Source organism: Xyrauchen texanus, chromosome 22, assembly GCF_025860055.1.
Source record: "Xyrauchen texanus isolate HMW12.3.18 chromosome 22, RBS_HiC_50CHRs, whole genome shotgun sequence".
In the NCBI taxonomy this organism is placed as follows: domain Eukaryota; kingdom Metazoa; phylum Chordata; class Actinopteri; order Cypriniformes; family Catostomidae; genus Xyrauchen; species Xyrauchen texanus.
In genome coordinates, this window is record NC_068297.1 from 19,947,804 (window position 1) to 20,019,892 (window position 72,089).

At 37.4% G+C, this 72,089-nt stretch overlaps 2 protein-coding genes and 1 pseudogene across 2 annotated transcripts; all 3 read right to left on the reverse strand.

Moving 5' to 3' along the window:
- Positions 1-3,603: 3,603 nt before the first annotated feature.
- LOC127662747 (opsin-5-like) lies at positions 3,604-8,424 on the reverse strand. The gene is made up of 6 exons (XM_052154054.1): positions 8,108-8,424; positions 7,761-7,966; positions 7,293-7,392; positions 5,063-5,167; positions 4,747-4,970; positions 3,604-4,574 (listed from the first exon to the last, which is right to left on the reverse strand). Exons 1-6 carry the CDS (start codon positions 8,199-8,201, stop codon positions 4,098-4,100), a joined length of 1,206 nt encoding a protein of 401 aa, XP_052010014.1. The 5' UTR covers positions 8,202-8,424; the 3' UTR covers positions 3,604-4,097.
- A 196-nt stretch (positions 8,425-8,620) lies between these two features.
- Positions 8,621-33,955, reverse strand: LOC127662746 (sec1 family domain-containing protein 1-like). The gene is made up of 25 exons (XM_052154053.1): positions 33,888-33,955; positions 32,999-33,069; positions 32,808-32,896; positions 32,520-32,610; positions 32,248-32,370; positions 31,029-31,116; positions 30,836-30,925; positions 29,174-29,229; positions 28,619-28,704; positions 28,323-28,422; positions 27,696-27,835; positions 23,080-23,170; positions 22,877-22,950; positions 21,952-22,033; positions 21,751-21,847; positions 17,311-17,381; positions 15,342-15,421; positions 15,156-15,218; positions 14,996-15,071; positions 13,280-13,333; positions 11,315-11,367; positions 10,942-10,975; positions 10,560-10,625; positions 10,417-10,485; positions 8,621-8,845 (listed from the first exon to the last, which is right to left on the reverse strand). Exons 1-25 carry the CDS (start codon positions 33,916-33,918, stop codon positions 8,822-8,824), a joined length of 1,899 nt encoding a protein of 632 aa, XP_052010013.1. The 5' UTR covers positions 33,919-33,955; the 3' UTR covers positions 8,621-8,821.
- A 2,789-nt stretch (positions 33,956-36,744) lies between these two features.
- On the reverse strand, positions 36,745-47,322 carry LOC127662339 (G2/M phase-specific E3 ubiquitin-protein ligase-like; annotated as a pseudogene).
- Positions 47,323-72,089: the final 24,767 nt, after the last annotated feature.

Sequence of the window (72,089 nt, forward strand, 5' to 3'; positions counted from 1 at the left end):
CTGTTGTGTGTGAAAATCCCAGGAGATCCGCAGTTACAGAAATACTCAAACCAGTCCATCTGGCACCTACAGCCATCCATGCGATTATCTAATCAGCCAATCGTGTCCAGTGCATAAAATCATGCATATATGGGTCAGGAGCTTCAGTTAATGTTCACATCAACCATCAGAATGGGGAAATATGTAATCTCAGTGATTCGGACCGTGGCATGATTGTTGGTGCCAGATGGACTTGTTTGAGTATTTCTGTCTCATTTTGCATAGAAATACATAAAATAACACTTAATTTAAAAATGTTATCTCCCAATTTAGTCCCATGTAAAGCATGCTGGGTAATGTAAATCCCCTGCTCGGTTTCAATAATACATTGATGCAACAAATATTATTCCCATAGTCCCAACACAATTTGATAAAATAAACATAGATTAATTATACATAATGAAATTAAGCTGAGACCAAATACTATAGAATTGTGTTTGAATTGAATATAGTTAAAAGTTAGAAGTCTGAATCCATTTGAACATTTCATAGCAATGTAATCATATCATTTTTAGATGACTGTGTTGAATTTCACTTGGACTTTACACAATATAATTACATTCTCATTTCAAACTAATTAAGTTGATTTTAAGTGTACTGGTTTAGTATTTTCAATAGAGCTGCGTTTCAGTGGTGGCTCAGTGGTTGAGGCTCAGGGTTACTGACCAGAAGGTCAGGGGTTCAAGCCCCAGCACCACCAAGATGCCACTGTTGGGCTCTTGAGCAAGGCACTTAACTCCAGGTTGCTCTGGGGGGATTGTCCCTGTAATAAGTGCACTGTAAGTCGCTTTGGATAAAAGCGTCTGCCAAATGCATAAATGTAAATATATAACCCCATATATATATATGAATTTATTATCAAGTAAAAAATTGATATTAATGTGTCACATTTTTGTATAATTTTGTTTTTTTTTACATATGTTGTTGTTAATATTGATAGCTATACATATGCATGTTAATGTAATGTTTTCCTTCATGGAATTGCCATTCCTTTATGTAATAGAATGGGCTTTTATTATAAGAGGTCAAACAGGATATGATATCCTGTCCTTTGTTCCCATTGGGGCAGCTGATGGTTATATGGAAAAGTTGGCTTGACACTGCTGCCTGTGTGCAGTCTGTTCAGTCAGATGAAAAAGGCTGAATTAAGGAGAAGTGACACGCACGTTTCTTCCTAGGCCAGATCACACTGTCACGTTCCACACCATGTGAGACTTCATGGGAGATCCACTGCTTTTTGTCCAAGAATGTGAAGGCTACCGCTTCACTCCTTATAAATAGCATTAAGCGTCCAATACTTCGATGGATGTCTCATTTAGGCGACCGTCTTCACCTACACAAATATTAGCCTTGGCTAATGTTGCACTGATTTGAGCCCAGATATGTCTGCTTAAAGAAATGTATTTCCCCAAAATAAAAGTTGATTTCATTCTCTATTTTGGAAACATAAACCATAATCTACAATATCACTATTAATATAAGAGAGCATATATTAGGTTTCTACTTTTGGGATAAATATTCTCGATATGCCATGCTCCACACATCTTGCAATGAAAATGCAGCAGCAGAAGTAATATGTCTCCAAATTTTTGAGGAATGAAGATCTACAGCACTTTGAAAAGCTTTTTGAAAGTCTGCTTTAGAAATAGCAAGCTTGGTTTAGTTAAGGTAGTTTCCAGACATTTCTTGAGGGTGTTTGTGTGCCGTTTGTGCGCTCTTGGCAGTCTTGTTCAGCTTTGTAGGGTCATCTATGGAGACCTCCTAATACTCTATTATGTACTTGTCACTCTTCATTAGAGCTAATGGAATTGTAGTTCAAGTAAATGTGTTATACACTTTCAATAGCTTGACTGTAAATGGCAGTAGCTTTAGAAATATGTTTACAATGGATATAACATCATTTGTATGAATATACAAGACTTTTTTTTTTTTTTAACATTTCCTCCCTTATATCATCAAATTATACAATAGGCTATGCAATCACACTAAATAATATTTTCCGTAATTAATTATTTTTCAAAGGACCCTGTAGCCAGCTGATGATTTGCACTAAAACAAGCATGTAGAGTTTTAGCCAAAAATGTTCTTGCGTAACAGAGCTTTAACCCCTGACACCCTCAATTTGGGGTATGGTTGGATATGAAAGCACCACAACATAAGATCGTCTAATTTTGTGATCACTGTGTGGGACTAATTCTCACTGCTGGTTGAGTGGAGTGTTTGCTTCTTGGAATGCTATGAACAGGGTGGGGGGAGGACATTTCCCGAAATTGTAAGATTAGTACTAAGGTCCTGGTCATTTCTCTGAGAAACATCACTACCCATATCCAAACAACTCCTGACGCATCGATTTGACTTGGGTTGAAAACACATTTGGTCTGCTTTTTAATGTTTTAAAAACAAATACAGACTGAAATATTCAGCTTTTTTTGTTTCCTTTTCACAAATTGAACAATTCATCCTTCAAAATTACTTTTCTTTTCTTAGCTACAGTTTATTTCTTTAGCCTGGGTTGGGTTGCTTTTGAATCATGGTGCATTTGAAAAATACAAATCTTTAAAATACTGAGGCAAAAACAAATTATAATAATAATAATTACATTGCTGATATACCCATTTCTGGCAAGTGCTACGACATTCATTGTGGGCAATCAGCTGTCTCAGGACAAAGCACTTGTAGAAAATGAATGGAAGAAATTGGAACACAATATGACGGGTGTTGAAAAGGAGGTCCAGCCTTTCATGTAAAAGAGCCATTCACCTTTTAGATACAAACATTGCCTCTCAGTCAACTCCAGAATGAGCATAAGCTAAATCAGCCTGAAAAATTGCGTTTTTTTGTTTTGTTGGTGTGATCCAAGACAAAGAAGCACAAATTATGAAACCATTGTTGCCAGACTTTACTGCTGATTTGAAATATTTTATACAACTTGTATTCATAGTTAATAGAACATAATCAAGATGGCTGGCGAGTAGACTGACTTGCCTTAAAAAGGGACTTTGGTCTATATCCTTTGTTGTAGAATAATATATAATGACATTTTATTTTTACTAAAAGTCAGCAACAATGCACAGACTTTTAAATTCACCAGTCAGCGGTAACAGATTGCAACTATACACTCAAACTTAAACATTTTCAGCATGTGCCAAGCCACAAACTAAAAATGTATTTTAAGAGCAAGAGAAGGCATTATGGCTTGATGTGCAAACATTTTCCTTGGCTGAAGTGAATCGGAGTGCCTGTGTTGCTGAAGGATCTGCTTAGAATTAGAAGCCACGCAGAATAATAATTGAGAGTTTCAAAGAGCATGTGAGTCGCACAAGTGTTGTTTTGTGTCGTGAAGGTAAGGGTGGTTAGACAGGCCACATTAGTGTGTTTACTGTTTGGTGTCAGAATCTTTTTTACAATTCATAAACATTATATCTGACCGGCCATGAATTGCAAGTTTAGCTTTGCCTTAAATGAGTTCTTAACATTGTGAATTCACAATTAGATATAAAGACCTAAAATTAGACCTAAACAAATGCACAATGGGCTGAGACCCATCACAAATCTTTTCCTTCTATTTCTAATGCGGTACCACATTTTAGTTTGTCTAGCTAAATTTATCAAACAAACTTCCCTTGTTTGGATGTATTCCTGGGCCATGGGATTGCTGGTTAGCTTGTTACACATTTCGACAAACTCAAAAATCAATTGATTTAATCTGTTTTACCTTCAAATATACAAACTTTGTACCATGTCACACAGTGTGCTTTCTCAGATGCATATCTGAACAACACTTTACATGCCTCAGAGATAGAAATTAGGCTAAATAAGATTTATCTCAATTTTATTTGATTCACACAATGATCTCTTGCAGTTAAGCATTAAGTATGAATATGAATCACATTAGCAGCCTGCAGTGTCCTAGCCTGTTGCCATTTGTTACTCAAATGTGTATCAGTACTGATACAGTAGCAACAGACAGTAAATGTACGTTTACATTTATCATTTAACACTGATGTTACTGTATGTCAATATTCAGAGAACAAAACTAACACTAAGACAACAAAAGCTCAAAGTCTTCCAGAGTTGCTGATTTTCCTCAAAGATTCTTGAGGACTGACGCTGCTAGACTCCATTAAGGGGCTACTCTGGCTTTCTGATTCTGGAGGGCTCTCCACCTTCTCTTCCGGGACACTTTCACTTGTATTGTGGCCCATGTCCACCCTGGAGTCCAGATTCACCGGCTCAACCTCCTTAAAACCATCCATGTTGAGCTGCACATCACCAGGCTGGGCCAATGGCACAGGAGGGGCGGGTCTTTGCACTGATGTGGGTCTGAGGCAGTAGAACAGAGCCTTCAGGTCCTGTCGGAACTTGGAGCTCATGCCAATATAGATAAACGGATTGTAGAAACTTGCTGACTTGGCAAAGAGACTTGCCAGTATGCCATTAAGTGGGGGGATTTGGTAACCCCAGGCTGACCACATGGAAATGACTGCATATGGGGACCAAGCCAACAGGAAGGCAGCACACAGAATGAGTGAGACCTGGAGTGGGAATCGAAAACACTCTACAGTGCATAGTACATTATGTTAATACACACCTGTGTTAATAGAAGAGAGAATCTGCAGCAAGAGCACATTTCCTTATTAAATGATCATTAGTCTTTGGTTGAGTGGATAATGGGTGAAATTAAAGCGTTTTGAGCAACAGTTTTACCCGTGTAATGTTGCGTTCAATCTTCCGTTGCCTCTCGCTGACATCTCCTCCCCGGCTGGACTTGTGGCTGGAGTTGACTTTGCGGATGATGGACACATAGGTAAAAACTATAATGGACACTGGCACGAAGAAGTTGAAGAAGAAAATGCTAATGACATAGAGCTTGAAGGGAACAGAGTATAGAGCTTGTCCCCAGTCGATTTCACACGTCCCATACTTGCGAGCTGCAGAGGAAAATTTCAAATGAAATCACAATTTTAAAGACAATCTATGAGAAAGAAAAAGGCAGGAGAGGATGTCCTCTTATAAGTCTTACCTCTGTAACTGCCCCAGCCCAGCAGAGGAGCACCAGCCCAAAACAGAGAGCACAGCCAGGCTACAGCTATGACCAAGCCGATGTTATGCTTGCTGATGTGATGAGCTGAGGACATGGCAGAAACACTTGCATCAGCACAGATCTCTCAGTATTATAATGCTGGATTTATCTAGTATTTGTGCAGCCAAGTCTGAAGATCTTCTAAAAAAAGGAAATATAATCCTTAATTTCTCGAATGCTCAGTTACAGAGGTTTTGGAAGATTCTGGGGGAACGATGTTGGCAGAGCACCCTGAAATGAACAGGGCCTGCTAGATTTCGATTTGTTTTGATCACTGCTCCTAGAACTGTGTATTAGAATATCTTAATAGGTTTTGCACAACTCTCTCTTACTGGTTGACAGATGAGGTGAGTAATCTATTAGGCGAGAGATAAGAGCGACTATCTGCACTGGTGTAAACCCGCACTAGCTATTTGCATCCTAATGTAAAATTGGTAAAATTGGTGTCAGAGAAGTGGCCTGAAGCTATAAGCACATGCATTAGTATTTTTGCGCGGACAACCTGAGTTTGATTCTGACTGGGGTGAAAATTGTATCTGCCACTTTTAGGACGAGATGCAGACCTGTTAAGAGACAATGGAGCAAAACAGTGCCTGCCCATTCTTTTAGCTATCTTGGTTCCAGAATAATTTTTCCATAAACTTATTAATTTCATAATATCCTTCATAAAGTCATGAACCAAATCAACCCACTTCTAGGTGAATCCCAACATCACAAACTTTTATTTGAACCAAAGAGTATTTGAAAATCGGACAAAATGACAAAGGTATAAGACTGTGTACTTAACATCTTTAATGACATTAAGTACACAGAACTACAATCCCAGGAAGCAGTTCAAATTATGTAATTGAATTAAAATGATAGAAAAATATTTAAAAACTGATTTGAAGTTTTTGGCTTTAAGTATTGAATCAGTAGGATATATTGCAAAATATTGAGATATATTCAAATATATTATTTTGAGAGTGTAGGGAGATTGACTGTTTTACTATGATTCTCTTATTGGTGGATTTTTCACCTCAGGATCATGGGTAATGTAGTTCTTCACCCGGAATTCTGCTATTAAACCAGATTAAAAAAAAAGAATAATTAAAAACGAAGTCGCAAACCGATGGCTTCAGCAGATGCACATTAGATAGCAACATTATAGCTCACTGTAAAGGTCTTTAATGGTTTGTAAGTTATCATTAATTATCAATTCCCCTTTGCAAAAAAATTTATGGGATTTTTACTCAAGGAACCAGACTGTTGTGCTCTATTACCTAATAAATTTATGTAAAATAAGCAAGGTACAATTGGCAAAGTGGGGGCTAAAATACATTTGAATAACAAATAAACCCTAAAAAGAAGCAGTGAGTCTGAACTTAAAGGGATAGTTCACCCAAAAATGATAATTCTCACATCATGTACTCACCCTCAAGCCATTCCAGATGTGTATGACTTTCTTTCTTCTGCAGAACACAAAGATTTTTAGAAGAATATCTCAGATCTGTAGGTCCATACAATGAAAGTGCCAACATTTTGAAACTCCAAAAAGCACATAAAGTCAGCATAAAAGTAATCTATATGGCTCCAGTGGTTTAATCGATATCTTCATACGTGACATGATAGGTGTAGGTGAGAAACTGATCAATATTTAAGTCAGTTTTTACCATAAATTCTCCTCCCTGCCCAGAAGAGGGTGATGTGCACGAAGAATGCAAATCACCAAAAACAAACAAAAAAGGACTTCAATATCCACCCACACTTATCATATCACTTCAGAAACATGGATTTAACCACTGGAATCTTATGGATTACTTCTGTGCTGACTTTGTGCATTTTAGCGTTTTCAAAATTTTGGCACCCATTCACTTGTATTATAACAACAGGGCATAAATATTCTTCTAATTTCTTCGTTTGTGTTCTGCAGAAGAAAGACATACACATCTGGGATGGCATGAGGGTGAGTAAATAATGAGATTATTTTCATTTTTGAGTGAACTATTCCTTTAGCAATGGGAAGTTCCATTAGAACACTGCCTGAAAAAAAACATGGCACCATATTTAGTAGGTAGTGCAGAACAGCTTTCATTGGCCCCACAAAACTGAGCACCTGGACTATATATTGGGCACGCTAAGCTATACAAATGTAAAATAACCCAGTGGGTTTGCTCAAGGTGGTGCATACCATGCTGAGACTGGCAACCTTTGATGTAGCGGATGACACTGATGGCTGTCAGCGTGTTGATGCTGATGAGTCCGAAGAGCAGGATTAGGAATCCATCCACCTGTCCAAGACAAAACATCTTATACATTGCAAACATTTCTGGCATTCTCTGCAAAACTGAGGTAGTAATCTCTCTGACTTGTCTCATCACCCACTAACCAGAACCTGGGGAGGAAGCCAGCAAGATTAGGGGATAAAAGGACACATGCCTGTGTACTTGGAACGAGTACAAATAATTTATCTCTACAGCCCCTACTGCCTCATAACCACCTGACAGACTGCAAAAAGAACAGATAGACTTCTCACATCAGTCGGTGGTTTTGCATAATATCTCCAAAAATTACACAAGCATTCAATGAAGAATCGTGCTGTAAACTGATAAGCTAATCATTTAAACTTGTGCCAAAATTCAAGTTACCATCCCCTTACCTTGCATGTCCAAAACGTCTTTATAACATAGCCCTCATCTCTGAACACATCGAAAACTTCAAGGATTCCACGAGAATACCCAAAAATAGCAATGCTGGCATCAGAAACTGCAAGGTTGAGTGTCAAGAAATCTTGCGGTTCAAGTGACTTTCTTTGCTTGGTTAAAAGTATTATCACAACCCCATTTCCAATCCAAGAGAGCCATCCTATCAAAAGATTTTATAAAAAAATTTACCAATTCCTTCTTATCAGACATATTTCAATGTAGTAAAGATACAAACCATAAAAAGAACAGAAAAATGTACAACTACATCAAACTTCTTAACAATTGACATGATCTTAATTACCTAGTATTATCAAATAGACACCAATAGCTGTTTCTCCTCTATCCGACACTTGGTAGACTGTTACGCTCTTGGAAAGAACATTGTGGGTGTCCATCTTCAATAATGTTGTCTCTGATGATGGTGAAACTTTTAGGTTAGACTCATCTCAGGAACAGTTTTGATAGGGTTCACAGTCTAGCTCTCTTCATTGGCTCAAATCTGATGTTCCAACAATAAGTTAAGCACATCCAGCAGATATTCCCAAGCTATCCAGACCAGACCCACTGCCCTCAATCTATGCCTGAGAACACATCAGAAGTGTACCAGAGCACTAGTGTTGTTGCATTCAAGACTGCATTTACCGTAATCTCCTTATGTTGTTAAGGACTTTAGAGACTGAGACTTTTGGGACAGCACTTGTCACCAAACCACTTAAGGCATTTACCTCCACTCTTGAACTACTCTGACAAGGATAAGCCTGAGTGTTTAGAAGTCTATACATATTCCGATAACCCATAGTGTACCAGAAGAAAGAAAACAGTACGCAAATGGTGGGTTAAGCTGTTCAACTTTATTGTGGGGAACATTTAGTATGTCATTAAATAGTTTAGGAAAACAGTATAAAGTACATGGAATAGCAGTGATTCTCAAGTTAGAGGGATTGCAATGGATCAATACAAAATCAACATTTTGATTCCAATTTCGAAAAGGCTGGATAACTGGACTCCAATGCTCCTATTTCTGACCAAGCTGGGAGAGCTGTGAAGAAACGAATGGGTTTTGTCTTAACAGTTCTGATATCGCATAAAAATATTAACACAATAATTTTTTTTTTGATTACTACTGAATACATTTTGGGAAAATCAGGTCAAACAAAGTATTATGAAATTCATGGCCAAGGGAAGAGATCAGTTCAATTCAACATTTATTATCCTTCTAGGGCAGACTTGTTTTGCAGCAAAGGTGCCAGACAGACCACAAACATAACCTAAAATCTACTGATGGAAGTTCTACTGATGTTTTTCGCTCAGGAAGAGGAATAAGGGGTAAAAGAATATGAACAAGAATTCTATGTGGAAAAAAAACTGGGCAAAATGTTTAACAAATATTTACAGAGGGAAAGGCACGTTATGACTTGGTGTCAAATTGTTAAAACAAAGTACATCGTAGATTTGCTCCAAGCTGCAAAAAGTATTCCAAGACACTCAAAGCAGTGTTGTTCCCTCCAACTAAGGGATAATCTGATTTATTTTTCACTGATATCTGTCCATGCACGTGAAAAAATATTAATATATTTCTAGCTCTTAGCTCTCAGCTGAAGCATGATGCTAATCATGACTGAAATCTTGAATGATGCATTAAATGTTCTTCAAAGTCTATTTGATATGTTACATTTTTTAATGACAGTTATTCAAACAAACATTTCTTACAGGTTTATGCTGTAGGGAAGGGGTCAGCAACCTTTTTGGCATGGAGTGCCATTTTTGATTTTCCTTGTCAATGGCTATGTCAACGCCTAACCACCCAATCTAGATCTTGGTGTAATCCTTATGATCACGCAGCGTGTTTTCATGTGCTGAATGGAGGCTAAACACTATTAAAAGTGTGAAGAGGCAACAGAGGAGTGCAGCGCGTGCAAGCCATTCACGCATAACAAGCCGGCAGCCAGATCAATTTAGGCAGTGCTTCACTTTCAGTGAAATGCGACAGCAAAATCCTAAAACGTTTTTCAAGTTTTAAGTTATATTTTGAAACAGACTCATATTTTTGAACTCCACAATGTGCGTTTATGTTTAATCTCTTAATCTTTTCATGTAGTTTTGAGAGTCACCAGCATTGTGGTTTAAGGAGGGTGTGTGCTGGGCTAAAAATCTCAAGGATTGGTTGAGTTGTCTTCTTATTTACATCATGTGTTGTTCTGTAAGCAAAAAGAAACAAATAAAACATAAAATGTAGGCTGTCATCTTCTCAACAAGACTGAATAGGCTGTCATCCGCTCAACAAGACTGAAGCAAAGCGGGTGCGTTTACACACACGATTCACCAAAACAGTGAAGCACTGCCTGAATTAATCTTCGTTGCTGGCTCGTGATGCGTGAGTCTGTAACTATATAGCAGACTCAACGCACAATAACCTTTTGTTTAGCCTCCCATTCAGCTCACGAAAACATGCTGATCATGAGTAAGGATTACATCAAGAGGTAGATTGGCATGCAGGTGCGAGGGACTGCATTGAAATAAAATAGTCTAAACCTCTCTCGCTGTCGCTTGCCTGCCGGTGATTACCTTGCTGTAGGTTGCCGACCCCTGCTGTAGGGGAAGTTATCATACCTGTTTAATGAACTGGGCTGCATTGAAAAGCTCACTACAGCCATAAAGAACCCGCTTCCCTTGCCTGGCCTGAAGAGAAAAATAATTGTTACACTCGTCTTTATAAGCAAATGGAGTTCTTCATCAAAATGTGTCAAGCATACCTTTGTGTAGTCAACAAGATTTTGATACTCTATATAATTGCCTCCACCAACAACAAAGACAATGGCCTGTGAAATGAGAAAATCTGATATCAGTTGTTTAAGTAAATTGATGAAGACTTGCACTTGATATTTCACAGGACGACTCTTGAAATAAATGACACTCCTACAGACAGATCTCAGACACTTTGTCAACAGCATGGCCTAATCTCCTTTAGGAACAGAAGGCTGTTTGTGCCTTGCGAACACAGATTATCCCTGCCAGGTTACAGTGCATGGGTGTCAAACCATGAAGATACCATATCAACACCTTCACAGTGCAGAATCACAACCACGTGTAGTGAAACATCACATATCAGATATCAGCGCTGGTTTCTATACTCACATCTTGAAAGGGGTTCTTGTTTCTTGGAATGGAGCTGAGGGAGTTAAAGACTTAGAATTAATTCATCATCTCTGGGAGAGAGTGCAAACAGCCAATAGTTGTGGAAAGACGACAGATCTTATATTGTAAATATTTTCAGTGGAAAGTTGCAGCATTGGCAAGGAAGTGGGAATCCATTATTTACCTAACTTCAATACTGCCTTATGTGTATGTAATAAAGACACAACCGATTTGAAATTCCTCCATGTATCAAATACCTTTAACATAATATTTGAATACAGCGGGACCAAGTCAAACATAGAGAGATGTATAATTAGAAAATATAAGAAGCCCTCATGACTATCAAGCCTAGTCTTCGTCTTTGGTGTCCTACCTCTCACTTCCACGAAGCATCTTGGGATCAAAGTATCTGTAGTCATCTGTCTCCTACAAAAATCACAACACATAACAATTGGGATTGTAGAGCACGTAAGTAAATTAAGGATGAAATGACATTCACTGCACCCTCCCCATTTCCCCACCTCCTAAGAACCACCTCATTCATCTACATTAAACGCTTATCAAGATAAAATGCTTTCCGGCAACAATTTGTCTGAGAACTAGGAGCCTCAAACAGTAAAAAAAAAAAAAAATATCTTCTCCCATTCCTTCATTTAAGACTGAAAAACCCTGATACCCCCTCTTTCCTTTGAACAGTCTCGACACAAATTGAAGAGAGTTGTCTCTGAGGCGAGGGCCAATGGCCTCCTACTTCCTCATCCTCCATATCGGATGGGCCAAGCCTGTCTCTTCCCACACGGGACCTCAGTCAATCTGGCCTGGCAGCCCTGGTGCACCAGCGCATACTTCATTATAGGACGAAATTCTTTGCCATCAACTTACTGAAAGAGGAGCCCCATTGCACTTACAAATGGCTAAAGATTCTTTTGCTATCCATTTATCCTTGCTAGGTAGCAAAGCTAATATTTAATAGTGAGTGCTGAACACACTCTTAGACCTTGTGAGACAAGGGGTGGAGGCAGGAGATACTGGATCGATCTAAGGCCTTCAGCAGCCCAGCTTCTCCAACAAGAGCCGTATTGTGCAGGGCACTGAAATTCCAGTAGCTGAGAAAATGATAATACTGCTATGTTTAATTCAAGTTTATGGGCATAAAAGGAAGTGTTTGAAGGGGAAGCATTTCCAGCCTGTAACGAGATATGGTAATCTGTCCACCCCAGCTTTTGAGAGCAAGAAGAACAGAGGGACTCTGAGGGTGTTTTAGAAGGAAATAATGTCTACCGGTATGTCACGGTAGGAGAAAGTGGATGCTAAAAGGCCACTGTTGATTTCAAGAGCTAAAATGTCAGCTCACTGTCTCTATTGCAGCATTTTATATTTAAAACACTTCAGTATAGTTCTTGGAAGCATGCTTACAGGTAACTCAAGATGTCTCTAGAAGTCATATTAGGAGGGTGCTGTCAAAGAATTGCCACATCATATCCTCTTCAGTAATTCCACATTTATAAAAAATCAGCATCAATCATTCCCCCCACACAGCCCCGGCAGTTAGTTGATCTCAAAGCATTTTCAAAATAGACTTTTCCTTCAAGACGGTCCAATAATAACTTTAAAACAGCCAGCATGTTAAAAACCTGATGCTTCATATACAGACATTTGCAGCTTCTAAAGGGATGTGTTCTGCTACCCTTACTGTCTAGCAGAACACAATCCCATTAGCGTTGAATTAGCTTCACCATACATACAGAAGTTCCCTGCTTTAAGATTAGCTTTATACACACAGGGGTATGCACCTTTGTTCTGTTTCACAAAGGTGAAAAGACCAAATGGAGTGCTTCCAACTCCCCGAGCTGTAGAAACTTAATGCTTGGGGTTTGCTCAGCCTCTCCCTCTCTTTCTCATTCTCTCTCTGCAGGTGTTCCCCTGACTGAGACAGTCGCATTAACCATGCAGATCAGATTGCCTGGACTGAGGTCTCGATACACTCAAAGAGTCTCTTCAGTGCACCATTCAGAGTGAATTCAGTGTCCCATAGCACTGCAATGTCATACCCATTAATCCGCAGTAGGAGGTAAAGCAGTCAGGCTGGGCCATCCAAAATACTATTTTACACACTGCACACTGACACAAAAATCCTAATGATCTTTAAAAAAAATTGGATAAAGGCTGTTAGCTTTTAGCATAGGCAGTAGTAGTAGTATGTGGGAAAAAACTACAACAACCACCATAAGATTATTATTATTATATAAAATTCATGTAAGGTTCACACTAATACAGCAGCAAAACATGATGAACATTAGTGTTTATGTGGAAGAAGATGAACAGATCATGTGCTCACCGGGTTTGACTTAATTTCCATCAAGTTGTCCAAGATGCGAGTAACTGGCAAGTTCTATATGAGACATACAAATGAGAATCACAACAAGCCCAAAAACCTAAATATTATGCCACATGCTTCACATGCTATCCAAATTCTCGAAAAAACAAGTTTCGTCCACTGAGGTTCCACGTGAATTACGACTGGCAAACTCTTTATAAGAATTATAAGAATAATTTCACTACCTGAGTTTCCGAGTTGGGAGGAGAATTTCAACATGGCAGAGGAGAGTACGGTTTCTGTAGTGAATAATATTTTTTAGGGCTGTTGATTTAGCACCATTATAAAACAAATAAAGCTTTACAAAAATGAATGCAGTTAATCATGTCCCTGGACCATAATAAGGAATATTCCTACATCTGAGCAATTCAAGCTGTACTGGAGAAAATACACATTTAGGCTTCCCTGGCACTAAAGGCAGCATAAGATATGAACGTGTTCTTGCGATCAAACAGCTGAATGGAAGGCAATTCCGAATGCTGGGATCTCAAGGACGTGTTTTTCTAAGTTTCAAATTATGTTTAACTTGACCAAAAATTTGTTTAAACATAATTTGTTTGTAAAATAAGTTAAACACAACACAACCAAATTGAGATGCTCCAAAAGCATCATTATAAATCTCAAACAGACTGATGAATTAAATTGCGAAATGGATTTCTGTGGACTGTATGCCAATGATAGGCTTGTGCTCAATAATATGGAAATCAACATATATTGCCTTCTAAAGCCATTTTTTGCATTGTCTTATCAATGCAAATACAATAATGACTGCTACAATTATACAATGTATTTTAATTATTCTATTAAAAATATATATTTATAATTATTGAAATCATTATGTACCAAACTATTGTTATTTGGTGGGCTTTTTTTTCTCTTCTTTTTACAAATATTGATATATGCATGTCATGTAATTAATTTGATTTAAAATGCAAATTATAATACCTCATTGCTTGCCGTTTCGGTCATATACAGTACATTTGCGTATATCAGTAACCATTTGATGCATATTGTAGATTTTTTTTACACAAAGGAAAAGGCACAAATTTGACCAAAATTCCAATATCACCAACAAGTTGACTAACATGTGTTATGGTGAAAAAATAAGAGTTCTGAATGAACCTGGCGTCCTTCACATTTCTATGTCTCTAAGACAACAATGCACTTGCACATGAAAAATGAAAAATGTAATTTCAGAAGTGGGAAGTAGTATCTCTCAGATAGCATGTGAAGGCAGCATAAATGCAATTTATGTAATAAAGAAAATCAGAGAATTTTTATTTCTCTTTAGAAGTGAGTCCAACCTATAGAAATTGTGATGCTGATGCATTTGATAGGGTGTTCTGGGTGGTTATTTAGGCATTGCTTGGAGAGTTCCTACTGTCCTAAGTCAAAAGCTATTATATCCTGGTCCCTAGATATACAGTAGCTTGGGTCCTTCCTTCAATGTAAGCATATTGATTTTTCATCTATTTTAAAATAGTTTGGTTCCAAACACTTAGTAGAACTAGCCACCTCTTCAACGCCACTTGATTTGAGGATTAATCTGACTTTATAGGTGCTGTTAATCTAATTTAAATTACTCTAGTGTAGTTGATAGTAGTCAGTGCAGATATTCATATTTAGTTAGTTAATGTAGGTTAAAGCATGAGGAAAAAAATAAGTCTATATACTCACATGCTGCTTTAAAACCAGATTTTTCACACCCTCCATCACAAACTGGGACCCAGTGTTCATCACCCTTGAGAAAAGTCTAAAAGATGATAGACAGGCCATTATCGTTTTGCATTCAAACACTTATTGCACTAACAAAATTTAATTTGGTGTAGCCTCATACCCCATTGGTTTCACTCCACTGCTCCCATAATTGGCTGGTGTTGCAGCTATTTTGGTGAATGCTCTGGAAAATAGGTTATATGAGTTGCGACACTACTGTTCTCATTTTTCTGCTGAATTTAATGTATTAACTAGACAAGCGTGACATTGTGTTATGATGTGTTTGTTGACAATGGCCAGCACTTACTTCCACTGCTTTATGTAGTTAAGTGGGGATAAGTCACAGCCTGAATCCACCATAGCTTTCTTGTACTGCTCTAGATCCACCTAAAAGGAACAAAATGTCTTAGCTTCAAACTTTTATTTATTCAACACTCGACTCTCAAAGAGAAAAACAAAAATCCAACAGTTCAAAAGGGATTGTTTTTCTAGAATGAAGAATGACACATAGCTCACAAGTCATATGCATTCATCAGGACGAGTCTACACCACATGAGTGAGAAAGCCGTTTTGATGTCACCAACCTCATTTCTGCCTCAGGAAACAAACAACAAAAAGTCTGTTTTTGGAGTTTAAGCATAAGCTTAGCCAACAATAATCTCTACCGGTTCAGGAGGACACAGATGAAAGAAAGGATACCAAAAGACGTGAAAAATAGTTCCTACTCGACTTCAACTGTCAACTCTGAACACACCATTATTATTTGGAAAGTGAAAGCTTTTACAGCCTGCATTGATCAACATGGATAGAGAATAACTACAGGGTCCCTGCCCAAAGCACTGGCCAGTGTGCTTTCTCTACCATGACTAAACTACAGGGGTGAACTGTGGTCACCATTTTGGGAGAGGTAGGGCTTGGATATAGTACATACATCCCAGCTTGTTCCCATGGGCCTGTTCCTTTCATTGGAAGAACTTATACTAGCATTTCTACAGCCATTTAAGTAACATCCAAAGAGCTCTTACCATGATCTGAACAATTCTGCTTTATCAAGGTACAAGAGTAATAACTTTTGGACACTGCATCAAAGGGTGTCGGTGTTCCTCAAATCTGCGCTGCATGTGTCCCAAAGAACAACAAGGCTTTTGAAGACAGTCTGAAAGTACAGGGTTTTAGAACCTATGCCGAACTTCATAGAGAGTGGTCGGAATATTTTTGGCTTGATGTTTAATTTAACAGTGAAATCCATGCATTTGCCACTGATTCTAATAAAGTGTGGTGTTACCGAAAGTGCAGATCAGGGTAGACCACCACAGTCAACCTCGATAGAAGACACCACAAATCTATGCTTTAGGATTATTTATCTAAGAATATTAAAGGGATAGATCACCCAAAAATGAAAATTCTCTCATCATTTACTCACCATGAGCCATCCCAGATGTGGATGACTATCTTTCTTCTGTTGAACAAAAACAAAGATTTTTAGACAAATATCTAATCTCTGTAGGTCCTCACAATGCAAGTGAATGGATAACACATTTTGAAGCTCCAAAATTCACATAAAGGCAACATAAAAGTAATCCATAAGACTCCAGTGGTAAAGTGATGCGGGTGCCTATACACATTTTCCTTCCTGCCCAGTAGGTGGCGATATGCATGAAGAATGCGAATCGCCAAAAAACAAAAGAGTGGAGTTTGATAGTATTAAATAGGATTATATACTGATCCGTTTCTCATCCACACCTATCATATCACTTCTGAAGACATGGATTTAACCAATGGAGTCTTGGATCCTATGCTGCCTTCATGTGCTTTTGGAGCTCCAAAATACTGGCCACCATTTACTTGCATTGTGAGGACCAATAGTGCTGAGATATTCTTCTAAAAATCTTCATTTGTGTTCAGAAATTAAGATGGCATGTGGGCGAGTAAATGATTAGACTTTTGTATTATTATTATTATTTTGGTTGAACTATTGCTTTAAAGGTATTGTTGACCCAAAAAGGACAATTCTGTAATCATTTACTCACCCTCATGTTGTTTGAAACCCAGACATTCTTTGCTCCGTGGAACACAAAAAGAGATGTTAGACATAATTTTAGGGACTTAGAGCCTAGTCAGAATGTCTCACTGGTTTGGAATGACACAAGGGTGAGTAAATGATGACAGAAGAACTTACCCTTTAATGTTGGTATGGGACACAATCAACTATATGTGAAGCTTGTTACTGGATATTTTGTAGTTATGTATGGATACTCTCTGGTCTGGGACCTTACCTCAGATGGGGGCTGCTGGGAAGTGATGTAGTAGATCAAAAACATCCGCATCTTATCCTCAGCTGTTCCAGCTACCGATAAGAAAAATATTTATAAATTAAAATGAATACAGTTAATTTACATTTAATAATAAACAAGAGTTTGTTAGTATTTTTTCCCCCACCAAAGCTGAAATGTGATTTTTAAATCAAACATTAAACTTGACTGAACAAAAACGCATTGTGTGTTCTCAACACTTGAAAAATAATGGATAATAATCATTATAGTTAAAATAGTGGCCATTCATGTGTACTTGTAAGAAGCCTATGAACTTAAAGAGGACCCTGTGGAGATCAAGAAGCTGTGGCCTTTTGAAACCTCACAATGCTGGCAGGAGAGAAAACAAATTTCATCCTGTGGTAGTAGCATCACAGAGAGCCTTTAAAGCAGACCGCTTCCCCCCAGGGATGTGATGTATTTCAGTCCACTAAGCTGGAAAAATGACTGGATGATGATAAGGGGTGAGATAGACTCTCATTAAGGGAATGGGGTAGGAGTTACTCATTCAATTAGTTTTCTTTGATCTCTCATGATGAGGCTGTCTTGGTAAAACAACACTTTGACAGTGAGGCAGAATGCCATGCTTGGAGGGATATGGGGATGTTTGGAATACGATCAAACTTGAAGACCAGTTGACAAGCCAAGGCTTATTAAAGCAATAAGCCACTTGAGGCCATGAGTTACAGTGATTTTACCATGGTTAAGGGTACTGTCAGGCATAATGCAAAGATAAGAATTGTTGCCAAGCAATGTTACAATTAAAGATCATAATAATATTATCATCACTATTTTTATTATCTAGTATTATTAGGGCCGTAAAATCATGTAATTAAATATGTTTAATGTTGTTATTTTGTTTTATTTTTACAGTTAACACATTTATTAAATTTGAAAAAATTGGCACACACATTTCTCAGTAAATAGAGAAAGACGTTTTTTACAGATAATTTATTTATAAATAAAACCCAGAGGGCCGTTTAACAAAAGTAATTTGCATTCTATGTTTGGTGAAATTTCATTTTAATTAACTGCAGGTGAAATATTACCCTTTATTTTTAAAATATAAGATACATCCAAACAGTTTGGGGAAAGTTTTTTATTATTAAATTGTGCAGACTTGCATTTCTGCGTTTGCATTTCCTATGGGTTTTGATTCAATTTGAGAATATAAAAAGGCCACAGCTGCATTAATATACCAGCAGCATTCTTTTATATATATATATATACAATACATTTTTTTACTTACCTTATTGTAAAGTGCTTTGAGATTGCCTTGCAATGTAAAGTGCTATATAAATGTAAAGTATTATTATATTTATTACAGTGCATCCGGAAATTCACAGCTCTTCACTTTTCCACATTTTGTTATGTTATAGCCTTATTCCAAAATGAATAAAATTCATTATTTTCCTCAAAATTCTACAAACAGTACCCCATAATGACAACGTGAAAGAAGTTTGTTTGAAATCTTTGCAAATTTATACCCAAAAAATTAAAAATCACATATACATAAGTATTCACAGCCTTTGCCATGACACACAAAATTGAGCTCAGGTGAATCCTGTTTTCACTGATCATCCTTGATATGTCTACAACTTGTTTGGAGTTCACCTGTGGTAAATTCAGTTGATTATACATGATTTGGAAAGGCACACACCTGTCTATATAAGGTCCCACAGTTAACAGTGCATGTCAGAGCACAAACCAAGCAATTGTCTGTAGACCTCCGAGACAGGATTATATCAAGGCACAGATCTAGGGAAGGGTACAGAAAAATTCTGCAGCATTGAAGGTCCCAATGTGCACAGTGGCCTCCATCATCTGTAAATGGAATAAGTTTGGAACCACCAGGACTCTACCTAGAGCTGGCCCCCGGCCAAACTGAGCAATCGGGGGAGGAGTGCCTTAGTCAGGGATGTGACCAAGAACCTGATGGTCACTCTGACTGAGCTCCAGCATTTCTCTGTGGAGAGAGAAGAACCATCCAGAAGAACAACCATCTCTGCAGCACTCCACCAATCAGGCCTGTATGGTAGAGTGTCCAGACAGAAGCCACTCCTCAGTAAATGGTACTTGACAACCTGATGGAGCTTGAGAGGTACTGCAAAGAAGAATGGGAGAAACTGCCCAAAAATAGGTGTGCCAAGCTTGTAGCATCATACACAAAAAGACTTGAGGCTGTAATTGCTGTTAAAGGTGCTTCAACAAAGTATTGTGCAAAGGCTGTGAATACTTATGCTTTCGTTTTTTATTTGTAATAAATTTGCAAAGATTTCAAACAAAGTTCTTTCTCGTTGTCATTATGGGGTATTGTTTGTAGAATTTTGAGGAAAATAATGAATTTAATCCATTTTAGAATAAGGCTATAACATAACAAAATGTGGAAAAAGTGAAGTGGTGTGAATACTTTCCGTATGCACTGTATATACCGCTGTCAGTAGCCTAGTTTCCATCCACTTCTCGTGCTATTTTGTTATCTACAAAGTGAAAATGCGTAATTTTGTTTTGCTAAATTTAGCGTCTTCTGCCTGTTTCCATTCAAATGGACTTTTAGCGATAAATATGGTGTGCATGATGACGTCATGTCTAAAAAAAAAACACTTTGTCGCATAAGTTTTGGTTTGTAAAATGGGGAGTGTATTGAGGCAATCTATTGCAATTAGACAGCTTAATGTCATTTTAATTTTACAAATAAAAGCAATAAGAAGATGAGGAATTGCAATCAAAAGGGAACAGTTGCCCTTCTAATAGGACTGTAATATTGATCCTGATGTTGCGCCTTTCGCAGGTTGCCACCAACCGGTTCCGCAAATCATCATGGCTCTGTTCGAGCTGGCAACCTGCACCTGGTAGTGGGGGAAACTTTCAGTCTTAGTATAGGAACAATCCATTGATGTGTATAAGTTGTGTGTACAACTATTAAAGAAAAATGGATGCGGTGTTATATCAGGGTTTACATATGATATATTCCTGATATTCAATAAGCTATTGTGAACAATCATCTAATCTAAAGCATCGCCATCACAACTGCATTATGTACCGCATATTTGTCCAGCAACTTTAAACGACCAACTGAACTTGATTGGCATCTAAAATGTATTTGTCATAATGCAATTAACATTTTCTGAAGAAGCTCAGCAAATGCAATCCGAGGTAAAGAGGGTTATATTTAAAATATTTAAATGTTTTAAAATCTTCAAAAGCTAGTTTTCTGAAAGTGATCTCAGCATTGAACCAATAGATCTGATAGTATATAGTCTTGAAAAAAAGTCTAGAACATTCTGAGAATATTATTCTGCCGACTTTTTTCATCTACAGAACAGGTAAAGCTAATTTAAGTTTGTGTAAAGAAAAGGTATATATAGGTTAAAAATATATATTTTTTTCATTTGGTAATTTATTTTATTTAATACAGGGAATTTTGCCTTCATTTTTTCAAATGTAAACTAAACAAAAATGGAATAGAATTGGGTTGTATGTTAGTGTTCCAAAAACTTTTTTCTCCTAGTATTGTGCATTTATTAATTGTATTGTGGGCTAATTCCGTGACTGCTGACTATTATTTTGAATGATGCATAAAAGCAACTTTAATAAATAAACGGATGTCAACTGCAAACAAATTAATCACAAACAGTGGCCATTCATTTGTTCTCCGTGCATTTGTCGATATGCAAGATTTGATATATTTGTGTTGGCACTCCTGGAAGTGTCATGTTTGCAGCATCGGATCTATATGCAATTAAGATCAATCCATAATCAAGTACAACAAATTGGCTTTCAAGGATGTATACCTTGCCGTCATGATTAACACAGGCTAACGATTGGGGCAAATTTGTGTTAATGCCAATTTTCTTGAAAAAGTGTTTCCAAACCAGTTTTTCATGACATTTGAAGTATCGACATAGAGTTTATGCGCTAAAGTTAAATGGAAAAATATTATGAAGAGACTTGTGAAATTTTAGCAATAATTTTCTTTTCCATCAGCTTTATTTTTTGCAAACATTCCTTGGATGGAAACGTAGTTAGTGTTATCCACACAAACTGCCAAACCCAGTAATTAAATTTATTATTTAGTCCATCTTATAAAGGAAATTAATGCATTAACCGAATATGCTGAAATTAAAAATAATCACAATTAAAATATTTAATGGTTTGTAACAACATGCTGCGATAATATATATAATATAGTATAATATAGAATTATATATAATATAATACAAAATTCAATTATATGCAGTTACAGATGAGCATATACTGGCTATTTGAAACATGGCTCATTCAAACAGCTTTAAGAGCCATTACTATCCATTTGACGAATGTTCACAAACAAGTAAAACTGTAGTGACACAATGGTTTGTGATAGAACTGATACAGTACATGTTTAACTTGAGTAAGACTCACCGTCAGGATCACTTATAATGTCCAGCAGAGATTTATCAAGAGTGGACTTGCTCATGAGCTTCTCCTCATACTCAAAGTACACATCCAGCTTACGGCTCTAAATACAGAGGACAAATATGGAGCTCTTCCTCGCAGGAATAATAAGATGCTGTGAAAATGTAACCCAAGAGATGAAAAACATTTTTCTCAATGTGCACTGACCTTGATGTGGTCCAAAACCGCTGTGGCAACGTTGGTGTGGAGGTCAATCAGTCTCTTCTTTTCCAGAAGCTCAGGAAGAGAACTGTTTAGAAAGAGGAGCACTGTGTTATCCAACACTACATGCATAGGGTCAGACAGAGATACAACAGTAGGCCTTTTTTGGAGTACATTGACTAATACTGTACATATTTATAAAAGCTGTCTCTACTTATGAGACACGTACTGGATGTAATTAGATTATATTAGGATATATACTATATTTTATTTACATAACTGATTAAAAACTAAATGAAATTCCAAGTGGGAGGTTCACCTTTTCTTGTAAATGGGACTGATCGGTAAATAAAAAAATTATTTCACCTGCCACTCTCAACCAAGAATATAACCATGTTATTGAAATAATACAATATATGGTTATATGTTGTTATTTCTGGCATACACCTATTCAAAGAATAATGTACAGACAGCCAGATATTATCACAAACAAAAAGTGAAGGGATCTTGTATCATCCTGAAGGGGTTTGTCCCGTGTTTTCTCAGGTCCGAGCCAGTAGAACTTGGTAGCACTCTGACGGGCTTCATTATCCTGTATATTACACTTCTTAACAAATAAATAAAATGTAATGAAATGTAATGAAATATTGATCTATGTTGAAATTATTTCATTATGTGAGGAAAGAATGTGTAATGCTACAAAAAACTTGGAACTAGCACATTGTATGAAGTTGGTTGTCAGGGAAAACAGTCAAATACACCATTAAACTAAAATATCTGACTGCTGATTTCCACGATTGACAAAGCAGAACACAGTACACAAGAGAGCCTTGTAATAAGAAATACTATTTATCAATATAAATGTGAATTTGTGTTTAAGGTACAATTGTTTCGTAGTACTCTGAAGCTATAAATACATATTTTCTCTTACCTGACGGCTGAGGTAAGTTTGGCAGTGTTATCTGACAACATACTAATAGCTCCGTCATCCTCCCCTTCTAAGCCCTTAAAGAAAACCACATATCTGTGTTACTGGCATCTTATCACAGCTACCGTGCAACAATTCCTTCATTTATTATTTATCATCAGCCTCCTTAGATTCCACAAATAACAAACCGCATGCTTGTGTCCTACCATGATGCTTTTGAGGCGTTTAACCTCATCCTCTTGGGCTCGATATGTATCCAGTTCCTCCTGCACAGCTTCTGCAACCTCAGGGAATGGACTGGAACAGTAAACGGAAATGAATTAAATTATTTTAATTCTGTTGATGCAAAAATTTGCCTAAATGCAATTAAGTTGTCATAAATAAATCTGTATAAATTAGTTGATATGGTCTGAAAGCAGGAATGGAACTCAGGAACTCAGAGAAACTTACAGCTGTTTTAATTTACCAAAAATTAATAGCGAATACCAATCGTTGGTAAATATTTACAAATATTGCAACAGAATGAAAAACAAAATGAAAATTCTCTCATAATTTATTCACCCTCCTGACATCCTAGATGTGTGACTTCCTATATTCTGCTGAACACAAAGATTTTTAGATGAATATCTCGGATCTGTTGGTCCATTCAGTGCAAGTGAACAGTCACCAAAACTTGAACTCCAAAAGGCACATAAAGTCAGCATTAATGTAATCCATAAGACTGGTTAAATATATGTCTTCAGAATCAATATTATAGGTGCCGATGAGAAACCCCTTTTTAACCCCTTTTCTCAATTCCTAAAAAATTGGGACAGTATTAAAACTGCTAATAAAAACAAAAAGGAGTCATTTGTAAATTATATTCACCCTTTGCTAAATTGAAAGCATGAGAACTAAACATTTTACCAGGTGAATTTTATTTTATTTATTTTTTTTATTTTTTTAATGTACAGTAATTTCAAATCAGATTGATTGCACCAGACTCCAAAACGTTTTTTGTTTTACCACTGTGAAACATCACCATTTCTTCTAATAACTCTTATTAAGCATTTAGGCACTGAAGACACAAGTTTGTTAAGTTTAAAAAGTGGAATTTTCCACCATTCATCCATTATGCAGGTCTTCAGTTGTACAGGGTCTTCGTTGCCGTATTGTGCGCTTCATAATGCACCACACATTCTATATTGAAGATGGTCAGGACTGCAGGCAGGCCAATCTAGCACACGCACCCTCTGCTTATTCGACCAGTATGTGGTTTGAAGTTGTCCTGCTGAAAATTCTGGGACTTCCCTGGAAAGACGGTGCTGGATGGCAGTATATGCTGCTCCAAAATTTTTACATATCTGTCTGAATTAATGGTGCCCTCACAGATGTGCGCGTTACCCATGTCATGGGCACTGACACACCCCTGGCCCATACAGACACTGGCCCTGATTTTGGACCTGATGCTGATAGCAGCTGGGATGGTCCTTTTCATCTTTGACCCAGAGAACCTGATGGCTGTGTTTTTCTTAAAAACGGTTTACACAGTTCCACTGTTCTACTTTCCATCTAAGATGAGACCGAACCTAGAGAAGTCAGCAGCGCTTCTGGACAGTGTTGATATAGGACTTCTGCTTTGCATAGTAAAGTCTTAACTTGCATCTGTGGATGCAGCAGCGACTGATGTTGACAAACAAAGATTTACTAAAGTTATACCAAGCCCATGTTCGTGATATCCATTACAGATGAATGATGTTTTTTAAGACAGTGATGTCTGAGGGATCAAAAATCATGTGCATTCAAAAGTGTTTTTCGTTTTGCCCTTTACGCACCGAGATTTGACCAGATTCCTTGAATATTTATAGGGTAAACTGTAGAGGGTAAATGCCCCAAATCCTTCCAATTTGTCTTTGGGGAACATTGTTCTCAATGTGCTGGATTATTTGCTGAAGCATCTAAAAGTCTGCTGAAGTCTCGAATTATCCCTGCTCTTGAAGGACTAGGCTGTTTTTGGAGGCTCCTTATATGGTATGACACGACTGCCTCACCTGTTTAACATCTCCTGTTTCACATTGCCTTGTTATTTTAACTTGTCAAATTGTTAGTAGTCTTAAATTTCCCATCTCAAAATTTTTGAAGCGTGTTGCAATCATCTGATTTGAAATTACTGTATATTAAAAAAACAATGACAATCACAAGGTAAAACATCACATAATGTGTAGTTGTAGTGTTTTCAAAGGGTGAATATAATTTACAAATCACTTTTTTGGAATTGGGGTTGTATTATAAATTCTCCTCCATGCCCAGTAGGTGGTGATATGCATGAAGGATGTGAATAACCAAAAACAAAAGAATGTGGAAAAGTAGACATTTATAGTAAAAAAAGGATTTAAATATTGATCTATTTCTTGTGCTTGTGCTAATAATATGCTTATTATTTCACTTCAGAAGATATGTATTTAATTACTGGAGTCAAACTGATTACTTTATAGCCTTTATGTGTTTTTTGAGCTTCAAAGATCTGGCCACCATTCACTTGCATTAAATGGATCTACAGAGCGGAGAGATTTTTCTAAAAATCTTAAGCAGAAGATAGTAAGTCATATTTTCTGGGATGGCATGAGGGTGAGTAAATGGTGAGAGAATTTTAATTTATTGGTGAACTATTCCTTTAAGACAAATGTGCATGTTCTCCCGTCAAACCATTACATATTTGCCAGTACAACCAAAATAGTTGCTATACATATTGAAAATGCCGTTAGAGAATTAAACTAACATCAAATGCAGGCCTGAATCATTAAGTCAGAGATCCACTTTTGAAACAATTAATTGAAACAGACAGTTTGAACTTATACACTGAAATATATCAAACTTACCAACTCTAATGTTGTTTTGCTACTAAAGGTTGAATGAGACACTATCTTTATCTTAACACTCTCATAAGTTGCAAGAAAAGGGAGAATCGCAAAACAAATCTGTTGACGCTGAAGTTAATAGCCAAATAAAAAGCACATTAAATTCAACGCGATATTCAAGTTGTTGTTATCAGCAGCAAAATCATTGCAAATATATTGTGAATATTTGATATATCGGCCAGCACGAATTATATTAATTACATTTATTCACAAGACTAAATACTAGAACACTACAGAACATAATTCTAAATACTGGAATTAATTTTTAATAATAAACAATAAGTAGGCCTATTTCTGATCATTGTGGTACATGAGTTTTATTAACAGTACTGTAGATATTTAGAGTTGAATTCAGAAGTTTACATACACTTAGGTTGAAATCGTTAAAACTCATTTTTGACCACTCCACAGATTTCATATTAGCAAACTATACTTTGTTCATGACATGAGTAATTTTTCCAACAATTTTTTTACAGAGAGATTTTTTACATTTTAATTGACTATCACAATTTCAGTGGGTAAGAAGTTTACATACACTAAGTTAACTGTGCCTTTAAGCAGCTGAAAATGATGTCAAGCCTTCTGATTGGCTAATTGGAATCAATTGGAGGTGTACCTGTGGATGTATTTTAATGCCTACCTTCAAACTCAGTGCCTCTTTGCTTGACATCATGGGAAAATCAAAAGAAATCAGCAAGACCTCAGAAAAACAAAAAGTGGACCTCCACAAGTCTGGTTCATCCTTGGGAGCAATTTCCAAATGCCTGAAGGTACCACGCTCATCTGTACAAACAAAAGTACGCAAGTATAAACACCATGGGACCACGTAGCCATCACACCACTCAGGGAGGAGACACATTCTGTCTACTTGAGATGAACGTATTTGGGTGTGAAAAGTGAAAATCAATCCCAGAACAACAGCAAAGGACCTTGTGAAGATGCTGGAGGAAACAGGTAGACAAGTATCTATATCCACAGTAAAACGTGTCCTATATGGACCTAACCTGAAAGGCTGCTCAGCAAGGAAGAAGCCACTGCTCCAAAAACGCCATAAAAAGCCAGACTACAGTTTGCAATTGCACATTGGGACAAAGATCTTACTTTTTGGAGAAATGTCCTCTGGTATGATGAAAAAAAATTATTGAACTGTTTGGCCATAATAACCATCATGTTAAAAAAGGGTGAGGCTTGCAAGCCGAAGAACACCATCCCAACCGTGAAGCATGATGGTGGCAGCATCACATTGTGGAGGTGCTTTATTGCAGCAGGGACTGGTGCATTTCACAAAATAGATGGCACCATGAGGAAAGAAAATGATGTGGATATATTGAAGCAAGATCTCAAGACATCAACCAGGAAGTTAAAGCTCGGTCGCAAATGGGTCTCCATATGGACAATGACCCAAAGCATTCCTCCAAAGTTGTGGCAAAATGGCTTAAGGACAACAAAGTCAAGATATTGGAGTGGTCATCACAAAGCCCTGACCTCAATCTAATAGAAAATGTGTGGGCAGAACTAAAAAGCATGTGCAAGCAAGGAGGCCTACAAACCTGACTCAGTTCCACCAGTTCTGTCTGGAGCAATGGGCCAAAATTCCAAAAACTATTGAGTTATTGACTGAGAAGCTTGTGGAAGGCTACCTAAAACGTCTGACCCAAGTTAAACAATTTAAAGGCAATGCTACCAAATATTAACAAAGTGTTTATAAACTTCTGGCCCACTGGGAATGTGATGAAAGAAATAAAATCTGAGATAAATCATTCTCTCTACTAATATTCTGACATTTCACATTCTTAAAATAAAGTAGTGATCCTAACTGACTCAAGACAGTGAACGTTTTCTACAATTAAATGTCAGGAATTGTGAAAAACTGAGTTTAAATGTATTTGGCTAAGGTGTATGTAAAGTTCAGACTTCAAGTGTACCTTCCTTTGTGTTTTTGCCAAAATTTGTCAGCAGCAGTTAGATCATAGCTCTTCTTGTTTTTCTTTTTGGGTCGTGCCCCAGCTGGGCTGGCCTCTGACACCTGAGACTCCTCCACACTGACCCGGTTCAGGTACAAATCCTGATAAAAACACATACATATCAACAAATGAGTCACGCTGTTGACTAGGCAATATAATAGTTTTTAAAGCTGCTGGACAACTTTTGCAAAATTACAGTGTTACACTTTGTTGTATGAAAACAGTACCGAAAGCTTTCACTCTAAATGCTTAGATGATACAATTCATCAGATTACTGTTGGCACAGAGGTGACTGAAGGCATGCTTTATTTAAGTTGAATCATTTTTGAGACCATGGAAAAAATACCCAAAGGATTAATGATCATTGGCACAAAAAGCAACCAAGTAATTACATTCCACATCTCATGAAACCCCTTTGTCATCCATATGATAACTGCAATAATTTCATCTTTCCATATGCTGCTACTTGGAAATACTTGTACTTTTCCCCCCAAATGGAAACTGCATTAACTCTTGTAGGAAAAAGGTAATATATAATTAATATGGCCTTAATTTCAGGTCATATGAGTTTCTTTGAGTTCTGCTCACCAGCACATCATGAATGAGAGCCTGATACGTCCATGTGTGGTGGAGAGGAGTTGCTAGATCCAAATTACGGTCGGCAAGAACAAACAGCGGCCTCTGAAAACTGTGGGAGTGGTGGAGAGAAAGACAGAGAAAGACAATGGACTTGTATTGAAATCAGTCTGTCCTTCTACATCTTTCCTCAAAATGATCTATCTATCTATCTATCTATCTATCTTTAGATAGATCCACTATCTAACTGATCCACACGGAGTCTTCATATACTCTTTAATGGGTTGTACAAGTGTATTTTGCTCCACCTGAACTGGCCAGTGCCCATGGTGTCTCCGGTGAACAGGCTGTTCCGAGCGTCTCTCAGATTCTCTCTCAGTTTCTTGTCAAGTTTCTGTGCAAAACAGAGTTAAATCAACATTAATAATATTTCCAGAAGAAACAAGTAGTACGATATGTATAAAATAAATTAATCCAATAAACTGAGCAACTTCAGAAGTTAATGTTATCTCACATTACAGCGAGACATTCTTCTGCTGAAACTAATCATCTAAAGCTCAGCTCTCTAGAGAAAATGAGCCGAGGTTGGACCGAGTCCCACAAACAGAACAAAGAAGAATTTAGTGAAACAGAATTAAGCGACAGTATCAGTTTGCACACGGCACACAGAGTATGAAAATTTACAAATGCACTATAACCCAGAGATTAGTGGAGGGGTTGATCACTGAATTACCACAGCCATAATATAGCACTCAGAGTTCCTAAGACCCACTTTACTGAGCAGGAGAGGACAAAGGTGTCTCAGACTATTAATAAAGAAGGTATCAGAGGAACATTAAATAACAGATCAGTGGATCTCTTACCACAGCTACCATTTCTGCAGCATTCCCTCTTGGGCATCGGATTATTGGGACGGCACCTATGATAACAGGAAAGCTTACTTTACTGCCAATAGGAGGGTGCATTAAATATCTGCACAAAGGCTCCCAACACCCAAGATACACAAAAATGTTCAGGATACTTACGCTCACACTTCAGCAATGTAGGCTAGATCATTGTAATTCATTTCAATTATTATGTTTCTATTAAATAAAACACTTCTACTATATAGAAATATTTTTTTCCTGTATTGAGGTTGGAGTAATTGAAACAATTTATAAATCTGCATTTTTCAACTTTTTCATTATAATTTTGTATGAAAGACAAATTGTATTCAGTAAACTAAAAACTGACCTAATGTAAATATTCAATGCATCACCTAAATGGTTTTTTTGTCTTTTGAGCAATACACAGAACAATTTCAGTATAGCTCTGCCACCCAGTGGCCCTTTGTGACAGGTGTAATGTTAGAATAATAATTTAAAAAAATGGCTACTTTTCATTCTTGATAAAATATCAAGTTTTCACAAAATAATAATCAACATTAACATCTGATGAAAGAATCATGTGACATTTCAGTCAGAAGGAATTTTAGTTGAGATTTTCAATTTCTGTGCCAAAGCATCTTTGAATGTGAAGAGTGTAATTTTTTTAAACTTTTTTTGTGTTAAAATACTTTCTCATAATTGTGAGAAACATCTATGTTGATTTCCACAAAGAGTTTAAACACTGTGGGTCTAAGCTGCTTTTAAAAACATTGCTGTTTGTTTGAGCGGACAGACATTTAAACTCTGAGCTCTAATAGACCCTGTTTACTCCTAGTATTAAGATGCGTCTCATGTGATCTGATCACATGTGGTAAAACAGGACACTCGCTGTTCACCCCTGGTCACTCAAATGCATCTTCTGTGACCACTTGTGAGTTCAGGGGGAGGGTCTCTGACCTAATTACAACATACAACAATTGCTATGTCTAGTGTGTTACTGCATGACAATAAACTGCAAAAAAGTCGTAAAATACAAAGAAAACGCAAATAAAACGGGTGCGCTTTCTCGGATGCTTTTATGATTAAATCCAAGTTGAACAAACATACCGTATATAAACATATACACAAACTGAACATTTTGAGCGAATTCTCCATTATTTTAGTGGATTACCTGTCTTAACTGAGCTTCAGATGTGCGTGTTTCTCATCTGTGTCACTGCATGTTGATATCAAACACACTGAAGTAGTTCTGTGAATTTATTGTGCAGGTGTATATCTGCACTTTTTGTCAAAGTTTAAACTCTTGTTTTAGCACAGCGAATGATGGACAGGTGAGGGGAGGTGCTTCGCTGTGGTCCGGGATGCATCAGGATGGATTAGTGTTTACAACTCAAATATGATGTGCATTTTTGACTACCTCTATATGTGGTTTTTGTGATCCAATCACAAAATGTTTTGGATGCCGTTTATACCTCTATTTAGCGCTAGCAACTTGTGATCGGATTACACAATACACATCTTTATATCAGGTGTAAACAGGGTCTCAATGGCGTGATTTTACTGGCAGAAATTACACACAACACCAAATCATAATCCTAATTCAAAACAACCCAATGGACAGACTAAATGTACATCAGAATAAAAACTGCCATTATTTACCAAGAGTGACAAAGAAGCAGAAGAGACTATCCACAATAGTGTCCATTATAGCCTCCATGTCTGTGTCCATGATATCTGGTTTGTTGATTGCTGAAGGGAGAGAAAAGTATTTTTGTTAATAACTTAATTTAGGTTGAAAATGTAATTTGTAAATATCAAGTAAATACTTCTAGACGTTTTTCTAGAAGCATACCGTGATAGGAGATGTGTTCTTTGTTTTGATTACAGAGAATGAACATATCATCTTCAAGTGTGATGAAGTTCAAATACTGATCAAAGACCTGTGAAAAGAGAGAGATTATCTTTTAGAATGAAACATTTAAATATATTAAAGTGCACATTCTGGCATTTGAACCAGTCTGTGCTATAATAATGACCAGTAAATTTGTTGCCTCTCTTCAGGCATTCATAGAGCTTGTCTTTCAGTGTGAGACAACCAAAGTTAGAAAAAAATAAAAACAAAAAAATAAATAAATGCAAGTTTTTCCATTAAAAAAACTTTAAAATCAACACTAGGCTGTTACCACTCTTAAAGTAATAGTTCACCCAAAAATTATATATATATTCTCATAATGTATTCACCCTCATGCCATCAGAGATGTGTATGACATTCTTTCTTCTGATGAACACAGAGATTTTTTTGAAGAATATGCCAGCTCTTTTGTTCAAAAGTGAATTGCAACCAGAAAGCTCCAAAAAGCATAAAGGCAGCATAAAAGTAATCCATAAGACTCCAGTGGTTAAATATATGTCTTCAGAAGCTATCTAATAGGTGTGGGTGAGAAACAGATCAATATTTAAATCATTTTTACAATAAATCTCCTCTTTCACTTTCAGTTACACATTCTTCTTCATTTTTTTGGCGATTTACATTCTTCATGCATATCACCACCTACTGGATGGAGCTGGTCAAACGTGGAGATTTATGGTACAAAAACTAACTTAAAAATGTATCTTTTTCTCACTCACACCTATCATATTGCTTCTGAAGATCTGAATTTAACCACTGGAGTTTTATGGGTTACTTTTATGATGCCTTTATATGATTTTTGGAGCTTCAAAGTTCTGGTCACCTTTCACTTGCATTGTGAGAACCAATAGAGCTGAGATATTCTTCTAAAAATCTTCATTTGTGTTCTGTGGAAGAAATAAATTCATACACATCTGGGATAACATGAGTGGGAGTAAATTAGAGAATTTTCCTTTCTGGGTGAACTATCCCTTTAAGCATTTATTGTGTAGGAAAAAAAAGATATAATGTGACGTGTGTGAAGTCACATTACATAAACTTCAAAGAAATCTCAAAACCAAAAGCAAGTTACTCTTAATCCATTGTCAACCTGACCCATTACTCATAATACATTGTCAAGATGACAGATGAAAAGACATATGAACACATGTGTTTGACTTACTTTGGTCACCTGATTTACTGCATTAGCTGCAAGAGCAGCACTTGCTATGTCCTCCAATTTGCTTCTGGAGATTGCAGAAATAAAGTTCAGATAGTAGGACTCATAGAGTTGGTTTCGCAGGTCCTGCAATGGTAAAAGTAACTGTATTAGTTTTGCAACTGCTTTATCTTTTAACATTAATAGTCATGACTGAGAGGGGTTTTTAATATTTTTAATGCAAATAGTGAGTCTCAATAATTAAGCGTGAAAGACAAAACATCTTTAAGGTTTACTTGACACATCCTGTCAATGTTCTCCTCTGTGGGCATCACGAAATAAACGGCAGGAACATCTGGAATGGGATCGCGATCTGAGTGCAACGAGCTAAGGTATAAAAATAAAAAAAGATATAGTGCAAAGAAATCAAATGTAAACAGTCATTCAAAGAGGAAAAACCATGAACGTATATTTGAAAATTGAAAAATGTATTCAAATATCTATTAAATAAAAGGCTTATTCAACCACAATAACATAATATAATAACATTAGTGTAACACATAAAGAAATATAACAGTCCTTACAGGTGCAGAGTGATGCCCATGTCTCGCAACTCTTTCACAGACAGCAGGGGAGATATGATGTCTTGGCCAAAGCGATCGTAAATAAGAACCTAATAAGATCACAATTTGTGTGAGGGTTGATGCAAATGACAACTACAAAAGCATCACTGCACCAATGTGCACACAGCTAGGTGTATGTTAAGTACCCTTACCTTCCATACCGGCTCAGCTATTGTGTTTTTCAGGGGTGGAGCATTGAAGTTGAGCATTCGCTTTAGAGCAGCTAATGACAGAAACATCATATGAATACATCACAGTTTAAAATAGTGTAAATACTTGTATCACATTTTGAAAACAGTAAACAGACAAAAACATGGCATGGCTGATTTACTTGCTTGAGATTCAAAGGACTTTCACATGTGCATGAACATCACAGACATTATTAGACATCACAGACAGATTAGACATCACAGACCCTTTAATATTTTGACAGGATTTCTCCAAGGGATTGCAAATTTGGAAAACGCCCTTTTTCTAGTTTAAGTATTTTATGTGATGTACTCAAGTCAGGAATTATTTTACAGGTATTTCAAGATTAATTAGATCTAATGCACAGCAATAACATTTTCAATGGACGTAGCTGACAGCGTGTCAACATCCATGAATTAAAATGTTAGCCATCGAAAAATAAATACAAAGTTCATCATGAAAACAATACCCATTTAACAGAAATATAACTGTTCTACACTAAATATTAAGCTTAACAGTTTCGCTAAGCTTGTGTTATCATCATCAGTGGTTTCTTGACAGGTCTCAGGGATTAAAATACTCGCAGAATTCATAAACAAGACGGTTGGCAGCATGTAGGGATTAAAACACGAATACGTCTTTATCTAGTTACCCAGGCGTAACATATCGTTCATTCATCTGACGTTAACCAGCTGCTAGATGAACAACACAGTTAGCATCCTCATCTTGACTGTTAAACGTTGTAATTCCAGTTGTTGTGTATTCGTCAATAAATAAGATCTGAAAATCGTCCATTTAAATAATATCAACAATAACGAGTGTTTCGAAATAAAACAAAACTTATGAACAGACCTGTCTGTTTCTCCCGGATGGAGGCCGCCATCTTTACTGTTTATGCGGTGACGACTGTGAGGGTGACGTGGCAACTGGTGAACAACAGTCTGAACAAGATATCAGTGAAAAAGGAAACATCGAGGTTACAGTGAAGCACTTAGAATTGAAGTGAATGGATAGTTTAAAGGCAGATTATGTGAGGCTTATCATTTTATAAAATCACTTACATTAATTCTTCCTTTAAAACTCATGTTACCTATTATTTGAGCTTTGAAGTTGTTTAAATCATGAATTTACAGTAATTGTAGGGTTTGTTGACATATCATCATGTCAATTAAGTTGTAAAATTAGCTATCCAAAGTTTTCCTGATCAACCAATGGGTGGCGCCATTATGATTCTAAGTGCCTGTTTTCTGTTTCTGGTCTTGAGATGCAATGCAAAAACTACCAAAATGAGCAATCCAGATGGAGAACAATAACCGTTGAATTTTTTATGAGTAAAAATCTATTTCATGCTCAACTTGTGCAGTTGTTGGCTGTCATTACAACTTAAAGTAGTTCATGTCAACGTAGTAACCTATAGGACCATCTACACACTCAGGTGAGTCTGTCAATAATATAAAAAAAGGTTATCTCGACTGTGTGAAGTATCGGCACTATACAGCCCGGGTTGGAGAGTAACAGAATACATGTAATGGGATTATTTATTTAAAATAAAAAATATAAGTAACTGTATTCCACTACAGTTACAATTTAAATCATTGGTATTTAGAATAAAAATTACATTCAAAAATAATTTTCATTACTGAAGAGATTACTTTGCATTTTATTGTCATTTGTTTCATTTAATATTTAGTCCGTTCAGATGGAAAACCTTTATACATAAAAATGATGAAAACATTCCAAAGTGCATCTGAACAGCGGTGAAACACTTTCTTATGACGTTACATTCATACGAGTAGACAGAGAAGTAAGTTTGAAGTAAGTTTTGAGCAGAAGAAATAGAAATAAACCTTGTGTAAATTGTCAGCTTTATGCTAAGCTAAAATGCTAGTTCTAGCCATTTTACATGCACGTTACCAGGCAAATTCACGTTGGATCATAATATTTTTTTTTCTAGTAAGACCTTTGATATTAGTATTTTTAACATGTGTATTTTGTTTTACTGTACTGTAGAGTTTTTATTGTCAAAACAAGTGAAAAAAATCTGCCAGTGCTGAAGAAGTAATCCAAACATATTCTAAAAAGTATTTAGAATATGTTACTGAGCTTGAGAAATCTAACGGAATACATTACAAATTATATTTTACAGCATATATTCTGTTTCAAAAGTAACCCTCCAAACCCTGTATACAGCCACGTTTTTTTTATTTGTTTTTACCATTTTTACAAATTTAATACTTTAAACGCACATTACCTGCTAAGAATATGTGCCGTTATTGGAAAATGTTATTTGACACCATTGTGAATTTGTTATATATATATATATATATATATATATATATATATATATATATATATCCAACATATGAATTTGAACAGTGATCAACTTCTGTTTACACGTTATGCTCCAAAAATGCACATTTTAATGTGATGTATTGGAACTGGCTTTTCCATTTCTCAGTAATAAATGTCATTTTTTACAAAATTGACAAATTGAGAACATAAAACTCAAAATCATAGACCTTATGCACAGCAGCACCATCTTTGATTGTTGACAGGAATGAAAACATGGTTGTGAGGGATAGACTTACCTTCTCTTCAAAGACATGCACTGTAAAAAGCTATTAAAAAGCTCGTAGACCACATCTTATTTTACACAACTTTATTGTGTCTTGTCTATTTATGTTCCTTGATTATTAAATATTGGTACAAAAAACTATTCAATTCCTTGAAATTATATTTTTTTCAATGTTTCATCAGCAACTTTCAACTTTACACCCCATTGAAGAGACTGTAAGTCTGTCCCTCACAGCCTTGCTGTAATTTCAATCAAAACCAAAGATGGCACTGCTTTCAATAAGGTCTATTGTAGGGTAAATGGATTTTGGCCAGTAATGATGACAAAATTAACAATTGTACAATCTTGTGGCTACCTGGAATTTACTATCAGTTTTTAGACTACAACGTGAACTTTTCACATTTTGAAAATGTAATTCCCTTCACTGCCTAGAATACACTCACCTAAAGGATTATTAGGAACACCTGTTCAATTTCTCATTAATGCAATTATCTAATCAACCAATCACATGGCAGTTGCTTCAATGCATTTAGGGGTGTGGTCCTGGTCAAGACAATCTCCTGAACTCCAAACTGAATGTCAGAATGGGAAAGAAAGGTGATTTAAGCAATTTTGAGCGTGGCATGTTTGTTGGTGCCAGACGGGCCGGTCTGAGTATTTCACAATCTGCTCAGTTACTGGGATTTTCACGCACAACCATTTCTAGGGTTTACAAAGAATGGTGTGAAAAGGGAAAAACATCCAGTATGCGGCAGTCCTGTGGGCGAAAATGCCTTGTTGATGCTAGAGGTCAGAGGAGAATGGGCCGACTGATTCAAGCTGATAGAAGAGCAACTTTGATGAAATAACCACTCGTTACAACCGAGGTATGCAGCAAAGCATTTGTGAAGCCACAACACACACAACCTTGAGGCGGATGGGCTACAACAGCAGAAGACCCCACCGGGTACCACTCATCTCCACTACAAATAGGAAAAAGAGGCTACAATTTGCAAGAGCTCACCAAAATTGGACAGCTGAAGACTGGAAAAATGTTGCCTGGTCTGATGAGTCTAGATTTCTGTTCAGACATTCAGATGGTAGAGTCAGAATTTGGCGTAAACAGAATGAGAACATGGATCCATCATGCCTTGTTACCACTGTGCAGGCTGGTGGTGGTGGTGTAATGGTGTGGGGGATGTTTTCTTGGCACACTTTAGGCCCCTTAGTGCCAACTGGGCATCGTTTAAATGCCACGGCCTACCTGAGCATTGTTTCTGACCATGTCCATCCCTTTATGGCCACCATGTACCCATCCTCTGATGGGTACTTCCAGCAGGATAATGCACCATGTCACAAAGCTCGAATCATTTCAAATTGGTTTCTTGAACAAGACAATGAGTTCACTGTACTAAAATGGCCCGCACAGTCACCAGATCTCAACCCAATAGAGCATCTTTGGGATGTGGTGGAACGGGAGCTTCGTGCCCTGGATGTGCATCCCACAAATCTCCATCAACTGCAAGATGCTATCCTATCAATATGGGCCAACATTTCTAAAGAATGCTTTCAGCACCGTGTTGAATCAAGGCAGTTCTGAGGGCGAAAGGGGGTCAAACACAGTATTAGTATGGTGTTCCTAATAATCCTTTAGGTGAGTGTATGTGCTGTAGGCAAAGTACATACAACAATACCTATTCAACAGTTTAAACTGTGGTTGCACTACTAACTAAAAGCTGTGCATCCCTGAAATGTGTAACTAGTAATGTTTAGCTGACACCAAAGAGACTATTTATTGTGGAGACATTTGTGTACATGCATTTGCATAAATGACTAGTTTTCAAGTAATTTTAAGATCTCACCATATAGACCAAATTTACAGCAATTAACAATAGAAAGAACATCTCTTCTTTGCAAAAAAAAATTCAACTATTCTTTAGAAAATGCACAAAGAATAGAGAATCTTAACATAAGTCTAAGAATGTAAAGAACTTGCATTGCCTCATAACTGAGAATCCCTATTAAATGTGACTACTGCTGACTGGTTGCAGTTATTAATGTAAATATTAGCAAACTGTAACAGTGCCAGGACATCATCTGTCTTTTCTGTTTAGAAATTCCAATTTACTTCCAAATACCTGCTAGAAACTTCTGATGAATGTGAAAGGTTACATTGGGTAAGGAGCAACCTATGGTCATGGTAATCAAAGTAATGCTGCTGTGAGCTTCAGTGAAAAATCACTGGGAAAATCTACACCATTAATCTAACGAAATATCCATAGAGTGGAGGAAGAGTTTCATTAAGTGGCCTGCATAACTGAAAACTGACACAGTGTAATCCAAGTGCTTCTTGAAGATCTCATAAGAAGGTAGTATTGGTAGAATGAGATGATTGGTGTCACAGATGCTCTGAGGAAAGGCACAGGAAGTGTCTGGCGAGTTTAGGAATGAAAGAGATGGAGCAGAGTTGAATCCAATGGAAGGAACCACATCTGTAGCAGTGACAAACGATAGAATATCCTCAAGTGATGATGCACACAAACCTCCTGAAACACAAGGAAAGGATTAAGCTCATGTTGTACCGCTATATGGTGGAAATAAAATATATGTTGTATGCAATGATACAACAGTTAGTTACAGCTGTCAAATCTGACTGGACAAGCAGCATTCTAAAGGCAATTGCACACCGGACGTGAAGTGCTAGGCCACGCCGCGGCTAGGACATGGCACAGGTGTCAATCACAGGTGGTTCTGGTTGCAGAGAGCACACACAAAAGTAACCAAGGTTTTTCCCTTGTTCAAGAATGAAGAACGCAAATTAAAATGTATTTAATGGAAAATATGCAAGTTGCGCTCTGTAGCATGGCCTTCGGGGTCGTAGCTGGCCAATGCTGACAGAAGGCAAGTGGTGGTGGTCTCCGTACATTCATTAAAAACAGTTGTTTTGATTTTTTTAATGCGCCATGTCATCCACCAGATGCGTCCGGTGTGCAACCCCCTTTAGAGTGATAATTATTATAACAGCACTGGGGCACTTCACTGTTTGTATCACTTTTATTGTCAGTATTCCCAGCATTCCAGACAGGCTGTCACATTTGACATTTTAGTGGAGCAAATAGAGACAAAATAACTGATCAAATTGTGTCTAAAATGTAAGCTACTGGATACTCACATCTTGTTTATAGAAATGAGGTATACACAAGTTTTATATTATGCAACTGCTATGGGACTATACCATTTAGCTTTAATTAGAACTGGATTGCTGACAAAATGGTAACCTGCCAGCAGGAGGTGAAGCCACTGGAAGTGTTCAAGCGATCATACTGGTATTCCCAACGACTGACAGGTGATATCGGTGCCATTTCACAGTCTCCAACCTTCGGGTAAGATCGACACATTTTGCCTTTAAGTCACAGTTATGATTAACTTTGGATTTGCTCGTTATGGATAATATTAGTTGCAACGGAAAAGACATTCGTGAATCGCGATGTTGACTCAAGAGCATACGTTTGCACTGGGGTGCTGTGTATCAATACAGCACAATGTTCACCTAGAGATATGGCAAAACTGTCCACAGGTTGTAATGCAGGTAGGAAAAGTTGCAATTTATACTTGTTATAGGTTGACCATACATGCTTCTTCCTGGAGATCTTCTTTTTTATTCTGGTCGGAGTTTCTAAATTGGCTTTTTGGCTTGGCTTTCATATTGACGTACTTTCTGTAGTCATACACACTTCACACATTCTGTGTGTGTGTATTTGCCATTTAAAAACCATTAAAACCAAGCACATCAGTTAAATTTTAAATTAACTTTGCAAAATCAGTGATTGAATAGCTAACACTTACTCACTGAAATTAGAAGATTTTCTATTAAGCCAAACATTTCTATCAGGCACACTTGAATGTTTGGGAACACAAATATGGCGGCACAGTGGCTTTGAAGTTATGAGTCGAGATGACCATTTTTATAGGGTAGATGTTATGAAATGATGATCCGAGACTAGTTATGTTGATATCATTATCTACTTTGTGTTGTTATGACAGCCAACAACTGCCCAAGTAGAGCCTGAAATAAATTTTTACTCCAATAAAAACATAAAAATAGTTGTTGTTTTCCATCTGGATAACTTGTTTTGGTAGTTTTTACATTGCATTATGAGACCAGAAACACAAAAAGCAATTAGAATAATCATGGTGCCACTGCCACCCAGTGGTTGCTCAGGAGAATAGTGGCTATTATATGACTGGACTCATTCTCCAAAGAAAAACTGTGTTTCTAAATTCTAACAACACACATTACTAATTTTGTTTGAAACATACCCTCACACTCGTGTAGATACTGTTTCCAAAAGCTTATGGTTGTGTTCTCCTTTGCTTGTTGTTCGTTGTCCTCTGAAAGCTGAGCAGTAAAGGGCTCCCTCTCTGTTCCTCAATCCCGTTTGAAAACCAAAGGTGATCGGGCGTTTGTGGTTGCGGCCCCCAGGTTGTGGAATGCACTTCCATTTGTCGTTAGGTCTTCTTCCTCATTGCCTATATTTAAATCTAGATTGAAGATACATTTTTTCTCTTTAGCCTATAATGTTGGTTGAGAATTATAACAGTTTTTTGTGTATGTTTTATAATGTTTATTAATCTGTTCTTTTTAACATTTTATAAGTTCTATTTAATTCTGTTATTAATGTTTGTAAAAAATTGTACAGCACTTTGGTTACAACTCTTGTTGTTTTTAAGTGTGCTTTATAAATAAACTTGAACTTGATGATGGATTCAGCTGTCAACCTCTCCATGGAGCCACAGAAAACGGAATAGAAACAATCTGCACACATCTGAACTTGCTTAAACAGTCCTAGTGTCCTCAGAACCTCACGAAATCTGAAAAAATAAAATAAGAACACGTGAAAAATCATTAAAAATATTTTTTAATGTACTGTATATACTGTAGGTATACATATAAGGCACAAGCAGTTTAGGGTACCAACCTTTGTAGAAGTAGCTGCACTCTGATGATCAGGTAAAAATTTAGAACATCCTCCACCAACATGTATTTCTCGAACAGTTTGCCGATCTTTCGCCAGCAGCCTGCTGCTTCCAAATACTGTGATGCTGACTGCCTTCATGGAGTTTGCTTCTGCAATCTAAAATATGTACAACAACAATCATTTGCATTCTGCTAGCTGTAATGATGATTTATGCCTCCACAAATGTACATCTGTCCAGTTCTGAATCTTAAAATCAAAATAATACTCACTCTTCTGATTTTGTGTGCAAAAGCAGTGTCTCCAAGGTCTTCTACAGAAGGCATGTAGTCTGTGGGGTAGTGGAACAGACTATGGTACAGCACTGGAGAGAAGGCGGCCATGGGAGGACCACCATGAACCAAAGAGAGAGCCAGCAGGCTACCGACCTCAAAGTAAAGATCATTCCTCAGGGCTGTTCATATGATACAATTGTTAATTTTGAAAGTCAGTTGTTAGCAGTGACTGGTACTGTATTGGAAATCAAATAAACTTCTTCTAAGTGATTCTTCACCCTAAAATTACATTTCTGTCACTATTTACTCATTCACTTGTATTCAATAACCACATGACTTTCTTTCTTTTGTGGAACTTACATTAGTTAGGCAAAATGTTAGCCTCAATCACCTTTCACTTTCATTATATGGAAAAAAATATTAAAATAAAGTGAACGATGACTGAGGCTAACACTCTGCCTAACATCTCCTTTTGTGTTCCATTGAAGAGAGAAATTCACACAGGCTTGTAACATGAAGGTGAGCAAAACAAAATTATGATTAAAACAAAATACAAAATGTTCTTTTTTGGGTGTAATGTCCCTTTAAATAAAAACAAGTCAGTCAAATAATAAAAACCTGACCTACCTTTTGAGTTCAGAACCAGGTTTTTATCTCCATCAGGTCCCTCAAAGATTTCAAAACATCTGCAAGTTTTGAACGAGACCATTGAGGAACAGATGCTGATTCCTAACGTTGTTGTTCAGTTTGTCTTTGGAGAATTTTACAGAAAGAGTATAGCATGGGTTAAAGTCACTTTGCCACAAAACCCACAGAGCTGCTTCCAGCACCTCATTAACATCATCTCTCACTAGCACCTCTGTGGACAGCTGCTGTGAAATCTGACAGGCCAGATCCATTAAAATCTCTGGAGAAGTGGCTGACACACACTGCCTAAAAAACAAGTTGTTCAATAGATTTCAAAAACTATTTATTTGCAGTAAAGTTTAAGTAACAGAATTCTACAAAAAAAAATTCATTATGATCCACTTGATCAGCTTTAGTGTACGTTATATATAAGTGCGTCAGCGCACGTTAGCGATGCCCATGAACCAAACTGAATTCAGAACGTGTAGTATTGCAGAGCAGTGCGGACCACAAACCCGTAAACACACATCTGCTGTTCTGTATTTCAGCGCATGCTCAAAATGCGAACTTCTGAAGAGAGCATTGGTCAGGTGAGGTCAATCTTAAAAAGGAACTACAAACGAGCTTGTGATTTGTCATCCATAGACAGCCTATAATGAAAATTGACAATTTGCAACTTTACCTAGCTGAATATTTCTGTTTGCTAGCTCACTAATATGGCAGACGGTTATTATGCTTAATGAACTGGTAGTGATCTCGATTTAAATACTAATAATTGTGCAGCTCTATTCTGTAGTAATCGACAGCATGCTACAGGTGTTGGACATATAAGTTCTCCAGAAAGTTCCCTTACAAAACCAGATGCTGGTGATTGAGCAAGTACCTTTTAGTGATGAGTGAAGAGAGAAGGTCTGAAATACTTTGCAACAGCCTCTTCCTCCCTTGTCTTTTAGCCAGTGGTAATGTAACGTAATTTGGCAAAGGCACTGACTCTACCAAAGTGAGAGAACACAGGTTTAATACAAGGTGGCAAAGAAGAGTGAGAAAGAAGCTACAGGGTTCCCACACATTTTGACAAATTAATTTCCATAATTTTGAGGTTCAGAATACAGATCTGAATTAAAAAATAAAAATCATTTTGGAGACTGCATTCACAAAGAGCAAATTCAAGCCAATAAATATTTAAGAGCTGCTCTAAACCAAAGAATTTAAATATATTCACAAAAGAAATTTCCATGACTTTTAAAGATTTAACTATTTTCTATGACTTCTCCAGGCCTGAAATCTCCATTTTAAAATCTGATATTTCCAGGTTTTACATGACCATGGGAACCATAAAACTAGATTTTGTTGTATATAATTTGATTACTTTACTGCACATACAGTACGTTTTCAATATTAAATGTGCACTCAGTAATTTTCTCTATATGTGGAGCTGGACATTATGGCAGGCATCTTGAACTTGCCCACGTTTTTTAGAGCCCTCCTACCAAGGGGAGCCTACAAGGTTAGCAACAAAATGCGTAACGTGGCAGTCAAGAACATTTTATGGGGCTGTACATTGGCAAGGAAACCAGCATCTGTTTTTTTTTAATGGATGTATATGGAGGAAATTCTTCAGTATGCTGAATAAACTTGAAACAGCTCTTCACTCTAGTCCCACCCCAACTTGCACTATTGGTTGAGTAATGTTGTTGGCGCAGGCCTAAGCGGGTCGCTCAAAATAAACACAGGAATTTTCAAAGTGCCAGAGAGAAAGAATGCTTACAGTTTTGAGAAAATTAACATATGAATGGTGTTTCTCTCTATATAGATGAGACAGGAGAAAGTATTTAAACAGAAAAGTTGCATACTCTACATAGCTTTAACATGCTAGTTGACCGTTACGCTCTCTACTATAGTAAAAACACAGAGGTTGTTATAATATCAGTATAAAAGATCAGTTTTTTTCACTGAACACGAGAGTGTTTCACGATTCAAAACAGAAGTGTGTTTTCCTTTTCCGGTTTCCAGTGTTTTTACTCGTACCCATGTATGTTTTGGCGGATAATGTGATGTTTACTATATTAATCGTGTTTAGCATACACATGGCTCCACAGTTGCGTTGACAGTCTTTTGACAGTGCCTCACCCGTGTGGCGGCCTGAGGTTTGTTACGTTGATATCATTAACTACTTCCGAGTTGTTATGACAGCTAACTACTGTGGTGTCATGGCGCCACCCAGTGGTTGGTCAGGAAAACTGTGAACACTAAAACCAACGTGAATGCAGCATCACGCAAAAGCAATAATTTTATGCTATTGTAGAAATGGGCTATTCAAAGTCAACTCTGTTTAATTTATTTTGTTAACTAAAGTGCCCATCAATAGAGCGCAACAGTCTGGTTCCGGAAGTAAAAATATATTAAAAAAAAAATCATAGATTAATTGATTTTCTGCAGCCTTAACTGGAATAAATATTTACCAAATTAAGCTATTTATAGCCTATATATTCATCAAATGAAGGGTTTTGTATGTGTATGATTAACCAGCTTTATTGATAAAAAATTAAACAAATGAGGGGGAAAAAAATATTGGCAACTATCGACAGATTTTTTATAATAACTGACTATCGGCACCGATTAATCTGTAAAACCAATATATCGGTCTACCTCAAATTTGTATATGTATAGTTATATAGGACATGTTCATCTAAAAGCATGCTTGAATTTACAGTATGGTTGGTTACCTGTACACAATCCCTGTGAAACCAGCTTCCATGACATGCAGGACACTTCAGCACATTAAAAGAGAGAATGGGTTCAGTGGGTTCCAGACACACAAAGCAGGACAGAGGCAGACTGGGGCTGGAGACGAGTAGGCGCATGTTTTTTGCAGTAAGACCTGCAAACAAGTGCAATCAATCAATTTCTCAGGGGCTCTTTACTATAAAAGATCAGCCCTGTGTTTTTCATTTAAATAAAGGAAATTTCACTCTAGATTTTCTTTACAATCTCGGTTATTGTTTATGGGACCGTACACTATCATCTTTCTTTGGAAAGCAAAAGTGATGATACCTATTCAAGAGATACTTACAGAAACGAGCCATTGAACTGGAAAATAAACTCCTGTTCGATTCTACAAGGCAGGTGGACCACTTGTGACATTGCACCCCACTGAAGCACCATTTTTTTTGCAGTGCGTGCATTTCTGCAAGTGAAGTTTTAAAACATTACCGTCTCAGAAAAATGTACGCAGTGATGTAATTGAATTAAATACACCAAATGTGGATTTACCAGCCTTGCAGATCTGCAAATCTCCTTCTAGATGTCATCCACAAGAAAACCAAGTAGGCCTTCATCCTCTTCTCCTCTATAAAATACTCCACTAGACACCAGCTGTACGAAATAGAATACTTTTAGGACTATTTTCAGGTCTGAATTATAGAGTATGTATTCCCATAAGAGATTCATGGCTGACAAATTATAGGTGATCTCACAAAACCTGTCAAAAAATATCCTGGTCTTATTTAACCCCATATATCATGATTTATAGCATTTTGTTAGATTACTTTCAGGACACTTTAGCACATTTAACTCAATTCTCATTAGTCCGCACATTTTATTTTTACCATTTCCATTGTTGTCAACATGGACTAAAAACAGTTCAAGCAATGAAAATGAACTAAACTTTTTGCAGAACATTACCAAAAACCCGGAAAGAACTCCCTTTCAATTGTTCTGTAGTAAAAACTTTATTTTAAAATGCTGGTAACCAATTTATTACTGGTTAATTTTGTTCTGATATTTTTTTCATGAAAACAAAGACCAAAAGGTTCACAGTACATTTTCAGAATTACACCACTTCCTGTTGCCGAAAGAAAACAAGGCTTCTCTTTTTAGCAGAACATGAGCATGCACTGATTCTAAATGAAACAGCTAGTTTAAAAAACAATAATTCTGCCCGCAAGAGGTGACATTTAGTCCAAACGTGCCCACGCAATGTGTGCAGCTCACATAAGACTGAATTACAGACAGGGCTGCAACAGAAAATACACACACATTAGGAAATACAGACAGCACTAATATACAGGATATAGTACCATACTCAAAGGAGGTTTATTTGGTTGTGTTTATGTTTGTTCTAAAGCAGCTGAGTATGTGTCTGTGTAGTGTGTTGAAATACATTGCTTGACCTGCAAAGGCTGGTTCTGTTTCCTTGATAAGTGTTTTTACAAGTTTGATGTTATTAGTTAATTACATTTCTCCACATAAATCAAAGTTGAGCCTTAACATGTTTCATATTTACCATGGGGGTAATTCACTCCGCAAAATGTGTAACAAAAGGAAAGGAAAAATGAAAATTCTCATAATTTACTCTTTACTCTCATGCAGGAGAGAGATTTGGGCTATTACTTGATTTTAGGTGGCCAAATATTTTAAATATTTTTGGGGATACATTTAATATTAATAATACATTTATTGGGGCTTGGGTAGCTCAGCAAGTATTGACGCAGACTATCACCCAGGCAGTCGTACGTTTGAATCCAGGGTGTGCTGAGTGACTCCACCCTTGTCTCCTAAGCAACCAAATCGGCCTGGTTGCTAGGGAGGGGGTAACCTCGCGTTCGCGATTAGAGGTTCTCGCTTTCAATGGGGCGCGTGGTAAGTTGTGCGTGGATCGTGGAGAGTAGCATGTGTCTCCACGTGCTGTGAGTCTCCACTGTGTCATCCACAACTAGCCACATGATAAAATGCTCGGTTTTGACTGTCTCAGAAGCGGAGGCAACTGAGACTTGTCCTACGCCACCCGGATTGAGGTGAGTAACCACACCACCAAAAGGATCTACATTACCTACTACATAATGGGAATTGGGCATTCTAAATTGGGAGAATTTTTTTTATTTTTTATAGATGTTACTTTATAAAAGGCTATCGTATACTATGCTTGTTATGATTTCTAACCTGAAAATAATAGCTTGCTTTTGCTTATTTTGGGTAAGGTAAATCCCTTATTTTGAGCTTGTTTTTTTCCTCCAAAACAGGTGCCTTGTTTCTTTTGAGATCAGGAAAGACTGCAAATGGTATTTCACCCACCCATAGCACAACAACTGTTGTTTACCATTCTTTTATTTAGCTCTAGACAGAAGCCACTCCTCAGTAAAAGGTACATGACAGCCCGTCTGGAGTTTGCCAAAAGGCACCTGAAGGACTCTCAGACCATGAGAAACAAAAGAGAATTACTGGTACAATATCCATAATTGTCATGAAAACCCCTTAAAATAGGAATCTTTTCTTTCTTAGTTGTCGATTAAGATAGGATTAGGATATTTTGTAGACAGGTTTTGAAAGTCACATGCTTTGGGGTAAATGGGACAGAATTCCACCAACAATTTAAACTGGTTAATTTCAGAAGGGAGACTCCAAAATTAAATGTTTGTCCAAATATACAATACCAGCATAAATGTAAAACGGATGTAGTGGCCATGTTTGCAAGAGCTGCTGGTCCTAATAAGAAGCTTATAGCATGTGCTTCACTCAAACTGTAAAGTATAAAACTCACACAGTCGCTCACCAAACAGAAATAGTGGACAGTCAGTTTGTGCTGTTCAACAGTTATCTTCTCCCATATTTTTCTGGAATGTTGTCGGGTCGCTTACAAAGTTCACAAGCTAAAGACCAGACACAGATCTCAATTAACAAGATCTTAACTTCAATAGCCGAGAGGGTAAAACATCCTGGTATTAAGTAAGATACCCGATTATTATTATTATCATTAGGAAGGCATTGTAAGTGTCGTTGATATGTAAGCAAATTTGTATGAAAAACAACTTACTGGGGTCTTTATCGTCCTTTATCTCTTTTACCTCAGTACCCATCTCTATTTTCGCTCTCTTTATTAGATTATTAAACAGTGATCAGTAATTAAAACGTTACGAAATGTTAAAATGATCGATGTGACATATGCAAAATACGCCAACAATTAGCAGTCTGCTGCTAACTGCCATTACATTAACTTCAGTGTTACCAGAGTAAGAAATATAAAACTGTTATTTCGGTTTAAAAGATAGACACATACTCATATAGACATGAAAACATTTTGTTTACAACCTAGTTGTAATAAAATACATCCGAGCAGTACGTGCGCAAATCGCATAATAATTTTTTTTTAAACTCCCTCTCGCCGTGAAAATCCGCCTCCGCCTGATTTCGGTTGGTTCAATTTATACCAAAACAGAGGTTTTCTGGTGGGCGGGGCTCTGAGCAAAACATTGCACTGCTGAAAAGGCAAATAAGGCCACAATACGCCACTTCCGTTTTCCCCTTCAAAATAAAGGTCAACACAAAGTGCTTTTATAACCAGTTAAAATGTGAAGTTTGATTTTTAGAAATAGGCTTCTTTTTTTAAGCGGAGTCCAAACACTATAGTACGCGATACTTTTCAATTATTTAGTTTGTCTTTAGCGGTTTCAGGTCAATTGCTTTATAAAGCTTTATTAAATCACTCCATTTTATTATACTTTATGTAGGCTGCACGTGCGTATTTAATCTATGTATCAATAATTCAATTTTATGTCAGATATATTTTCACATGCTCTGACTGTACTACAGTTTACACCAAAGCAAATAATGCCCCATTAGTTTAACTAACCAGTAGGTGGTAGCAGATCAAAACATTTTAAAGCAGAGATGCTTTATCCACCCAGACTGAACATTTTCTGTGAAATGAAAGGTGAAAAGTTGGTAAAAATGTAAGTATATTTCCTAAAATAATTTTTACATTTAAAAAATATTAATAATTTAGCTTATGCCTATATGCTTGAAATATTTTGTGAATCATGTAATTTAATGAGCAAAGATTAAATATGATCCTTTACTTGATTTAATGTAATTGTTTTTTATTACGTTACCCTATTTATTTCCACAACGGAGAGTAAAGTAATTACTTATTACTTTAAAGAACATCATAATTTACTTTCTTTAAATAACTCTAAAATATATCCGAAAATATCATGGACAAGAATGGAAGATTGTGATGAGCGCTTCTCTACTATGTTATGTCAGGATGTTATGCATGAAAGTGGAAAACAATGCATTTGTATTGTTTGACCTAGTCATCTATTTACGCATTGGTCTTGATAATAGTATCTGATTAATACATATGTTGCCCCTGTAGGGAAAAGTGTTGTAAAAGATTTCTCAAGTAGTTATTTTGGGCATGTGCTAAATTAAAACTCACATTTTTCTCCCACCTGTAAACTAACCTGTGCTGTTCTGTCTGAGCAGTTAAAACGGATTCAGGAACTCACTGGAGTGGATTAAAACAAACAAGTGCTGGGCTGCTTGTCTGTTTGTCCTGCCTGAGCAGATCCAGGAGACCTCGATCAAGGTCTTGACTTGCCTATTGTTTGACAACATTTGCAAGGGGGTCCTTGAATGCTCTTTTGACTTGAGATATAACATTACAGGCCATGCTTTTCTTCCCTTGACTAAATTCCAGAGGGAGTCCAAACAACTCCCTCAATTTTCAAAACAGCACTTCCTCCCCCAGTGTCCAATGCTTCACAGAGTTTGCATTATGCAAGCTAATTTAGCCAATTATGCACAGGTGCAATGCTAATTCTCTCACATACTGAGCTCACGACAGTAAAAATAGTATAATTAAACAGCTGTCCCTGTGTTAGCATTTCCAGCCACTGCATCAGCCTCTGTCTCACAAAAAACACCTTTAAGTAAAGTCTTTTTTGAAGAATCAGCCACAACTTTCTCTCCTTTCAACTCAACCTTTCATTGTACATTGTGAAGCAGGTGTCATTGTCATATAATGCTTGAGGACAATGTAACATTGTATATAGATTTACATAGCCAACCGACTAACTTTGAGTCTACATACAAATTCCTCAATTTGTCATAGAGAAAAGCATGTTTTTATATTTTGTAATTTTGTGTCTAGAGCTCTGCAGAGAGCTCTGAGTAGAGTTCCAGATATAACTGACAAATTTGGCAAAGTATGGGAAATGGCACATACGTTTGTTTTAACAGGGAAATATTTGTAAATGGTGGTAAAATATGTATTCTAAATACTATTGCATGCTATATCTTTCACACTTCGAGAGGAGGGTGGAATGACAGCCATTTTTAAAACAATAATTTCTGGTAGTTTCAACCCAAGCATATGAGGCATCAATCATCCACTATCTTGATTATGGGTAGTATCCTAAGACTTTCCAAGAAAGTGTAATGCATTCTGGATCCCACACTTCTACACACCTCTGCTGCATTCTGAAACCCCCCATCCTCTTTTTTATCAAAGCGAGAGTGATAGAGCTAACACAGGGGACAGCAACCTTTTCATTATATTCTGTCACTTTTGATACATTTAATCGACATGACTGCCAACCTTGATTAAGAGCTCTCTCCTCGAGAAAAAAAAGCAGGGGGAATAACCTAGATATTATTATCAGGGTATGTAAGAGCTGCAAACCAGTCTCTGAAATTGATGGCTGAGGAACACGGTCCCCTGAAAGAAGTCAAATTAAATGATCATTGTCCCTAGTTAGCTGCTCTTTCACCATACAAATTTCTGTAGGGAATAGGATTGACTCCGACCCCACCCTTGAGGCTTACCGGTGCTCATGTATAACAGCTTGCGATGTCTCCTCTCATGTGGCTTGAGGAAAATGCTGTCTACACAGGCCAAATAATTCTGTCTTTTTGACCTGTGGTTCAGGGAAGTCTAATTATCAGCTTCACTGCTGGGCTCGCTGGGGTCCCCAAGCCACCATAAAGGCCCTGGGCTGTCACCCTTTCTGTCTCCCCTCCCAAAACGAAAATTGAGTTGTCTGAAGAGTGATAAAATGTGTCTGCTAATCAGAAATGTGAAAAGATTCAGGGCAAGTGTAGCAGCGAGACATCAGGGAATTACATATTTCTTTCTTCGCTTTCATCTGATTGTCGAAAGTTTTGCTAACGGCTGATATTGATTTGGTAAACATTCTTTTGGGAATATACACCAATTTATCATAACAGGTGTTCATTAGTGGTTTGGTTTTGCTAAGTAAAGCATCACTGTTACTATTACATTTCGACATGTAACTTGTCTTGACATGACTGGCTTCAAATCATGCAGCTTTGTGAAGAGATTTGTGCTATTGCTTTTCTAAGCAATCATACTTACGATTTTTGCGTGGCAAACAAAGAAATCCTATATACTTGCATTTAAGAACTGACCTAAGCCACATCTAGGGACCAGAACATCACAAAGACTTGCAGACGGACTCTTTTGACTCTGGGCAAAATTGTCTTGTTATCATGACTTGAGCCGAATAATTTAATGATTTTAGTTGGTTTGTTTCCGTGAGCAACACAATTTGCAGACTCCTATGCAATTTATCCAATTTTGTGTTTGAAAGATTACTGAATAATGCTTCCAAATAAGCTTATGTTGTTAATACGAATAAGCATTGGCCAATCATTACTTGTAATATGATTTGATTTGCAAGGCAGAAACCTCTCTAAGGGTGAAAAGAAAGAAACAAACCTCCATCGGTATAACAAAGAAAAGCAAACAAGTTTGATATGCCTGGGTGTGTGTGTGTGTGTCTCTGTGTGCGCTCTTCTTTTTTGTCACCCTCAGGTCACAGGGTTCACTATTGGGTGGAGCCTTCTTCTCTCTAAGACATGCAGGGGTATCAATAACCCCAATGTTTCACCACACTATCTTTTTTTAAAGCACACTGAAAACAAACACACAGGATGGACTGCTAGCACCAGGACTCACACTACAGCGTCAAGTCTCTGGACAGAGGTAACACCTTTCACCCAACATACTCTCCCTTAAAAAGAAAAAACATGCCTCCCCTGCTGAATTTACATGATTCGTTTCTTTGTTTCTTCTTTTAAATATCACTTGTTTCATTTGAATGTATGAAATTATTAGTTCACGCTCTTGCATGCAATATCTTAGCCTTTCTGTGATATGGCATTATTCTGCTTCAGTCTCTGAAAAGGTTGAGCCAAAAAATGATCACATTTATTTCAATTCAACCTTTGAACCTAGCGCAGATGATTGGGATGTTTGCTTCCTCTCCCGTTTTTGCCAGTGAACATAATTCAATATCAACTTTTCCTGTTGCTCTTATGACTCAACAAACAAGAAAATAACTTTTTGAAATTGCATCTCTTAGTTTCACATCGCATTGCTTGGGTGAAATCTAATTTGAGAGAAAATGGCAACCCAGCTGTTCTTTTGATAGACAACCACCAAAACATGGGTTCTTTCAGTGCAACATGCATAGCCCATCCTCATCTACACATCAATGAGCTTTTCTCTTGTCTGCAAGGCTATAATTAAAGCTCTGTGCTGTGCTAGGGGTAATTTATCCTCCTTTTCTGGCTCTGTACTGAAATCAGGTAGCAGGGAATGATTGCAGTGGATGGGGCGTTGTGGTTTGCACAATGCTGCCGCTTTGTTTTCTTCTAGCTTAGAGCACATGTGGATGAGCTTCCATTAAATATACAAATTTATTATGCAAACAAAAGGGGTTAATTGTCCACATATTTGTATGCAGTGTGTAAATGAATTATACAAGGAAAATGTGTTTCATAGCAACCGTCTCTGGATGGAAGGTCGGGTCTGTGTTTTTGTTGTTGGAAGCATGCGGCAGAGCAGTTTGAAGGTTCTGATGAGCTAGCAGCCTAATGGCAAAAATATTAAATGATTAAAATGGTACAGATTTTAGAATATAATGTTGTACAAAGGAATATGCAAAACTGCATCACAAACAGTAACATTTGAACATCCATTTATAGATAGATAGATAGATAGATAGAATAAGTACAGTGAGTACTGGATATTATCTGTCACTGACATCACCACATAAAGGTTTAAACTGCAGACCAGAGATAGTGAGATCATTCATTCCCTCCATAATTAATTGCTTTATCTAATCAATTAGGCATATGTGTTAGCGCCTGCACATTCTCTTAAGAGAAAGGAGAGAATTATTCTCAAATGCTATGGTAGCTAACTAATTTGTTAGAAGTGAGCTTTAATATTATGTCAAAATGCAGGGCTAATTTTTACATCATGGATTGCCAGCTCAATAAAATTAATTCCAAGATGAATCAAGAAATAAGCAAGGAGGAAGACAATACAACTATATAACGAAACAAATCACTGGGCTTTGATTGCTCTAGTCCCACATAACAAATCTCTTCAGGTTCTATTTGAGGATCAAGCTTCCAAGGGATTAACCGTCCACTATTTGTCTGCTTTGAGCCCCTGAGAATATAGCCATATGCATAAATTATAAACCGTTCAGCCCAAGACAAGCTCAACAAACTTTTGCACAGGTCAGCACAGGGGTAGAGCCACCTCATTAAAGGGAACATATGGATTAGACAATGTTAGTAAAAACATATTTGAGATTTCCTGCGATTAAGTGTTTGACTATGTTGTTTCTCTCTCCAGCAGGGAAGCTTGGATTTTGTGGAAGTCAAGACCTGGATTAGCCGTACCATGAGGGAGCCACGTGAAGATTCTAGCAACAGAGGACCAGCCATCCTTCTCCTATCCACTGTCTTTTTCTTCCTAGAGACTGGCATATTGGTACTCCCAGTTTAGAACAAACCGTATTTGGACACTTAAGGCAAACTTAAAATGTATGAGTTTCATTGCACTAGAAAATAAAATGATCCAAGAGGCATCTACAAACAATTAAAGCTAGAGTATTTCTCAGAAATAACTTAACTTTTCTTAGCCATTTTTGTAAATACATGTAAACAAGTGATCCCAAGGTATTTTTCAACGGATTACGTTCCCCTACCAAACTTCTATTTGTTCCATTTGTGTGCTTGTGCTATCTCTCTTTAAACAAATGCCACTTGGTTTGATATTTTGTTATCTAATGCAGTTATGTACATGCATTATGCTTAAGTGTCCAAATTGTTGTCCTTTTTCTTGGCCACTGCTCATCACACATAAAACAAAGAATAATTGGTCATGTTCATTTAGGTGTCATCCTGTATGTGTGAAAGACACTGAGCGCAGAGAGAAGTGTTTATTTATGTGTGTTAATGTGCTTGTTTCAAAGACTTGTGTCGTGGTGCTGTGTATCTGTGTGTTTGTGTAGTAGGGTGTCTTGACCATTTAAAAGAAAAGCACTGTAAACTCAAATCCAGTTGTTGTGATTAATCAGAATTGTGTTCTCTCTTTATATCTAAACCAGGAGTCGGCAATCTTTTTGACACAGAGTGCCATTTTTTTATTTTTACTCACAAAGCGAGCATGTTTACTTGGGCGATTAACCGAATAACCGTATAAGCCAAACTGCCGAAGTGTAAATATGTTTGTAGCACCCGCTGCAACACACACGCTGTTGTGGTATTATTGATCTGTGACAGATATTTGCCAAGAATGCTCCAACACATGTCTTTTAGCTTTGAGGTCATCTATGACCCCCTTTACACCTGGTATTAAGATGCATTTAGTTAGCATTTAGTTAGTGCTAAATACAGGTTTAAACGGTGTCTAAAACATTTTGTGATCGGATCACAAAACCACATACAAATGTGGTCTAAAACGCATTTGACCGCATTGCATTCGAGGTTTAACAGTAATCCATCCCGTCAGCAAAGCACATCCCCTCACCTGTCAATCAACCGCAGCACTAAAACAAGAGTTTAAACTTTGCCGGTTACGAGCAGTTTAAAAGAAATTAACCATCCGATTGGAAAAACATAAAAATATATACAAAATATGTACACCGCATGCTCCAGCACTAAAACCATAATAGTTAAAACCACCTGCCTAATAAGTGTAGGTGCCCCTCGTGCCGCCAAAACAGCGGCAAATTGCATCTCAGAATAGCATTCTGAGATACTATTCTTCTCACTACAGTTGTACAGTTTGGTTATCAGAGTTACCGGAGACGTTGTCAGTTCGAACCAGTCTGGCCATTCTCTGTTGACTGCTCTCATCAACAAGGTGTTTCCATCCACAAAACTGCCGCTCACTGGATGTTTTTATTTTTTTTTGGCTCCATTCGGAGTCAATTCTTGAGACTGTTGTGTGTGTGAATCCCAGGAGATCAGCAGTTACAGAAATATTCAAACCAGCCCATCTGGCACCAACAATCATCCATGTGATTATCTAATCAGCCAATTGTGTGCTTAAAATCATGTAGATACGGGCCAGGAGCTTCAGTTAATGTTCACAGCAACCATCAGCATAAGGAAAAAAATAAGATCTCAGTGATTTAGACCGTGGCATGATTGTTGGTATTTCTGTAATTGCTGATCTCCTGGGATTTCCACACACACACAACAGTCTCAAGAATTTACTCAGAATGGTGCCAAAAACAAAAAACATCCAGCGAGCGGCAGTTCTGCAGATGGAAACACTTTGTTGATGAGAGAGTTCAACAGAGAATGGCCAGACTGGTCGAACTGACAAAATCTACAGTAACTCAGATAACTGCTCTGTACAATTGTGTTGAGAAGAATATAATCTCAGAATGCTATTCTGAGAAAAGGGTTGGCGCTGTTTTGGCAGCACAAGGAGGACCTACACAATATTAGGCAGGTGGTTTCAATGTTGTGGCTGATCGTGTATATACACAAGCATGATAACTTGGCGGATATTATTCAGTGTGACTGAAATCACAAATGCACAGACACTTACAGTGTGAAAAGCACAAACATCTGCAGCTGAGAATAATGCAAGTAATCCACTAAAATAATGGACAATTCTGTTCAAAATATTGCTTTTGTGCTTGGACTAAATTTCAGCTGCATATGGGAGCATAATTTAGAGCCCCGTTTTTTTGCGTTTTCTTTAGCTATATTCGGACGGCAAAGTAAATTTTCATGGCTCCTCTGTGATAACCTCACAGGGAACAAGTGAGACTTTTTTTTTGTCGATAACATGACTGCAGTTGCGCTTGTTATATGGATAATTCATCAATCCACAAACTGTGTCCTGTGTATTTGCATTTAAATATGTTTGGAATTAAACTAAAGTGAAAATAATCTTAAAGCATGAGGGAACCGTGCTGTGGATATTTACAGTGTACATTTTCACATACGGAGCCAGCCAAAATTCTTGCGAAGAGCAATTAAACGAATCAAGAAACTATAGGGACTATATGTTTGTCAAAAAACATAAGGTAATTTGGCTAGAAATTTTCTCGCGGGAGGTGAGAGAAAAACATTTAACACAGCGAAAAACACAGCAATAAAATCACTGACTACTCCCTGTAAATGCTGGAATTACCTAATGTTTTTTGACAAACACCAAGGTCGTGTGGTAATGTAATTACCGTCCGAATCCACATCTCTGAGTTTATATTCCAAAAGCCATTTTGGAAATCCTATTTGACCACTGATAAGTGCGGTATATTTATGCTGCACGTGGTAACAGCTCTGGCAGTAATGGACCATTGTGAAGTTGGAGGATTGTGCAACAGAAATTTTTTAAATAATTAATAATGAAATGATGTGGCCACTTCACCAAAGCGAGGGAACTCTCAAGTACATTGGAAAGACAAACAAGAGCCAGATCACGTAAACTTTTGAAATGGTCCGTTATTATGGCACCAATGTAATAAAATTGTAATACATCACATTTTAATGTAGAAACGTTTACTAAATACATTTATACATAGGCCTTGCATGACTACTCGTTTATACGGGGTCGAGTAATCCCAGAAAATTTGCCGGGTTAATGTCCATCTCATTTAAGAAGTTTTCATTTCCACGTCCACTTTTTCAACAGATCATTCCAAATGATGTCCATCATTTTGATAGATACAATTTAAAATAGTTTTTACCATAGCTCCTCAAATTTCATTTGAAATATCTTTACTGTCCTTGACATCTACTGTCCCTGTGCGGCTTCTATATCTTCTTGCGTGCGCTTTTGTGACTGATGTGATGCGGGTGATGAAACACGCGTGCCCCCATTGACAGATTTATTTGGCTGCGTTGATAAACAGTCTTGTCCATATAGTTTCTTGATTAGTTTAATTGCTCTTCGCAATAATTTTGTCTGGCTCCGTATGTGAAAATGTACACTGTAAATATCCACAGCGCTTTGCAGCGTGGTTCCCTCATGCTTTAAAATTGTGTTTTTTCACTTAAGCATAATTACAAACATATATATATTTTTCTCCCCAATTTGGAATGCCGAATTCCCAATGCGCTCCAAGTCTTCGTGGTGGCGTAGTGCATCTATCCTCAGTTTCTGAGACAGTCAATCCGTGCATCTTATCGCGTGGCTTGTTGAGCGTGTTACCACGGAGACATGTGGAAGCTTCACACTATTCTTCGCGGCATCCATGCACAACTCACCATGTGCCCCACCGAGAGCTACATTATAGCGACCACAAGGAGGTTACCCCATGTGACTACTCTCCCTAGCAACCGGTCCAATTTGGTTGCTTAGAAGACCTGGCTGAAGTCACTCAGCATGCCCTGGATTCGAAGTTGCGACTCCAGGGGTGGTAGTCAGCATCAATACTCGCTGAGCTACACAGGCCCCACTAATTCCAAACATATTTAAATGCAAATACAGAGGACACAGTTTGTAGATTGATGAATTCTCCATATAATAAGCACAACTGCAAGCATGTCAAAAGTTCTCGCTCATTCCCCGTGATTTAATTGCCATCCAAACACATGAGTTTTAATCACAGAGCAGCCATGAAAATGTACTTTTAATGGTTTAAGAGTTATCACTACTAATTAATTCCCCTTTGGAAAAATGTATGTGATTTTTAATTCCAGAACCAGATTATCGTGCTACATAGGAAATACGTTGGTACAAAAAACTTCCCAAAAAACATTGGTTGTCAATTGATTTCATGAGGTCTTTAAATAATGATTTTTGGAAAAGGATATAGACAGTCCTTCTACAATTGTTCTAAGGAAAAAAATAAAGCAGGTTTGAGGATGAGGGTTGTAGCTCATATGTGAAGCTAAAATGTGAAGCAAAATATTAAATAAAATGATGCAAAATTGTATAATAAACTTCACCAAAAGCTAAACGGTCTTAATTTAATGACACTCCTAATTTTATTTAGAAGTAGAACACATTTAATGTCATACAAATATATAAAATGCTGTTTTTATTAACCCTTGACAGAGAACCAGTATGTGTATTTGTTTGTTGTTGGCTGTAGAGAACATTTGTGTGACCATTTGAAATGCAGTCCAGACACATGTTGCCTAGAAACTAAGAGTGAATAACACAATATGTATGTGTTTGTCCTTGTATAGGTAACCATTGGCAACAGCTCTCATCTTTCATGTTAACCTACTAATATAAGATTTATTTTTTTTAAGAAATATGAGAGAATGTATCTGTCACGGATATGCTAATTGTATGGGGGTGTATTTGCTCATGAAATGAACAAATATATTTGGAACAAGCCAGTTATGATTCATGGTTTTTAACCCTCAGCTATTGCTTGGGTATAGTGCTATTTTTCTTGCATTTGTTTCTGAAACTTAGATTTCTGTTAGGGTAAAAGATTTTTCCTATCTAAAATCGCTTGTTGATTTTTTTTTTTCTATCCTGCCTGTTCATTAAAACATAGTTAAAATGAAAATGCTGTCATCATTAAATCAAACTTATGTTGTTTCAAATCAGTATTACTTTTTTTTACAGGAACACAAAAAAGAGATGTTAAGGCTCTCAGACTTTTTTCATAACATTGAAAATGAATGGTGACTGAGACGTTCCTTTCACTTAAAATCACCTTTTGTGTTCCACAAAAGAAGAAGTTATACAGGAGGGCGAGCAAATAGTGACAATTTTATTTTCAAGTGAACTCTCCCTTTAAGGGTTAGAGTTAAAATGGTTTGCAAACAATCAAGCAAACAGTGCCAGCTTCTCTGGAGGGAGTTGGATTTCTGCTCTGTGCTTACATACTCGTAAATGCTCCAGAAATATGGCACAACATGGTTATGCATTATAAATGGAGACATCTTAAGAAAATTCCCTCTGTACACGCATGGCTGGGGAGTGGTGGGGGTTCAGGATGCTGGGGAAGGTCATGTTAAATTCACTCCACTCCACTCAGGATAATCTGGCTTTTCAAATCAAATACCATGTGCTTAAAGTCTTGGCATGTGAATTTGCCAGCCCCCCATCATCATCTTGGACACTAAAACTCTTAAAACATTTTCCATGTTATGGTAAATTTACGTTTTTTTTTTAAAAATACTCCAAACCAGTCAAGAAAACAAAAAGCTTAAAATCACAAATATTTGGACAAATTTTTTTTTTTTAATAATTATTAATTGCAATCACAGCAAATGATGTATACTGACACGTATTGGCATAAATGTAGCATCACACAAAAGCAATAGTATTCGGTTACCAAAGCTTATGTTCAAATGCGCAATTTTCTGATTTTTTGTACATTAATAATTTATTCCACAAGAAAAAGTGTCTGATAATAGGGTATAGATCAAATGAATAGTATTTGGCTGGTCATGCAATCTCAGCACAAGATAATCTTATGTGAGCGTCTGTTATTTATTTTTCCAAAAGTACTATGTTTTTATTTAGAGGTAAAACTTTTTAAAGAGGAAGAAAATCAGTGTGCAGCTTTAAGATATTATTCTACAAAAGCGGTGAACTTCGGTTAAAACTTTTTATCTCAGCTAATTCATAAAAACAAAGTGACGTGCACAGACTCCAGACCTACAGATCAGCATTATGAACACAATAATAAAGTGTAAGGCCAGACTACCACCCCTGGAGTCGCAAGTTTGAATCCAGGGTGTGCTGAGTGACTCCAGCTAGGGAGGGTAGAGTCACATGGGGTAATCTCCTCGTGGTAGCGATTAGTGGTTCTTGCTCTCAATGGGGCATGTGGTAAGTTGTGAGTGGATCGCAGAGAGTAGCATGAGCCTCCACATGCAGGATCTTCATGGTGCCATGCACAGCGAGCCACGTGATAAGATGCTCGGATTGACTGTCTCAGAAGCAAAGGCAACTGAGACTTGTCCTCTGCCACCCGGATTGAGGTGAGTAAACGTGCCACCACGAGGACCTAGTGGGAATTGGGCATTCCAAACTGGGAGAAAAGAGGATGAAAAGAAAAAAAATGCTGGATCAGAGGCCTTCTAATGGGATTAAATATTTCCTTTGCTCTTCAGGGCCCTAGGTCACTCCCCTCATTGTGCTATATTTTAGTGCTTGTCTTGCATGCAGTTCAATTGAATTCCACTGCATTATTAAAGCGTTTTCGGGAGATTACAAAGACACATTTGCAAAATGTGTGATGTGGTTAAATTCACCTACAAAAACAGCCCACAGTGAGCATATTGGCGCTGCTCTGTTAATGCGACTTGACATCAGTGGCTTTAAGCCATGGACTGGGTGCACACTTGGTGCAAACAGGGCAATTGTTTTCATGCTCTTTTAATGGTCTCACTCATGCAACACATTACAGTGCAGACATTTTCAACAGTGAGTGATTCTGTCAACAGGGAACATCTGTCCGGGGAAGCTTAATTGCTTTAATGAAATATTGAGAGTTAGAGTTGGCCTGTCAGGTGGTAGGGCTTGTGAGGGGCTCTAGATGAGACTCTGGGGTCACTGGTTAACAGGCTATTTCTACTAGATATCTACTCTGACCTTACAGCTTTTGGCAAGGGGAAAAAAGAGCCTGAAATTCTGCTTTATGTGCTGCCACTAGTACAGATTTACTTAAATATCTTGAGTAAATGTGATTTAATGTTGTTTCATAAAACGCATAGTTCCAACTGTAAATTCAAAGCTGTTGTAAAATGACTATAAACCTGTGTCTGTACATTCTATTATTCATTGTATTCTATAGGCTATTTCTACACACACACACACACACACACACACACACACACACACACACACACACACACACACACACACACACACACACACAGAGTGTAAGTCAGAAGTGTACATACACCTTAGCCAAATACATTTTCATGACATTTAATCGTAGAAAACATTCCCTGTTTTGGGTCAGTTAGGATCACTGCTTTATTTTAAGAATGTGAAATGTCAGAATAATAGTAGAGAGAATGAATTATTTCAGCTTTTGTTTCTTTCATCACTTTTCCAGTAGGTCAGAAGTTTACATACACTTTGTTATTATTTCGTATCATTGCCTTTAAATTGTTTAACTTTGGTTAACCGTTTGGGTAGACTTCCACAAGCTTCTCACAATAAGTTGCTGGAATTTTTGCCCATTCCTTCAGACAGAACTGGTGTAGCTGAGTCAGGTTTGTAGGACTCCTTGCTCGCACATGCTTTTTCAGTTTTGCCAACAAATGTTTAATCAGATTGAGGTCTGGGCTTTGTGATGACCACTCCAATACCTTGACCTTCCGGTCTTTAAGCCATTTTGCCACAACTTGAGGTACAGTATGTTTGGGGTCATTGTTCATTTGGAAAACCCATTTGCGACTGAGCTTTAACATCCTGGCTGATATCTTCAGATTTTGCTTCCATAGATCCACATAACTTTCCTTCCTCATGATGCCATCTATTTTGTGTAGTGCACTAGTCCCTTCTGCAGCAAAGCACCCCACAACATGATGCTGCCACCACCCTGCTTCACAGTTTGAATGCTGTTCTTCGACTTACAAGCCTCACCCTTTTTCCGCCAAACATAACAATGGTCATTATGGCCAAACAGATATGTTTTTGTTTTATCAGATCAGAGGACATTTCTCCAAAAAGTAAGATCTTTTGTCCAAATGTGCACTTGCAAACTGTAGTCTGTCTGTTTTGGAGCAGTGGCTTCTTCCTTGCTGAGCAGCCTTTCAGGTTATGTCCATATGGGACTCGTTTTACTGTGGAAATAGATACTTGTCTTCCTGTTTCCTCCAGCATCTTCACAAGGTCCTTTGGTGTTGTTCTGGGATTGATTTGCACTTTTTGCACCAAATTACATTCATCTCTAAGAGACAGAATGCGTCACCTTCCTGAGCGGTATGATGGCTGCATGGTCCCATGGTGTATATACTTGCGTACTATTGCTTGTACAGATGAACGTGGTAGATTCAGGCATCTGGAAATTGCTCCCAAGGTAGAACCAGACTTGTGGAGACCCACAATTTTTTTTCTGAGGTCTTGGCTGATTTCTATTGATTTTACAATGATGTCAAGCAGAGGAGCACTGGGTTAGAAACTAGGCCTTAAAATACATCCACAGGTACACCTCCAAATCAGTACACCCCCTATCAGAAGCTAATTGGCTAATTGTTTGAAGGCTTGACATAATTTTCTATTATTTTTCAAGCTGCTTAAACGAAAAGTTAACTTAATGTAAACTTTATATAGTCAATTAAAAGTAAAACAATTTGTCTGTAAAAAAATTTTTTTATACTCGTGTCATGCACAAAGTAGATGTCCTAAATGACTTGCCAAAACTATAGCTAGCTAATATTAAATCTGTGGAGTGGTTACATTTTTTTTTAGAGTTTTAATGACTTCAACCTACGTGTATGTAAACTTCTGACTTGTATATTGTATTCATCCATCCATCCATCCATCCATCGTCAACCACTTATCCTGTGTACAGGGTCGCGGGGATATTGTATTCATATTAAGTATATTTATAATATACACTACATTTTGTAATGCTTTGTTCCAGAAAACTTGCATTTTTCCCACCTCCTACTTGGAAAAAAAAATTAAAATGCACTCGAGGCGAGACATCAAGTTGGGGCTGGTCAATCAACCTAGACTGAAGTGAGAAGTGTCCTTTGACATAACCCAGTCGCCATCTTGGATATGTCAAAAGGTAAAAACTATTTATTTTCACTGCATGAGAAGATGTGCAAACATAAAAATAGTTGTACATTAATGGATGGCAAATGTTTTGCCTATTTTGCTTGTTAATGAGCTACTAGCTAGCTACTTAGCAAATAGCCAGCTAGCTAGTGATAACATTAGTCCATCATGCTTCACGTGTCACTGTCGCCAGATGCCAAGTATTTTCGGTTGTAAGTGGAATATCAATTAAAGTATTCCCACCTGATTTCCACTGGAACACTACATAAAGCTGTATAAAGCTACACATCCTCTAAAAAAACATTGCGCTCTAGTAAGATGCATCGCAATGGTTAAAATTGTCTATCTAGCTCATGTTCACAAAAATGCATTCGGTGTGATTGGCCCCTAAGCTATGGTAAAATCACTGTAATGCATGACCTCTCATGGCTTACTGTTTGAATTGTTCACTACAAAATTTAAAATTGTCTCAGTAGAACTTTTGCTACTTTGTGAAGATTCTAGGTGGTAATTGATCTTTGTCTTTCCAAGGTTTCTCTCATTTTCAAAGATACTGTATGTGGGACTTTTCAAGAGAACTCATTAATGTGCTTCCATGACAGTCTGTGTCAAGATGGAGAGTCTCAGCATGGTAGGAGGGCCTGCAGGTGGATTAATTTGTTCTGCCAGGTTCCCCAGGCCCCATGCTAATGAAGGGAAGAATACGGATCAGAGCTCAAGCCAGTAGAGAGCTGTCCAACTTCTCTGATGCCCTGCTGGAATTCCTGCCTGGATTAACCAATGACTTCCCTACTTTAAGCCCTTATTAGGCAGTGTTGGTCTCCCCATGCCATGAGAGCAATCCAGGGTGGGAAGGTCGGTGAACAGTTTGGGCTACGGAGTAATGAAGCATGGGTAAGCGAAGAGAGGCCTAGCTCCCAACAACCCACTCTCCCCTCGATTCGCCGAACACCCCTCCTTCCTGTTCTGCTTTCCCAAATTGGGCATGTTTATTATACAACATGCTCCAGAGAACAAACACAGAACGTGGAGGGCATGGGGACATCTCTCCACTCTCCTCTTTTCTCTGCTCCATTGTTGATGTGAGGGTGTCTGTCAAACACTGTTTCCATCAGCGCAGCCATGTGGAGGTGAACAGCTTACATCTGGCCAAGTGTGAAGCTCCGTATCGGCTTTGCGATCCACTGCTAAATCACGCCTTTTGTTTGTCGCCAAACCTTTGATTAAAACCGAACACAATGTGATGTTGTGTAATATTCACAGATATACATTTAGAGTAGTCTTTGTAGTCGTGACCCGTTGCACAATAATGAAAGATTTGCTGTAGGTTATGTTAGAGGCTGGATAAACCGGGTTGCAACTGCATTGTCAGATCTATTAGATTATTCCACATGAGTGCTGCAAAGTGCTTGATTTTAATTCTAGTATATATATATATATATATATAGGTTGTAGATGCTATAGTAAATACAGTGGGGTACAAAAGTCTGAGGCCACTAGACTAGTAAAAATGCTTTTTGGTTTTGTTACATTTTAGTAATGAAATAATGGATTCCATTTATTCATGTTATTATTATTGATTACAAAGGGTTGTATCAGCATATTATTTAAAGTAAAAAGTTTAAATGAAATATGAGTTTCAGAACCTTGTTCTTGGTGTATGTTTTTGTTTTAATGACAGCATGCACTCAAGCTGGCAGGGATATTTGCAGGATCAGTTTCACATTATAATTTTTTTCTAAGCCTACAGACCCTGAACAGATGAGACATGATAGATTGACACTTCAAGAATAGTGAATAAAAGCAAACTTTTCAGCACATTTTCTCTGAATGTTCAGTTTACATAATTGATTGCTTTTGTTGTCTTATGTGCTGACAACATTTCTGTAACAACTGCGGTGATCTTTTTTTACATCTGTAGATTTGACCGCACTCCACACAACCAAGCAATTTTATATGAACACATTTGATTGAAAAAGATGCTATAAAATGCTCACCTTAACAGTGTGATCCACGTTTAGCAAACAGTGTAACTAAACGCGCGCTACAGTCCACACAACTGATGACAGCTGAATGCTGCTGCACGTGCTAATGAGCGTTGTTAAACTCACCGCTGATTGCTGAGTCTCACGCCCATGTAGGCTGAGCTTTGCACAGAGAGTGCTCTGGTATTTCAGACCGTGAGACAATTTGATCGAAATTCAGAGGCAAGGACGGATTAAGACCTGAGAGGCCCCCCATGACGTGATTACATTCACCTTTATTGCGCTACAGGACACTTGTCAGATTTTGTTGGATTTTTTAAATAGATTGAAGAAAAGTTGTCTGACCTCAAATTATATGTACTTTTTAATTATGAACTGAATCAATATCATGCATTATTATTAGGTATGTGCATGGTATTCAAATATAAAAATCACTATTTGGTTATTCTGCATGCAAGTTCTTCAACCCAATCTGAGTCCGACGTTACCCGACAAACCTACAGGTTTCGGGCCAGGTTTGGGTCAGTTTCAAGCTATATGGCTAGTTACGGCTGTTCACACGTGTGTATGTGCTGTTTTTAAATGGGTTTTATATGTAAACACGTACTGGACAGATGTCTTTGATCATTGTGCCATGCCACAACTCAGGACCATGGCATTTTTTAGACACTTTATTAAGTTTAAAAGAACTTTGTGTTCTGTTTCACCATTTGTTGCACTGCATCAAGATTTATCAGTTCAAGTTCAAGTTGCAAAGAGGACTTAAAGAGGCAGTATTATGCTTTTTTGGGATATTACCTTTACTTTAGTATGTAATATAGCTGTTTGTGCATGTAAAAGGTCTGAAAAGCTACAAAGCACAAAGTACATGCAAAAGAGAGTTATTCTCTCCCACAGACAACAGTGCTCAAGTGCTACAAGAAACGGCTGGATTGTAGTCCAGCCATTTCTTCCGTAAAGTATCCTACGTCATTATGTAACACATTTGCAAAATGCCTGCCTAAGGGCTACTTAGCTGCCCTCAAACAAATGTAGTTATAGCTGAGTTGGGTTAGTGTTGTCACCATTTCGAGATGATAATATTTTCTTCACTGCGAAAGCAAAACATCTTTGTTTGGACTTTCAAAGGCAGACGAATTGAAGAATCAGTGGTTAAAATTGATTTTTTAGCACTATTCCTCAGCAGTACAACCACAACCAATGCCAGATTTTCAAGACAAATACTCCTTAAAGACTCCTGCAGTTCCCACTTTGTTGGGACAATCTGGTGCTTCAGGATCACAACCTGTAAGTATGGTTGATTATTTGTGGATTTATCTGCTACCGAGAATTCAAATACAGAGTTTTGTGTTGTAGCTGTGTTGTACACCCAGTGCACAGCTGTAGGCCTGTACAAAAGCTGTAGGAAATAATTTTGCTAATAAGCTGCAGGCCCACATTTACCTACATTTGTGTCAAATTATGCAGATTGTTTGTCGTTCTTACTTTAATGAATAGTGATAAAGTGTGGAAATGTATTTATTTTTTACAAATGGTCCTTTTACGTCTGCTATCCACGGTAGTGCTCGGCTAACTTGCTATGTAATGTTATTGTTTTTACCTAAACTGTGTAACAAAATGATCAATCTCAAGAGTCTTCTATAATGATATAATTACAAGCTGGCTAACTTGCTCACTAACTCTCTAATACCCCCAACCGGGATTAAGCCTCTGTTCTCTGTTCATATCTTGTGAGAAAAATGTTCAGATACACTACGTGTCTGTTACTTGAAGCTTTGTTAGGTTCGCAATAATCAATAGTGTACTTGTAAGAAACAAAAGTAAAACGTACCACTGTGAAATGTCCTGCTCAAGTCATGCTTGCGAAGGTGGTTCAGGTCAATCAGCTTGTTCTTCCAAACTTTCATTATCGGACTCAAACTGGTACGACAAAAAAAGACACCAATGTTTCTGTAGTTACAATAGTGTTTACAGCTGTTAAGGAAGCCTGAAATTCAGTTATTGTTAGGGGATTACTACACATGCTCTATATTAAAGCATATTTACCTATTCTAGTAGACCCCCAAAATGAAATCATGAACCTGTAAATTAGCATAATATGGGCTTTTTAATGTGACTGTTAGTCTACACATTATTCCACATTGTTTTTCACCTGGCAAAGATTCAGCGATTGTTAAACAGTAAGCCAACGGTTTTCCCCCCTTTTGCTTTGGTGTGCAGACAATAGTTAAATGCAGAATCATTTAAAAATCAAAGCATCCCAAAGAAAACCTATAATCCAAAGCGTTCAATGTCTCATGGAAAGTGAACCTGCCAGAGCAGAAATATGCATTTTCCATTTATTAAAAATAGGCCTACTATGTTGCAGGCAGGGACAGAGATAAAAAACATTTTTCCACTTTAATGTGATTTTATCATTTAAAGATCTATGTATTGTGCTATTTTGGTTCATAGCTCACTGTGCACTTTATTCCCTGCTAAAAATGACAGTGAAACAAACAAATGGGAAATCAAAACAACAACAAACAAGAACTGACAAAGGAATGCAAAAACTAAAGGGTATTTATACAAACAAGAACTTATGAGGGAATTGAAAACGGGTGAGAACAATGAGGAACAGATGGCAGTGATGAGGGCAGTGCATACCCCAGTATTTTTAAGTGTTTCCCCCGGACCATGTTACCCATAACATGGTCCGGGGGAAACACTTCAAAATAAGAGTCGGAAACACAGACTGTGACAGTTTGACGCATCCATGGCAAAAAACTCTCTTTATTCCGGAGTCCGAACAAATAACACAATAACCGTTCGTGAACACTTGCTGTTAACCAAATATTTAAAAATGTTACTGTGCGTATTTAGGATATTAAGGCACCTTTCTCTTTATCATTAAACATTAAATGCATGCAGGACTTAAACATTTTAAAGTCATCTATACTGTAGCATGAATTCTGATGCTTCTGTGAATTTTAACCGCTTTGTACACAGCCAGGGTAAAATGCACCTTATCTTTGGGCGCGTTTTTAAGTCAGAATCTGTTATTTGTAGTCTTTCAAATAAAAGTGCTACACCTGTGAGACACAGATTTCCTGAGCATGCACTCGAGTGCCTGTGCTTGCGTTGCTGTATTCCCGCACGCATTTGGCCGAACAAATGTTATTTCACAAAAGGCTGACATATACATGGACTTATAATAAATATCTCAAAATAAATAAATAAATAATTGATTTAGAGCTCGGGGCCCTTTGGGTTTAGAGGCCCCTGGGCAATGGCCCAATCGCCCACTGGTTAATCTGTGCTTGGTTGGAAGGGTTTTGCCCACGGGTCTCCAGTTGACTAGCCTTGCCTTACAGTTTGTAAGGAGTTAACTTGGTCAGTGCCACAAATTGCTTTCGTTTGATTAGTGACCTATAAACAGTGTTGGGGAAGTTACTTAAAATAATCCACTACAAGTGACTACTAAATTCTCTAAAACTGTAATCAGATTATTTCATCTAGAGTAATCACATTACTAATTGTTTTACTTTTAAATTACTTCCTAAATTCATTTTTTTCGCTCAACAAGTTCAATATAATTCCTTCTTGTTCGCCACCTATAAATATTTGTGAATGCTAAATATTTCCTGCATTTACATTGTTCAAAATTCTTAAACTTTTTATTTTAAGGCTTTTAAGAAGATTTTTTAAATGCTAGACTCCAGACAATTTTAACCCTTTCAAGCCTGAAATATAAAAGAATACTTACATTATTAATATTTTTTAATGGAGCTTTTTTTTAACCTATAAAAAAAATCTAAAAATTGTCTAAATTATTAGTTTTTTGTTCATATTTCATACTATCCTCCTGAGACCTAGCAATTTATTTTTGTCTAAATTGTCTAAATAAATGTAGGCTATGATTTTACAATTCAGTATATCAAATATAATGTGAATTTTATTCAGTAACTCACAAGAAGATATCTGATGAAACCACATATGAACGCACACTACCCAACTGTCGCCAACGTCGACTAGATTTTAAATAGTTGTCGCAATCAATTATTTTTGGGCACATTTGCGACCATTTTAGTCGCAGTCTGGAGCCCTGCTGTATATATAAAAATACATATAAATATGTATTCACAATTTAAATTGATTTATAAAAATTATATTTCAGTATTTTCAAAGCTCTTATTTATTTGATTTTTTTGTGATGGGCAAAAATAGAATGCAATGATGTCAGAGAGATCACAATTCCTCAAAAACCTGTGGAATCATAATTTATAGACACATTTTGTGATCTTTATATAAAATAATGTATGAAATTTTAAGGAAGTCATAGCTGCTTCATTTCAGCAAATAGGCCTACTCATTTTGCGATATCAGTAATAATACAAACATTATTGTTACTTTATCAAAATCAGCAAAGATATTTACAGCAATAAGACATGTTCATCATAATATGAAGGTGGCCATTTTGGAAATTATTTTGCAAGGTCTTCTACTCCCAGAAGAGCACGGAAACTTCAACCAGGAGGCAGTAGACATCTAGTACATTGCATACAGGGATGTAGTGGAGGCTAAACGCACATAAACGCCATTTACGCACCTCCCAAAATTCGGAAATAGCGTTTACCCACCTCCAAAGTGGGTTTATCCACCTCTAAATTGCGTTTATCCACCTCTAAATAGATAGTTCCTAAGCCATTTTAAATTAAGCTTATGTCGTTTTAGTTTCATATTGTTCATTATTAGTTTCATAGGTTGTTAAACCTAAGACGAAGTCTTTCATAATGCGCTGCTGCCAGTGTTTCCCATGCACGTGCATCGATATTGACTACTACCAGCTATATACAGCGGGCTGACCTCAAAAATCCAGCTGTATTCTAACAATAACTTAGCTCTCCTTATTAGCTAGGCTCCTTGCATGCTGGCTAATAAGTAATAACTGACAGTGCTGTGTTGGACAGATTTATGCAGCGGTGTTCCATGATGGAGAGAGAGCGCGAGAGGTACGGGTGAGAGAGAGAGAGAGAGAGAGAGAGAGAGAGAGAGAGGGACGAGCGAGAGGTAGCCTAGTGCTGCGCGAATGCGCTACGGCTCTCTGCAATCAAATACGATTTTAAATAGGCTTAGTAAAAAATAAAAAATAAATCGAAAATCAATGTGTGGCGGGCCGCCACAAATAAATGAACGTATGGGAAACCCTGGCTGCATTACTGTCAGTGTTGACCAATCAGCAGGAAGCAGCAGACTGCATCAAGATTCATCCGTCACTCACTAGCCCAAACGATTAAAATTAAAATATGTGGCACCAGATTCATTCTTCTGTCGTTAATCTGCACTATTTTACTATCTAAACTATTTTGATAATCAATTAGTCGGGTTGAGTCATTTTTTAAGACAAAAGTAAAAAATTCTTTGATTCCAGCTTGTTAAATATGAATATGTTCTAGTGTCTTCTCTCCTCTGTGACAGTAAACTGAATATCTTTGAGTTGTGGACAAAACGAGACATTTGAGGACGTCATCCTCCTGGGCTTTTGGGAAACACTGATCCACATTGTTCTGACATATTATAGACCAAACAACTAATTGATTAATCGAGAAAATATTCAACAGATTAATCGACTATGAAAATAATCCCAAATCCCTAATCATTATGTACTAGTGCATTGCATTGGAAGCCCTGGATATAAGCCTCCCTCTCTATCTCTCTTAAATATTTTTGTTCTCTCTGTTTTGTCATTTAGTAAACTTTATAGATTTCAACCATATTATTCCTTCTTGGGTCTCTTTAACAAGAACTTAGATTAATGTATGAATTGAATAGTGATTGTGTGACCTATGATGAGGGAACAACCAGTGATACCCTTGGTAGTACCATCAAATGATAGCCTATAGCGATGTCATCAGGATACACATACACCGGTAGGCAGTGGCCCACCTTACCGGGTGACCACATCGTGGTCCACCAGAATTTATAGTTTACCCACCTCTTTTTTTACCACTACACTTCTGATTGCATATTGTTTTTTCAGCAAAGATTTGATCATGTTGATAATGTAGAGGCTTTAGAAAACATTTATTAAATATAATATGCACAGCGTTACAGGGTTAAAGCATAAACAGTCCTCGTGGAGCAAATAGCGGTCAGAGCCATGGAGCGTAATGAACACCATAGAGCATGGTGATTTATAGATTTACTGTAGATTACTGGCCACAGTTAAGTAATCCATTTGATGCATACTACAGCTTCACAGTGTATAGAATACCTCTGAATGTCACATAATGGGTGGGCCCACACTCAGTGAGAAGCCTCTTAACTATGATGGCAATTAACAACCACCCATTCTGGAGAAACACATTGAAAAACAGTCACATTGTAATAAGTCCTTCACACTTGTGTAACCTAAATCACTGTTAACTGATAGATGATTTACATGTGAGAAAAATGAAGGCCTAAAAAATGGAATAGTTTGCAAGCATTTGAAAAATTGCTTTATGTATAGCTAATCATTGATTTAATTTAGCTGCAAGCTCTTCTGTACTTCTGCAAGAGTATTAAAGAGCTTGTCTCCCCAGCATATTTTTGTACATGTACCCTCGGGATCTGCTGTTTGTGTTGGATCATGGGAATGTGTTAAAACAGTTAGTGTGGTAACAAGCAGACATCACCAAGCTGACATTTTGAGTATCATGCCCCCCTATCTCTCACTCACGTCAATTGGGGGGCGGGAGTGAGTGAGTTATGAGCTGGGGGAAGGACAAGGTGTAAAGGGCTCCACACTTTGCTCAAAGGCTTTGTCACTGGGGCTTTTTACAATCTATAAACTCATCGGTCTGTTTACATATCAGCAAAATGATACTTCTCTGATCCACTTCAATTGCCAAGCATAATGTATACACAAAGAGCTGATGCTATGTACACTAGACAGCAAGATCGCTGGGAGCTGTGTGCTGTCCTTGCTTTCACAGCACACTGTCGCTTTAATAAATAAAGCACTCGCTCTAGTTAGCTGCTCAGTGAGAGCCCCGGCAAAGCCACATTGCGTGCAAACCCGGCTCACTGCGTGAGCCGTGGAGCGTTTGAGCCAAATGCGAGCTGACATGTTACAGTAAAAGTACTTTATAAAATCAATATTAAATTCACAGCCTTTGACATCCTGGGACATCTAAGATAAAGGGAAATAAGGCGTAGGGTAAATAGTCCTGCAGCTGTGTCACTCGCTCAAGGAGGAAACTGGAGGGAGACACAGGGGACCGCAGGGAGAATTAGTGCAGTGCTAGTCATGTTTTATACCAAGGTCTTGACATCAATGAAAACATTATAAAACGGCACGCAAACTCTGACAGGATGAAAAAAAAGAGAATGAACCATGCAGAGGCCGGGCAAGTGCAAGGAAGGCAGAGTTGCCTCCCATTGTGAAGTGATGAAAAAGAGATGGTAGGGATGATGTGTAGAAACTAACAAATAGAAATGTAAGTGCTCACACACAGACACAGCAGCCCAGGGTGTTTATCCTTAGGAAATCAATCTGTTTCTGTTCATAATTGTTGGACAATTAGCAAAGGTGCACACACTGAATGCAAACAGACTATAGTTTCTGGAGCATAAGGAATTGGTATAGGTTTTAGCAGGGCTTATGTGCAATTTACATTAGATGGAAATTATTAAGGGTCATCTGGAGTTCAAACAGATTCCAGATAGAGTGCATAACCCTTAAAAATCAGGACATTGGCTTTTGCATGTAAATATCTTTTCTAGATATCTTACATAATTAAAATTAAATTAGCAAATAAAGTTTTTTAAAAGTTTGTTTCTGTATGTAATTTCCCACCAACCTGCAACAATGCCCACAGTGTCAGTAATAACATGCACAATACAC

What these genes read in the sequence shown, in the direction of transcription:
- LOC127662747 (XM_052154054.1), bottom strand. Translation starts at nt 8,201, where the DNA reads ATGGACACCCACAATGTTCTTTCCAAGAGCGTAACAGTCTACCAAGTG. An exon ending in AGACGTTTTGGACATGCAAG is followed by an intron (nt 7,393 to 7,760) that starts GTAAGGGGATGG and finishes TGTCTTGGACAG; the next exon opens with GTGGATGGATTCCTAATCCT. An exon ending in TTGAACGCAACATTACACGG is followed by an intron (nt 4,575 to 4,746) that starts GTAAAACTGTTG and finishes TTCCCACTCCAG; the next exon opens with GTCTCACTCATTCTGTGTGC.
- LOC127662746 (XM_052154053.1), bottom strand. Translation starts at nt 33,918, where the DNA reads ATGGCGGCCTCCATCCGGGAGAAACAGACAG. An exon ending in ATGGGCACTGGCCAGTTCAG is followed by an intron (nt 28,423 to 28,618) that starts GTGGAGCAAAAT and finishes CCACTCCCACAG; the next exon opens with TTTTCAGAGGCCGCTGTTTG. An exon ending in TGGCAAAAACACAAAGGAAG is followed by an intron (nt 23,171 to 27,695) that starts GTACACTTGAAG and finishes TTACTGTTCCAG; the next exon opens with TCCATTCCCTGAGGTTGCAG.